This window comes from Erithacus rubecula (assembly GCF_903797595.1).
Source record: "Erithacus rubecula genome assembly, chromosome: 2".
Lineage (NCBI taxonomy): Eukaryota > Metazoa > Chordata > Aves > Passeriformes > Muscicapidae > Erithacus > Erithacus rubecula.
Window position 1 is genome coordinate 1,419,301 of NC_136685.1, and position 60,948 is coordinate 1,480,248.

The following is a 60,948-nucleotide window of genomic DNA, read 5'->3' on the forward strand; positions in this document are numbered from 1 at the left end:
TTACAGAATTGGGAATTTATTAAACTTGGAAAAGCCCTTCAAATCCAACCAGCACTGCCAAGCCCAGCACCCACCCTTGTCCCAAGCACTGCTAAACTGATTTCTTTGTAAAAGTAATTTTACAAACCAGCCCTGCCAGGCTCAACTGGGAGAAATCCCAGTTGTGAGGGACAATATAATCACCCCAACCAGGATGATTTTCCAAAGCAGTTTTTGGCTCGTGGTGCAGAAGGAAAGCTTAGAACAGAGATGCTCAGCACAAAGAGAGGAAATTAGAGATTTTCTGGTGTTTCAGAAAGAACCAAATTTCTCAGGAACAATTTGGGGATTTCACAGAATCACACAATCACAGAGAGGTTTGAGTTGGAAAGGACCTTAAAGATCATTTTGCCCTTAACCTAAAGGGACACCCTGCACTACCCCAGGTTGCTCCAAACCCCAAAAACCTGACCTGGAACATTTTTAGGGATGGGGCAGCCACAGCTTCCCTGGGAAAACTGTCAGGGAAGAGCAATCCAAGGAGAGATTTCTGTGCAGTAATCCAGGATAAACACCCACGAGTGTCTCTTTGCTTTAAGCAGCTCCTTTCAAGGGGTGAAAAGCAGGTTTGGGGGGGCAGCATTTAGTCAATATTTCATTTTGATCCCCTTTCTCTCAGCTTGGCCAGCTCTTCAGCACAGTGACCCCTGAAAGAAAGCTGGGTGGAAAAATTCCATGAGGAGATGGCCCAAGATTTGTCCTTGACTTTTCTCATCTTGGCTGTGCAATTACTTCAGGAAAAACTTGAAAGGGAAAAAAAAACCCCACAACATTCTGCTGCCTGTTGCCAAATCAATACAATCAACCATTAGGTCATAACTATAAAGACAAGTTGCTCAGGGAATAGTCAATACTGAGTTGCAGGCGTGGGCTAACAAAGGATGCAGGAAGAAAAAAAAAAAACAAAACAAAAAAAAATCCTTACATCTAAAATTACAGAAGAAATTACACAACAGCCTCTTTTATTAAATCCGCCCTGAAATTCGAATTTTTTTTTTTTCTTGCTGGGTGAGACTGACACAGACTTTCAAAAAAACCCAACTCCAATTTCAGCATTGATATCGACTCACTGCAGCCTAAAGAAAGTTGGATATTCTTAGGAACAACCTGAGGAAAAAAAACACCACAAACTCAATGCTCTAAAAGTGCTGCAAGTGTCCAGCTTGGCCTTTTGCTTTTTTTAGTTTCCTTTTTCCACCTTTTAAATGAGATTGAGCTCGTCCCCATCTGACTGGGTGAGAGAAAACATTTAGCTCGAGGAAGGAAAACAGCTTGATTGCTGCTTTGAGGAAAGGAAGAAATTGTATCCATAAAATTATAAAGAGAGCTAATAAAAAGCAGCCATCAGCCAGAACTGCCAGTGGAGAGAGAACTGTGCTTCAGCTCATCTTCACCCCGTGCCAAAATCCCTCACCTGCAAAGCTGGGACAGGATCACTCCCAAAAAATGTGAAAAATAGTTGTTTTCCCCCCAAAAAACCACTCCTGGGTTTGCTGCAGGAATTTGTGGTGCTCTGGCCCAGCTCCTGCTGTAGCTCCAAGGTGCTCACAGCTCCTCCTGCACGGCACAGGGCTGGAATCAGAAGAGCTTTAACACCCTGGCCAAGCCAATTTGATGATTTTACTCAACTTTTAATGGTGGTTGAGTCACTGTTTGGAAAATGATTTCAGCTTTTAGCTGCTGCAGTCAGAACTGCATCATCCTCGGGCACAGCCATCCCTCACAGCTCCAGGGATGATGTGTTGGCCCAGGGATGGGCTGAGGTGAAATATTTCCAAAATATTTCCTGGTTAAAACCCCTCAAATGGCACAGCCTGAATTTTAATCACAATTACACAGAGAGGACACAGCCAGAGGTGAGTGACCACCTGTGTCTTCCCAGAGCTGGGGAAAAACAAAGATTTTTTTTTTTTTTGTTGGCCTTTCTTCCCAAGGAACAAATGGCAGGACAACAGCTCCAGGTTGTGGTTTAGATGGAATATTAGGAATAATTTCATCCCCAGAAGGGTTGGAACAAGGTGCCCAAGGAAGTGCTCAAAAACATGGATGTGGCACTTGGGGAGGTGTTTTAGTGCTGCTGGTTGATGGCTGGACTTAATGACCTTAAAGGTCTTTTCTAAACTGAATTATTGGAAGCAAATTAATGGCAAAGCAAACACTGGAAGGCACATCAAGCAAGGATTGGTATGAGCTCAAGGAGCCAGAGGTGGGAGGTGGAAACTCCTCCTGTGTGGATTTTGGGTGGGATGCTCTCACCTCCTGGGGCAGCCAGAGCAGTGCAGATCTCAATCAGAGCATTTCACCTCCTGTAGGGAGCTGAGCTCTCAACCCACATCTCACCCCAGAGCTGCCAGAGAAAATAAAAAAGGGAGGTTTTCCTTACCCAAGCAACAAATTCCTGCTCATTTCTGAATTTTCAGACCATGTCTCTGGAGTCAAAGCAGGCAAAGGTTGTGCAGAGAGAGTTAAAGAACGAGGTCAGTGCACAACCCAAGGCCCAGACAGAGCAAATCAAGGCTGCACAAACACCCCCCAAGCTGTGCATTCCCAGCTTGGAGCATCCAACTCCCCAAACTTCTGAAAAGCACAGATTCCTGCTCTGCTCCCCACCCCCTGCAAAAGTATGAAAATTAAACCTGGTTTTTTTTATTTGTTTTTTTTGTTTTTTTTTTTTCTCTCCCCTTTCCACGCCGATTGCACCCACCATGTCACCAGAAAATGAGTTTTCTTTCAAATTAATTTCGTGGCGTTGAATGAGGCGAGCAGAGCACAGCTGAGGGAACCATAAACCACATCCCCCTATTTCACCAGCTCATTTCCATCCGGGCTGCAAAGCAATCGCTGCTGAGAGAGGGGGGAAAAAAAAAACCAAAAAAAAAAGGGAGTGTGGGTCCCCTGTCAGCGCTGCAGGGCATGGGATGATCGCTTTGGATCATCTGCAGCTCGGGGAAATGGGGAATGTTTGAGTTGGTGGCTGCCTGGGGAATCAGAGTAGAGCTGGGATTGCTCCTGGGAGCTGCAGGATGGGTGTAAATGATGAGGGGATTAAGCCAAGGGTGGTGTAAACGATGAGGGAATTGACCCAAAAAAAACCTTATGGTGCACAGCATCCCTGTTCTCTGTGCAACATTACCTCTGGATCACCGGCAAAATTGGAATTAAAACCCTGTAATCACCTGGCCGGGTTCAAATTCACACAGGTGGCCAAAAAAAAAAAAAAAAAAAAAAAAAAAAAAAAAAAAAAAAAAAAAAAAAAAAAAAAGAAAAAAAAGCTCCATCTCCAGTCAGCAACCCCAGCTGGCCACTCGGATCCCATCCCACCATTAACATTTTAGTGCAGGTCACCGGAGAACTTGTTGTGCTTTGCCAAATTACACAGAGCAGCAAGAACGAGCAAAGTATTCCCTCTGGCAGGTGTTCAGCAGTAATTTGCTGGAAACATACAGGAAAAAAGCAGGGAAAATTCATTATTTAGCTCTGACAATGTCATGACCGCTAAGGCTGACGCTGTTTCCACCAGCACGGGATAAAACGTGGATTTACAAATATTTGTAATTTTGGGGTGGATCCAATTCCTGAGAAAACACCTCAGAGGTTTCAGCATCCCCTTTGGAAAACCCCAAATCACACAATATCACAAAAGGGTGGGTTTGGCTTCCTTAAAATGGAATATTTCACCTGCAGGAGGAACAGCAGTAAGGCAGATAATGGGATAAGCAATCCTATTCCATGGCTGAGGGAGGAAGGAAGATGGAAATCTCCCCACCACGAGATTAGGATCTGATGAAATGACTTTTTGCTTAGAGAGCTTCCAAATAACATCAACTCCAGCAGTTAAAGGTTGGAAAATGCAGCAGGAAATGAGCAGCACTGGGAGGGCAACAAAGGCCAGGCAGCTTTGGGGTAAAATTCCTTAAATTCTGCAAGTTATGAAAGCATAAACACTCGGTGATAAATGAGTTTTAATGGAAAATATAAAATGGTTCGGGTGGGAATGGACCTTAAAGCTCATCCCAACCTCAACACTTTCCACTGCTCCAACCTGGTCTTGGACACTTCCAGGGATGAGGAACCACAACCTGTCTGGGACATCTGTGCCAGTGCCACAGCACATCAAAGCTGGAAACAAAGCAAATCTGCCTGCTTCTCCAGAATGATTAGGAGCTGGGCTCCAAATCTCTGGGAACAAAAGGAAATTTAGGCAGATTTTCTGCTGTAAACGATCTGGCACTAAAACAACAGCCACTTATCTCCTGCCTGGATGTCCAGAGGGATTTGACAGACAAGCTCTGATGGATCCAGGCACGGTAATTTCCAATGCTGCTGCCTCCTGCTATTCCCTTCCTCTGCCAGCAGCCAGGCACAGGAGGGGACACGAGGCTGGTGAGTGGCCACATCCCAAAATTGCCGCTGGAATTGGAGCTGAACCCGGCAATTTGGAGCGTCAAGAGCCTCCCTGTCACTGCACCCACTCATTATGGCAGGGCCAGGGGTGGGAGCTGACTGTCACATTTTTAATTTCCCACTCCCCTCAGGCACAGAAGGAGCTTCCGAAATGGCTCTCCTCTCCAAAATTCCATGAATTTGCCGCGGGGTGAATTGTGGCAGCTCTGGGAGGGGTCACCTGGAGCAGAGGGTCAAGGTAGAGAAAAGGAGAACAGCAAGCTCCTGCATGGCCCCAGCGTGAATCACTGCAGAGTGAGTCAAAGCCTGGCTCGTTTGCTGCTGGAGTCACAATTAGCACTGGGGGAGCTCAATTAAGAGGCATTAGTGGCAGGAGCTCTGGAATTGCAGGGCAGCTTCTTCCCTGCCTGCAGGAGCCACGAGGTGAAATGGGTTTGCTCTGACCTCTGAATTTTGGGGAAAATACAGCACCAGCAAGCTCAGAGTTCCCTGCAGGAACCTCCCACCCAGAAAAGATCCAAAAGTCTTATTTGGGGGAGTTTAGAACAGACCTCAACTTTATAAAGGATCATTTTTTTAAAAGCAGGTTTGTTCCTTGAACAGCAAATTCAGGGCGTGGCTGAGTTTGATTCACAATCCCAAAATTCCAGACTCTTTTTGGATCTCCAGACTCCACAATCTCTCTGTTCTGTTCATCCTCCAAGCTTCTTTTTTTTTTTTTTTTTTTTTTTTTTTTTTTTTTTTTTTTTTTTTCCTTTTGTACACAACGACCTTCCCACAAACCCCAGCACAGGATAATCACACAAAGCACATTTGTCACAGCTCTGATCTGGCCTCTTCAGGACACATTTCCAGCTGGGATTTCAAAAAAGAGTCTGGAGCTCCACACCTCAAACCAAGCACTGCAGGAACTGCCACAGCTCAGGGTTGGTTTTTTTTCTGCCTCAATGGATTAAAAGGTCCTAAACTCTGATTATTTACAACCTGTGTCTTCTCTTTCAGCAGAGCTCAGATTTGTCCCCTTTCTCCAAAATAAAAAAAAAAATCAATTTTGGGATACCTGAAGGAAACTTCCCTCCCCACCAGGATAATTGTGGGTAACTGCTGCTCCAGGGAGGACACACAGATAATGCTGGAGCACAAAAGGACTCCTGGCACAGGCAATCGATGGAAATCCAAGGAAAAGGTGGAGCCAAATGCAGCAATGGCTCCTCAGAGTTCTGGGGTTCAAGATGGAAAATGAGCTTTTGAAGGGATTGATGCCCCAGTTCTGGATGTGTTATGGGAATAACTGTGTCTGCTCTGCACCTGGATGTTGTCTCATGAATATTAGGAGAGAATTCCAAGGGCCACAGGCAGGATTTCTTCCCAAAATCCCATCTAACCCTGCTGCCTGGCAGTGGGAAGCCAATCCCTGTGTCCTGTCCCTCCATCCTGAGAGCAATGTTGGATTTATCTTTACAAAGGAGCTGTAGATCTGCTGGGAGATAAGGATAGCACTGAGAGAGAAAAAAAACAGTGGGAAAAGAGATTTGCCTTTACAAACAAACTGGAGGTTTGGTTGTAAATGAAATTGGATATCAGAAGATGAAAGAAGCAACGGGGAAAAAATATGAATTGTATAAGAATTAAAAATTAAAAGGGAGGGTTGTACATTAGAGGGGAATCTCAGGTGTCAGGTGTTTGGGAAGTCTGTGCCTCTCAAGTAGCTCAGCCCATGGGGAAAGAGAGAAGGAAATTGGGATAAAAAAGGAGGCTGCATCCTCCAAAAATTTGAGAGATTGCCCCATGGCCTCTCCCTTTATTCAAATAAAGCAAAAAGGACTCCCCTGTCTCCTTTTTGGACATAAACCTCTGGTGTTTGTGGATTAATTTTCCTGACAGCAGGAATTCCTTCCCAAAATCCCACCTAACCCTGCTGCCTGGCAGTGGGAGCCATTCCCTGTGTCCTGTCCCTCCATCCCTTGTCCCAAATCCTTCTCCAGCTCTCCTGGAGCTCCCTGCAAGGGGCTCTGAGCTCTGCCTGGATCCTTCCCTTCTCCAGGTGAGCACCCCCAGCTCTCCCAGGCTGGCTCAGAGGTGCTGGTGCAGTCCCAGGAGCTGCAGGGATTGCTGATTTCCCTGCTTTTCTCCAAGCTCTCCTTGTGCCCTGCTCCCTCATTAGGAGTCAGCTCCTGGCGCTGGTGACTCACATTGGCAGCTCAATAAAGCCCAACACCCCCCATGACTCACGGGTCAGGTGAGAGGAGCAGCAAAATTCTCATTTGCATGTGCATTTTACACCTTCTCAGGGCTCTGATTGTCCTCAGCAAAGAGCAAAAGCAGCAGCAATCAACTCAACACTCTGGGGCTTGATGGGAGCAGCTCCCGGGGAAATGATGAGTTTCTCAAAAAAAATAAAATAAAATAAAAATAAAAAAATCCATCCTTGCAGGGATTCTTTGGGATTGGAAAAATTCTTAATAATTCCAAACCTGCTCTTAAGAAAGGGGAGTTTATCACCAAGCCCACAAGTCTGGCTAGACAGGCACCCAGAAATTCCTAAGTGGTGCTCTCTCAGTGAGAAAAATTAAAACTTCTCGGTCTTCAAACAAAGATTCCCCCCTGGCTCTGCAATTCTTTACTCACTCCTCAGCCAACCTATTTCTCAAGCAAACCCAAGCACCTCGAGCAAAGATTTCTGTCTGAAGGGTCTAAAAAAGTGTTTATTACCCCAAAAGGGAGGTGCTGCAGAAATATTAAAACCCAGGGAATTCATTTCTTTCCTCTGCTCTCAGCGGAGCTGCTCTGAAAAGCCTCGAAGTTTCTCTGTTTATCTGCAAAAAAATCACATTTTTGGTCGGTGAGTTCATGCATTTATCTGCAAGAAAACTGGAAGCCAGCTTGGAATTTCAGCTGGAATCCAAAATCCAAAGGGGTTTGGGGGATAATTTCTGTATCCAGGCTGGCAGTGCCTGTTCCTGGTGAGGGACAGGACTGACCTCCCCTTGGCAGGCTGGGACCTGCATGGAATCACATCCTTTTTATCACATTAACCAGCAGCCTCAGAGGGCTGATGGAGATGAAGCATCACTAGAAGAAAATTGAAAATTAGGTCGGGAGGAGGGTGGCAGATTGATGATCCCTCAGCTTGTGACAGCAGAGCAGAGCAGAGCAGAGCACGGGTTTGGGACAAAAACCAGAAATTACTGGGTGAAAAGGGGGAAAATTGGGGTGGGATGGGATGAATAAAGGTCCTTTCCAACCCAAACCACTCCAGAATTCTCTGATTCTCTCTTGGCTGAAGGTCCTTTCCCACATGAAGGAAACTCTGTACAAAATCCAAACTTAAATATTGATTTAAGAAATAAAACCTCCAGAATCCCACTGAGAGAGAGTGGTAGATCCCAGAACAGGCAAAAGGCTCTCAGAACTCCTCACTCCTCACAGCTGGAAGTGGTTGAGGAGCTGAATCCTCACAATAAAAGAAATTAATTCAACCCTGACTGTTTATTTCAAGTGTCACTGACCGTCCCAACCAACGCTGCAGTGACACAGAGTAACAACCAAAAGGAAAAGCTCTGATTCATCTCCAACTCCATTTTCTCCACCCCTCCAACATGTAGGAAATGCAACTCCAGTAACTCCCACAGAACTCCATTTACCAAGCACTTAGCATGAGTTTTATGTTAAAAATGTAAACCTTTATTTATCTGCTGAAGAACCCACACGTTGCCAGGGCAGGTTTTTTGTCACCCTGCTCCATCTGTGCTGCTCTGACTCCACGGAGTCACTTTGGGTTTAAAATTGCTGTGGCAGAAATAGTTCCCTTATTATCTACAGAGCAAAAGGCCAGGCTGCTTGAAAAATTATTTCAGGCCCAATAAAATCAGCTAAGACACCTGCAGCAGGAAAAAAAAATAAAATAAAATACAAATGGACTTCCCACACCCTGAATCACAGCAGTGATTTGAATGGATGACCTGTAACCATCACCCTCCTTCATCAGGAGCTGTGTCCTTTAGAAACTCTTTATCCAACTTTTATCCTGGATAAAACCCACTTGGAAAGAGCAGCAGGGTGTTTTTTGTTTGGTCTTTGAGAGAGGAGAGGTGGGGGAAGAAAGAAAAGAAAGAAAAAAAAAAAATTAAAAAAAAGCAGAGGAAAGCAGCACAAGTGTTTGGTGCCCTCCAGAGGAAAAACCGAAATTAAATCACAGCTTTGAGATAGAAAGGGCTGGATTTAAATTCACTTCTGTTAGAGATCACAGTTCTAAAATCACTTCTCATAGAGAACACAATTCTAAATTCACTTCTGTTAGAGATTACAGCTCTAAAATCACTTATGTTGGAGATTACAACTCTAAATTCACTTCTGTTGAACACAATCCTAAAAACACTTCTGTTGGAGATAAAAATTTTAAAATCACTTCTGATATAGAACACAATTCTAAAATCACTTCTGTTGGGGATGACAGTTCTAAAATCATTTCTGTTGCAGATTACAGTTCTAAAATCACTTCTGTGGGAGATAAAAGTTATAAAATCCCTTCTGTTAGAGATTACAGCTCTAAAATCTCTTCTGTTGGAGATAAAAGTTCTCAAATCACTTCTGTTGGAGAATACACTTCTAAAATCACTTCTGATAGAGAACACAATTCTGCAATCAGTTCTGTGGGGAATTACAGCTCTAAAATCACTCCTGTTGGAGAGCACAGCTCTAAAATCATTTCTGTTGGGGGGATTACAATTCTAAAATCACTTATTTTAGAGATCACAGCTCTAAAATCATTTCTGTTAGAGATTACAGCTCTAAAATCACTTGTCTTAGAGAATACAATTCTAAAATCACTTCTGTTCCAGGTAAAAGTTCTAAAATCACTCCTGTTTGAGATCACAGTTCTAAAATCACTTGTATTGGGGGTTATAGTTCTAAAATCACATTTGCTGCAGATAAAAGCTCTAAAATCACTTCTGCTAGAGATTGCAGTTCTAAAATCACTTATGTTAGAGATTACAGTTTTAAAATCACTTCTGCTAGAGATTGCAGTTCTAAAATCACTTCTGCTGCAGATAAAAGTTCTAAAATCACTTCTCTTGGAGGTGATAACATCACAAATAAAAACCCACAGCAACAAGGCAACAAACTGAACCCGCCCAAGGAAAGCTCAGTCACTTAATAACCCCAAAACATCAATTTTTTTTTTTTTTTTTCTGTCCAAAAACCAGCTCAAACTCAGTATTTCCTGCCCCCTGAATGGCTCAGGCTGTGTTTTCTGAGCTGTTCAGAGGAGATTGTGACACCCAAGTGCTGCTGGGTTGGGGCTGGAAGGGGCAGGGAGTGCTGACGTTTTATTTTTGGGGGGATGAGTCATCCCTGACGTCCCAGGCAGGAGCAGCTGCCCCTCCCCAGCTGCAGGGAATAAATCAGGAATAAATTAGGAATAAATCAGGAATAAGTCAAGAATAAATCAAGAATAAATCAGGAATAAATCAGGAAGAAATCAGGAATAAATCAGGAATAAGTCAAGAAGAAATCAAGAATAAATCAGGAATAAATTAGGAATAAATCAGGAATAAATCAGGAATAAGTCAAGAATAAACCAAGAATAAATCAGGAATAAATCAAGAAAAAATCTGGAATAAATCAAGAAGAAATCAAGAATAAATCAGGAATAAATCAGGAATAAATCAAGAAGAAATCAGGAATAAATCAGGAATAAATCAAGAATAAATCAGGAATAAGTCAAGAATAAATCAAGAAGAAATCAGGAATAAATCAGGAATAAATAAAGAATAAATCAGGAATAAATCAAGAATAAATCCTGTGGTCCTGGCATTTGTCACAACTCCAAATGGAGGTGATGAGGTGTGAATACCAAAAAAAAAAAAAAATCGAAAAACAGGAATGAAGGTTTTTTTTTTTTTTGCTGCATTTCCAGGGATCTGCAAAACTATAAATACCCCCATGCCCAAAAAAATACATTCCCTTCAAAAAATCAAAAAAGAGAATTCTCCATGTTTTTAAAGAATAAACAATTGAAAGTTCAACCAGCTCCTCACCTGACAGCCTCTGCCACGTTGTTGGAAGTGTGACCTGACAAGGCATCGTGGAGGTTCCTGATGAAATAATCTCTGTAATCTTCAGGTAAAGCCATGAAGGTCCCACCCATCACAATAAATTCCACTTTGTCCACACTGTGGCCCAGCTGCTTCAGCTGGAAAATTCAAAATATCACAGGAGAAATGGTCAGAGGGGATTTTATTTTATTTTTTTTTTTCTGTGTTTCCTTCCATGAATGAGAATTTTTTTTTTTTTTTTTTGTATAGGATTTTTACAATCACTTCCTCTTGGAAAAAAAGAAACAACTTCAAAAGTCATTTTTTTTACTGCAAGAATTCAGTGTAAATATTGAGGATTTTCCTGAGAAATCAGAATTACTTGAGTTACTGGTTCTGGTTTGAAACAAATTTGGCCAAAAAAATTCCTTCAATCTGAATTCCTTCAATTCATGTAGAACAAATTCTCCTGAAAATCTTGGTGGAGAAAATTCTGAATTAATAGAGAATTTTCCAATGAATTTGGAGATGAGGAAACTGAGCAAAGCAGAACAGAACTGAGAAACTTCCACATCCAACTCTCTGAGCAACACCCAAATAAAGTAATTTTGGAATTATTATTATTATTATTAAAAAATCAGGTATTGCACAGAACAGATCTTAGAGAAGAGTTCAAAACTCACAATTTATTTAATAGAAATGAAAGTTGGACAGCTGAAAAGCAGAAATTCAATTTTTACAGCCTGCCAGTCCAAGAAATTGAAATAATTCTCATTTTTTCCCATCCCAATACAACTAAAAAGTACAAATTTAATTTTTGCAGCCTGTCAGTGATAGAAATTGAAATAATTCTAATTTTTTTTTGCATCCCAATGCCCAGGATAAATGTACCTGCTCCACTCTGTGCCTGGTCTGCAGGTAGGGATCATACCGAGCCCGGATGGCCCTCATGGATGTTGGCTGAAAAAAACACCCAAAAATTCAGTTTAAAAACTTTTTCCACCTAAAAAAACAGCATTAAAAACCCCCTAAAATCCAATTATCAGCTTTTTTAAAAATCCTGGTTGACCCAAAAGCTTCAAACACACAAAGCGAGACTCAGTAAAATATTTTTTTTTTTTTTTGAACAATTAAATTCTGAAATTTCAAAAAAAATTAATTTTTAAAATTAAAAAATATAATTTAAATCCCTCCTTCAATTCTTAAAAGGATAAATTTTGTTTTTGCCTGAGATGGCAACCTAAAACCACCAAAATTATTCAATTTTTTAGCCAAAAAAATCTCTGCAGTGAGTCACAAAAATTGTTACAAAAAATCACAAAGTGTTTTCACAAATTATTCAGCAGCATCCTCTAGACTCAGTCTAGGCTTCAAATATTTCTAAATTAAATTTATTTCTTTCATTAAAATCCCTAAAATATAATTTTTTTTCTATCACCAGCTGATGGAAGGCCATTAATAATATTTTAAGATTTTTCAAGCACTTTTTGCAGCCTGAATTCACTTGGTACTTCTCTTTTTTTTTTTTTTTTCCTATTTAAGATTTAAATCACTGTGGTAACAACAGATAAAATTTTTATTTAAAAGGAATTTCCACCAAATGAATCCAAATGGATTTTATCTCATTTTCCTACTTCACATCTTTACCACAGCTTTGAGGTTTTTTTGGTTAAAACCAGGCAAAATAATTCAGTCACAAACTTAAAATTTCTCCTGGGGAGGGAAAAGTTTGGAAATATAAAAATTTAAGGAGCAGATAAAAGGGAATTAATGGAATTTCAGCTAAATTAACAGCTAAAAAAATGAAGGTTTTTAGCAAAATTTACAATTTTTTTTAAACCTCTCCACATCTTTACTCATGTTTGAAGATCCTTCTTGCACAATTTTAAAATTTTAATTCATCATTAATTCCTGTAATTAAGAATTTCACTCCTGCTTTAAAAGCTGAAGTTACTTAGATATTTTTTTGTTGTTTTATTAGTTTGATTTTTGTATTTATTCCCCAAAATTAGGGCAATCTGTACCTCATATCCTGTGTAGGACTGGGTGGAATATTCAAAATCAGAGTCAGGTCCCCCTGGGCAGTACCTGCAGGGTGAAAAACAGAAAACAGGAATTGAACTCTCAAAATTCCAGCAATTTCTGGAATTAGGTAATATTATTAAAGTTATATAATTGTAATAGATAAGTCCATATAATATATAATAATTTTAAGTAATATATAAAAATTCTATATAATATAGACAGAAATTGAACTCTCAAAATTCCAGCAATTTCTGGAATTAGGTAATATTATTAAAATTATATCATTGTAATACATAAGTTTATATAAGATATAATAATTGTTTATAATATAGACAGGAATTAAACTCTCAAAATTGCAGCAATTTCTGGAATTAGGTAATATTATTAAAATTACATAATTGTAATAGATAAGTCCATATAATATATAATAATTGTATGTAATATATGGTAATTCTATATAATATAGATAAGAATTAAACTCTCAAAATTGCAGCAATTTTTGGAATTATGTAATATTATTACAGTTACATAATTATAATATATAATTCCATATAATATATAATAATTCTAGGTAATATATGGTAATTCTATATAATATAGATAGGAATTGAACTGTCAAAATTTCAGCAATTTCTGGAATTATGTAATATTATTACAGTTACATAATTGTAATATATAACTCTATATAATATATAATAATTCTATGTGATACATAATAATTTTTCATAATATAAACAGGAATTAAACTCTCAAAATTTCAGCAATTTCTGGAATTATATAATATTATTAAAATTACATAACTGTAATAGATAAGTCCATATAATACATAATAATTCTATGTAATATATGGTAATTCTATTTAATATAGACAGGAATTAAACTCTCAAAATTGCAGGAATTTCTGGAATTATGTAATATTATTAGTTACATAATTGCAATATATAACTCTAAATAATGTATAATATTTCTATTTCATGTATAATAATTCTATGCAATAATTCTATATAATAATTTATATGTAATATATAACAATTATATGTAGTATCCCATTTAATAATTCTATAATATGTAAGAAAATATTCTTAAAATTTTATAAATTATAAAATAATAAATTATAAAATAGAAATTATAAACTAATAAATTATAAACTAGAAATTATAAACTATAAAATAATAAATTATACAATACCCAGGAATGCTGGGGGGAGCTGAGCCCACCTGTGCTGACAAACACCAAGTGAGCAGTGCAAAAGAGGAATTTTAATTAATTTTTAATGAGAATGGGATGTCCAAAACCAGCTCAAATTCCTGCATCCACCTCAAACCCAACAAGATTTTCTGGAAGGAAAATCTATTAAAAATTTTCTGGGATAATGCATTATTTTAGGGAGCAGCCATCAAGTTCTGGGGCAACACTTACACATAGATTAATTGATTTAAAAAAAAAAATAATTCCACAATTTGAATGTTTTCCATGATTCTCTCAAGAGCATTTATCTGATGCAAAATATGATTTTTTGGGGGGTATGGAGGGATGTAATATTAGGATATCACCCTGTCCCATCATTCATTTTAAATGTAATTTTAAAAATTTAAATATTTTGATGGTGAAAAAGCTCAGCTGTGGTTTTTTTCCCTGAACTTATTTAAAAAACAAAATATCCCAAATATTCAGAAATGAATTCAGAGGAAAGGTGAAGGAGCATCCAGGGAATTTTCCTGATGGAACAAATCTCAGCCAGCCAGCCCTGAGATAATTGATTTATTTCCTCACTGCCAGCTCACCTCCAGTCTTTATAAAATTAATTATAAATTAATTATTGGCTCACCATGCCCACATTAATTTGTGCAGTCCAAGCTGTTCCCAGGCATGGAATTATCTGGAACAGCTCAGAGGAATTTAAATCAAAACCAGAGTGAAATCCATGGATTGATGGCATGGAATGTTGGGAAATAAATGGGAAAAGCAAAAAGCAAGATCAGATTTCAAGGAGTGGAAATGAGGAAGAGAATTTAAGGTAAGCCAAGCTTGTGTTCTTTAATTAATTTAGAAAAGAAAAAAGAAAAGAAAAGAAAAAAGAAAAGAAAAGAAAAGAAAAGAAAAGAAAAGAAAAGAAAAGAAAAGAAAAGAAAAAGAAAAGAAAAGAAAGAAAAGAAAAAAAAAAGAAAAGAAAAGAAAAAAAAGGAAAAGAAAAGAAAAGAAAAGAAAAGAAAAGAAAGGAAAGGAAAGGAAAGGAAAGGAAAGGAAAGGAAAGGAAAGGAAGAAAAGAAAAGAAAAGAAAAGAAAAGAAAGAAAAGAAAAGAAAAGAAAAGAAAAGAAAAGAAAAGAAAAGAAAAGAAAAGAAAAGAAAAGAAAAGAAAAGAAAAGAAAAGAAAAGAAAAGAAAGAAAAGAAAAGAAAAGAAAAAAGAAAAGAAAAGAAAAGAAAAGAAAAGAAAGAAAAGAAAAGAAAAGAAAAGAAAAGAAAAGAAAAGAAAAGAAAGAAAAGAAAATGAAAGAAAAGGAAAGAAAAGAAAAAGGAAAATAAAATAAATAAAATAAAATAAAATAAAATAAAATAAAATAAAATAAAATAAAATAAAATAAAATAAAATAAAATAAAATAAAATAAAATAAAATAAAATAAAATAAAACTGAGTGAATTCCAGATTTTGGCAGCTGGAGGCCTCCCCTCCATCTGTGCTCTGCCATTCCAGCCACATCAGGGACACAAATCCCACCTGTTAAATAAATTATTAATAAACTAATAATCACCAAGGTGGAAATCTAATATGGAAAGGTGGGTTTGGGTCATGGAAGGAGAAAATTTTCTCCCTTGACGAAAAAAATGAAAAAAAAAGCAGATTTAGGTCTTGGTGGCTGCTCCTGCAATGCTGACTTAATACAGAAAATTCTGGAAAAAATGAACTTTTGGGTGATGGAATCACAAAAAACATCTCCAAGAACACCCAGCCCAACCATCCCCAGCAGTGCTGTGTGTCCCCAGAGGCAGAGGGGGCACATCTGGCACATCTGGGCTGCCCCAAACTCACACACAGATGTTGCCTGTGAAGTTGATGTGGGGGCACCGGTGGGGTTTGCACATCACGGCCACCACGGCGATCTGCAGGCAGAGAAACCACAATTAATTACCTCTGCCATCCCCTAAATTAACTCATTGAAATTAGCTGAGCACAGGGGGTTGTTGTGGGGATGTGAAATAGCTGTGGGTTAATGTTTGAAAGGGAAAAAAAACCCCAAAAAACCAGGAAAAATAGGAATAATCTTATTAAATATTATTTAGCGTTTTCGTGTTTCAGTGGAAATTGGGGTGTGATATGAAAAATTAGATGGTTTCAGTGGAAATTGGGGTGTGATATGAAAAATTAGGTGGTTTCAGTGGAAATTGGGGTGTGATATGAAAAATTAGGTGGTTTCAGTAGAAATTAGGATTTGATATAAAGGATTAGGGGGGTTCAGTAGGAATTGGGGTTTAATTTGAAGAATTTGGTGATTTCAGTAGAAATTGGGGTTTAATGTGAAGAATTTGGTGTTTTCAGTAGAAATTGGGATTTAATGTGAAGAATTTGGTGATTTCAGTAAAAATTGGGATTTAATGTGAAGAATTTGGTGATTTCAGAAGAAATTGGGGTTTAATGTGAAGAATTTGGTGATTTCAGTGGAAATTGGGGTTTAATGTGAAGAATTTGGTGATTTCAGTAGAAATTGGGGTTTAATGTGAAGAATTTGGTGATTTCAGTGGAAATTGGGGTTTAATGTGAAGAATTTGGTGATTTCAGTAGAAACTGGGGTTAAATGTGAAGAATTTGGTGATTTCAGAAGAAATTGAGGTTTAATGTGAAGAATTTGGTGATTTCAGCAGAAATTGGGGTTTGATATGAAGAATTTGGTGGCTTGAGCAGAAATTGGGTTTTGATATAAAGAATTTGGTGGTTTCAGTATAAATTTGGGTCTGATATGAAGAATTAGATGGTTTACACTGAATTGGATGAATTTCTCTGCTGAAAACACCCACAGTGACGTGAACACAATTCTCCTTTTTCCTCAGAAAAATCTCAGGATATTTTGGTTTGGAGGGACCTTAAATCCCAATCCCACCACCTCCCACTATCCCAGGCTGCTCCAAACCCTGTTCTTGGACACTCTCAAACATGGAGCAGCCACATGAAAACCTCAAGGAAGGAAAATCCCCCCAAAAATTTTGCGCTGCGGGCACGGAAAAAGCAAACAACGGATTTTGGGTGGGAATTAAACCCAAATTTTGGGCTGGGAGCAGGAGGAGTGAGGAGGAAAGAGGGAAAAATCACTTTTATCTCACCCCACTGGCTGTCCTGATGGGTTTGGCCTTGAGTTTGGGGAGCAGAACTTTCCTGAACTGGGGAGGGACGGCGGCGATGATGTCGACGAGCCGGGGCTGCGCCGGCAGCCCGTACTTGGCCGAGGTTTTGGTCTTCAGCCTGCAACCAAAAATCACCAAAATCACCAAAAATCACCAAAATCACCAAAAATCACCAAAATCTGCCCTCCTTTCCACCAGTGCCACACAGATCCTTCAATTTTGCTCTCCAGGAAAAAATGTTAAAAACCAAACAGTTGCAATGCGCCAAAAATCAACCCGAAAAAATCAAATATTTTCTGTGTGTTTTCCTTCTTAATTTGGATTTATCAATTTTTAAGGACAGCTCCCGATGGATGTTTAATTCCTGATTATTATAGTGTTTAATTCCTGATGATCATAATTTGATCCTGATTAATTTGTGTGTTTAACCCTTACACACCCAGCCTGCAGCTGAGTTTGTCTCCAAGGCAATTCCTAGCAGGAATTACCAGAAAAAAAAGTTTATAATTATGTCAATAAAGTGGAAAAAGTGGGGAAAATTCCAGTTTTCTTGCTCCACATAAATAAAGGAGGAAGAAATTTCTGTGAACAACAAATTCAGGTTTTCTAACTCTACATAAAGGGGGAGGAAATTCCTTTAAACAACAAATTCAGGATTTCTTGCAGTACATAAATAAAGAAGGAAGAAATTTCTGTGAACAACAAATTCAGGTTTTCTTGCTCCATATAAATAAAGGAGGAAGAAATTTTTGTAAATAGCAAATTCAGGTTTTCTTGCTCCACATAAATAAAGAAGGAAGAAATTTTTGTAAAAAACAAATTCAGGTTTTCTTGCTCCATATAAAGGGGGCATAAATTTCTGCAAACAACAAATTCACATTTTCTAACAAACATGATAAAAAAAAGTTTCTGCCAATAAACTAGGGTGTGACCCATTGCTAAAAAAATCTGATTTAATATTATTTCTGTATTAATGTTTCTTCTTCCTGATGGATTTGGGATTACAGAGGGATGGAGATAGGTAGGAAAAAAAAAAGCAATGAGATTTTCTTGGAGTTTTTCAGCAATCCCACCCATTTGGGACTCTGTAGGAAATCAGCCCAGAATTTATTGATCTTGCTGCCTTTTTCAGCAGAAAATGAGAGGGAAATGAAAGGGGAGAGGGCAGGCACTGACTTGTTGATGTCCACATCTCTGCCCTGCTCGTGAGCCTCCAGCAGCTGCTTGATGATGTCAGCAATGGTCATCACCATCAGCTCAGCCTGGCTGGGCTCCCCTGCAAAACAGAGAGAAATAATGGGGAGAAACAGGGGAAAAACAGGGGGAAATAATGGGGAAAAACAGGGGGAAAACAGGGGGAAATGGGGGAAATAATGGGGAGAAACAGGGGGAAAAAGAGGGAAATAATGGGGGAAATAAGGGGGAAATAAGGGGGGAAACCAGGGAAAAAACAGGGGGGAGGATGGGGAAAAATGAGAAAAATACAGGGGAAAACAGGTGGAAAAAGGGAAAAAATGGAAAACAGGGGAAAAATGGGGGGAAAACGGGGGAAAATAGAGAAAAAACAGGGGGGAGGATGGAGAAAAATGATGAAAATACAGGGCAAAACAGATGGAAAAATGTGAAGAAACAGGGGAAAACAGGTGGAAAAACAGGGGGGGAAATGGGGAAAAATGGAGGGAGAACAGGAGAAAAATAGGGGAAAACCAGGGGAAAAATTGGGGGGAAGATGGGAAAAATGAGGAAAATACAGGGGAAAACAAGTGGAAAAATGGGAAAAAAACAGAAAAAACAGGGGAAAACAGGGAAAAGCAGGAGAACAATGGGGGGAATGGGGACAAGCAGAGGGGAAAATGGGGGAAAACAGGAGAGAAACAAGGGGGAAATGGGGGGAAAAACAGGAAAAATGGGGGGAAAAACAGGAAAAATGGGGGGAAAACAGGGAAAGAAACAGGGAAAATGGTGGGGAGGAACAGAGGAAAAACAGGGGGGAACAGGGGAAAAACCAGGGAGAAAAACAGGGGAAAACCAGGAGGGAAACAGGGAAAAAACAGAGGGGGAAACAGAGAAAATGGAGGAAAAAAATGGGGGAAACAGGGTAAAAAAGAGGAAAAAAAGGGAAATGGGAAAAAAGGAAAGAACAGGGGAAAAACGAGAGAAAATGGGGGAAAAAAGGGGGGAAAACAGGGGAAAATGGAAAAAAAATGGGGGGAAATGTAGAAAAATGGGGAAAAACCGGGGGGGGGGGAACGGAGAGAAAACGGGAAAAACGGGAAAAACGGGGGAAAATGGGGGAGGAAACGGGGGAGAAAATGGGAAAAAACCGGGGAAAAACGGCGAAAACGGGGGAAAAACGGAGAGAAAACGGGAAAAACGGGGAAAAACGGGGGAGGAAACGGGGGAGAAAATGGGAAAAAAACGGGGAAAAATGGCGAAAACGGGGGGAAAGCGGAGAGAAAACGGGAAAAACGGGGGAGAAAATGGGAAAAAACAGGGGAAAACGGCGAAAACGGGGAAAAACGGGAAAAACAACGGGGAAAAAACGGGAAAAACGGGGGAGGAAACGGGGGAGAAAATGGGAAAAAAACGGGGAAAAACGGCGAAAACGGGGGAAAAACGGAGAGAAAACGGGGAAAACGGGGAAAACGAGTTGAAAACGGGGGAAACGGGAAAAACGGGGGGAAACGGGTTAAAAACGGGAGAAACACAGAAAAATGGGGACAATGGGGGGAAAACGGGGAACGGGGGAAAGAAAACCAGGAGAAAACGGTGAAAACAAGAAAGCACAGGGAAGAAAACGGGGAAAAACGGGAAAAACGCGGGGGGGGAGTCCAGGGAAAACCGGGAAAAAACAGGGGGAAAACAGGTAAGAGTCAGAGATTTTCCCTGACAAGGGATGGCACCCATGTCCCCAAGTGCCACATGCAGGGGGATTTTAAATCTTTTTAAGGGAAGAAATTCCTGCCGATGCCCTGGCGCAATTTGAGCTGTTTCCCCTCAGGCTGGCCCCGCTCCCTGAGGCCACAAGGTTCCCCCTGAGCCCCCCCAGCTCCCTCAGCCGCCCGTGTTCCAGCTCCATTCCCTCCCCCGGACACGCTCCAGCCCCTCAAATCCCATTTTTGTTGTTTTTACCTTTCCCATTTTTCCTTTTTTGCTTCATCCCGGCGGATCCCGCGGCCTGTTGCCGTAAAGTAAGACCGCCGTGCTGCCGTAAAGCAACAGCGTCCCGCGCGGTCGCGAAAGCGCCGTAAAGCGGCGGGTGCAGTTCTGCCATCAACCACCGGGAGGCGCCAGCACCTCGCGGGATTTTTTTGGCGGGAAAATCCCGAGATTTGGGGGTTTCTGGGGAGTTTGGGAGTGTTATAAACGAGAAACAAAAGTCTCGATATTTAGCGAAATTTAGATTTATATAGACAGAGCGACCCAGCGCTGGGGGAAACGTCTGAGAGGTCACAGCCTGAACTTGGTTTGCAGCTCCCTTTTTATAGGATGGTTTTCCTTGTAATTAATAATTGTTATTGTTTTGTTGGAGTAATTCTGCAAGGTGAGCAGTGGTGGTCAAAGAAACTTCCAAACTTGGATGGGACAGCTCTTGGGACAATTGGTCGTGTAACCATCTTGTCTTGGGAGATAAAAACAGGAGAAATGGGAAGTCTGATCTTTAGCAGATAGTTTGTGATTGATCACACAAAGGCAGGAAATCTGATTCTGCAAAAAAACCTTACAGACTATGGAAAACCTTCTTTTTTATATATTTTACAAACTGGTATAAACAATATTCATAACAGGGGGATTTAAATAGAGCGGGTTTAATCATATATTTCCCTTTGTCTAGGTCCTTGTTTTTTTCTTATTTTAAGTATTCTGGTTTATACAAACTCCAAAACTTCTATGATTAACACGAATCAGTCATGGAATTAATAAAGAATCAATCAAGGAATCATGGAATAAGGAAATCATGGAATTAAGGAATTGCAGAATCACTAAATCCCAGTGTCAGAGTCACAGAATGATGGAATTGTGGAATCACAGGATTGCATAATCTCAGAGTCACAGAGTGAGAATCCCAAAATCGTGGAATCACAGACTCCCAGAATCTCAGAAGTGCAGAGTGATGGAATCACAGAGTCAGAGTCAATCACAGAATCATGGAATCACAAAATCATGGAATCACCAAATCATGGAATCACAAGACTCTCAGAATCCTAGAACCACAGAGCCATGGAATCACAGAATATCAGACCCACACAATCACAGAATTGCAGAATCAGTCATGGAGTCATGGAATCACAGAATCAGAGAATTGTGGAATCACAGACAGAATTACAGATTCACAGAATTAGAGAATCAATGAATTAAATAATCACAGAATCAGAGAATCGTGGAATCACAGACAGAATTACAGATTCACAGAATTAGAGAATCAATGAATTAAAGAATCACAGAATCTTGGAATCGCAGTCTTACAAAAATCACAGAACTACAGAATGAGAGAATGATGGAATTACAGAATCAGAGACTCACAGTCTCACAAAACCACAGAAGCACAGAATCAGAGAATCATGGAATTACAGATTTACAGACTCACAGAATTACAGAGTCACAGAACTACAGAATGAGAGAATGATGGAATTACAGAGTCATGGAATTACATAATCACAGAATCACAGTCTCAAATTCCTGCTCGGGCTGTGACCTGCCCTGAGGGCTCCCACAAGGTCCTGAGGAGGACACAGCATTCAAAACATCCTTGTGGCTTGCTCTTAGGCTGATAACAGAATTTCCCGATTTAAATAGGATCAACCCTATTTCCCCCCGTTAAAATCCCGTTTTTTTCCTGGGATCTTGTTCCCAAATTCCCGAATTCCCTCTCAGGCTGGGACCCTCCATGAGGGGCCTGAGGAGGACACAGCATGCAAACATACTTGTGGCGTGATGACACAAATCCCTATTTATTGGATTCACCATATTTCCCTGTTAAAATCCCATCCAAGATTGGATATCAGGAAAGGTTTATTGGGAAAAAGTTTATTGGGAAAAGGTTTTTACTGGGAAAAGGTTCATTGGGAAAGTTCATTGGGAGAAGGGGGTTCATTGGTAAAAAGGTTTATTGGGAAAAGGTTCATTGGGAAAAGGGTTCATTGGAAAAGGTTATTGGAAAAGGTTCATTGGGAAAAGGTTCATTGGGAAAAAGTTTCATTGGAAAAGGTTCATTGGAAAAGGTTCATTGGGAAAAGTTTCATTGGAAAAGGTTCATTGGGAAAGGTTATTGGAAAGGTTCCTTGGGAAAAGGTTTATTGGGAAAAAAGTTCATTGGAAAGAGTCTGGGAAAAGGTTCATTGGGAAAAGGTTCATTGGGAAAAGGTTCATTGGGAAAAAGTTCATTGGGAAAAGGTTTATTGGGAAAAGGTTCATTGGGAAAAGGTTTACTGAGAAAAGTTTTACTGGGAAAAGGTTTATTGGAAAAGGTTCATTGGAAAAGGTTCATTGGGAAAAGGTTCATTGGGAAAAGGTTCTTCCCCCAAAGGGTTGGGCAGGATCCCCAAATCCTGGTGACATTCCCAAGGACAACGCTCCCAGCAATGCACAGAGTGGAATTTTTGGGGTTTGTGCAGGGCCAACGATTGGATTTGATGATTCCAACTCAGGATTTTCCACAATTCCCTGAGTGTCACAATGTCCCCACACAGCTGTTGTGACCTCTTCTCCTTTATTTTGCAGCCCCTAAAACTCTCAGCAGCCTGGGATGATCCCAGATCTTAACCAGGAGCCTGGACCAGACATCTCCTGGGGTCTCCTGCATCCCAAATTCTGCAAGAATCCCACAAAATCAGCTTGAAATTCTTCTGTGAATACCCAGTGACTTCTAAAACTCACATGAGGTTCAGCTTCTGGTGACAGGGATTTCCTCAGCTCTTGTTTGGGGAATTGGCAAATGTTTGGTTGTTGCTGTTCGCCAGGGCTTGGTGATGCCAAATCTCCTTCCTGGTGGCATCCTGGTCAATCCCTGGATTTTGGTGGATCAGGAACCTACCTGTGAGCTGAGAGGATGAAAAAACAGGATTGTGGAGGAGAGGACAGGCAGCAAGGGAAAAAAAATCCCACTAAATTACAGATAAAACTGAAGGGAGATGCTGGCAATGGCTACGTGACCTGTTTTGGGGTTTGTGGGATGGTTAAAAATTTTCTTGGAAAATCTCCAGATCCAGGGGTTGTTCTGAGGATTTTTGGCACCTCTTTTGTGACTGGGGTGTGCCTGGGGGCTGAAGGGTCAGCAGGGCTTGCAGGGAGGGGAAAGGGCACGAGGAAGGAGCCCTTCCCACTGTGGGGGGATGATTTAAAAGGCAGATTTTAAAGATTTTAAAGATTTCAAAGAGCCTGCTCTGGTGCCTGAGGTTGGCACGAGGGTGTTTGGAAATCTGGAAAAGGTTGAAATAGGGTTTAAATAACCCACTTCCACTGCTGCCTCCTCCAGCAGGCACAAGGTTTGGATTTCAAATGGATTCCCATCTCCTTGTGCCTCCCTAAAAACATCCCACACCCCATGCTGCCTCCTCATCTCAGCCCTGGAGCTGAGCTCTGCTCCCTCTTCCATATCAGCTCCATCCACTCATTACAGCAACTTTTTATCTTGCATTTATTTCCTGGCTGCTGGCTGCTCTCCCTTTGCCACAAGGGCTCTTCCAGAACCATCCATTAACCTTTCATCCCTCCAGTGCTGCTGCTGAGATTTTGGAGAGATTTTCCCTCATCTCCCACTCTCCACACTGAGCTGGGCATCTCCAAAAATCCTCCCACCTGCATAAATTACATATTCCCCCCCAAATTTCTGCTTCTTTAGCACAGAATAATCCGAAAAAACTTCCTGATGAAGATTTTATTTTTTTGTCCCCCTCTCCATTTCAAATTCCATCCATCAGGAATAATGTGGAATATGTTTTCAGACAGCATGGATACATCTGATTTTATTCTGATTAAAACATTTTCTGCAGGTCTGCTGGTAGAATTGATTTGGCTCAATGCATTCCTGACATTTCTGTTTATTATTTTACAGCATCATAAATACAAAAAAAAAAAATTATAAATCAGAGAAGGTTTAAGCTTTAAAATGTTCAGTGAGCACTTAAGATGCAGCAAAGGCACAGAGCCTGTCCAAAACTCACCTCCAAGACCATTTAGATCCTGGGAATTGTACAGGGAATATTGATGGGAAAAGATAAAACTGTTTGGGATGTGGATCTGACCCTCAACTGCTGCATATGGAAACAAACAAAAACAAAACAAAACAAAAAAAAAAGGCTTGAATTTAGGAAGCCAAGGAAGCAACCATGGAGTGATTGGTGTAACTTGTAAAAAAAAAAAAAAAAATACTGGGGAGGAGAGATCTGAAATTCCAGGGAATGATGCTGGTGAATGTTTTGGTTTGCTCCACCTCACTTTGAATTCTCAAAATTTCACTTTCTCAATCAAAATCCATCCATCTGTTCTGCTGCACCATTAACAGATCTGAAGATAGAGGAGATCATTCCCATCTGCAAGTTCCTGGTTGATTTTTGGGGATGAACTCATCCTTCCAAGCACCCAGAAAAAAAAAAAAAAAAAACAAACCAGAAAAAAAAACAGGGGAACCAGAAAAAAAACCCCCAAAATCTGGGAGAGGGAGCTGCACTGAGGTGTCAAATCTATAATTTGGTGCCTAGTGTTGCCAAAATCTGATGACATGGATTAATCTGCTCACAGAGCAGAATTTTCCTCCTAATCCAACATTGAAACAGCCTCAAAAGTTGCACATGGGGAGGATTGGGTTGGGATATTAGGAGCAATTTCTTCATGGAAAGAATGGAATCTTCATTTTTACTGAATGGAATCACCATTCCTGGGAAAGCCCAAAAAACCTGTGGGTGTGGTGATCTAAAAGGTCTTTTCCATCCTTAATCATTCTGTGACTCTGGGATTGGTGGTTGGAATTTTCTCTGAAATTTGATTTTTGTCCATAGATGCTTGATGTGATTTTTTTCCCCAAATGTGGAAAGGTTCCGTTTTGTCCCAACTCTCTGGGGTGAATTAAAGTCACCCCTTATCCTCAAAATCTGCTCTTTGTTCCATTTCCTGGGAATTTCCCAAATTGCAGAAAAGACCAATAAGAGAGAGAAAATTGGATTCCCAATCTCTTAAAAGGCGAATTCCAGCACCAGGTGCAAATCCAGAGTGTGGGATTTGATTTCCTTCTTGCTACCACAACAGAAAAGATGTAATTGTTTTAACATGAGAAAAGGAATTCTGTCTCCAAGTTTTCCATGGGATGTGCCCCAGGATGATCCCAGCAGCTCAACAAGGATCTCAGGTCAAAATTCCAGAATTTCTGGATGTATCCAGAAGGTAAAGGGAATGTTGCAGCAGCTAAAGGAAAACAGGTTGAGATCCCAAACCCAGCAGGAATTTTCCTGTGCTTTCCCCAGTGCCAGGAGGATAAATTTCTGTTCCTCTTGGATGAGGGATACTCTGGATCCTCCCTCATTCCGTGTCAGATCCTTGGTTGGATGAAGGAATGGGCCAGGGCTGAGCCTCAAACGGAGGAGGTGCTGCATGAGAGAGAAATTATAAAAATATTAACTCAGAGAATTCAGATTAACTCAGAAAATTCAGATTCTAAACTTATCTAAGTGCTCAGCCAACCCTTGGGAATTTTGTGGCATTTAATACCTCAAATACCTTTCCAAATCGGGATGGAGTGGGAAGATTATTCCCGCTCATGATATCATTACAGGGAAAATAATCATCAATCAAAACATTTTCCCTTTTTCTGTCCCTTTTTTGGCACCTGCAAACACGGCCTGGCAAAGCCCAGCTGGAGCAGGATCCAAAATTGGATGTTTATTTTGAGGTCTGGGACAGGTCACTGGAAGAATTATGATAGGATTTGTCTCTCTGATACAAAAAAATTCCAAAACACAGTTTTGCCTTGGAAAACTGCCCCTAATTCAGGTGCAATCCCTCAGTGGTGTGGGGTGGATTCTTTCCCTCCTGACCCCTTCCTCTTTTTAATTTTCCTGGATGCAGCCAGGCTGGGATTTGGCACATCCCAGCCTGTCCCAATATCCTCCACCCCATGAACAATCCCTGGGAGATCCCATCCCTGTGGGAATTCTCCTTAAAACCCTCAAATTCTCCTCATGGAGAAATTCAGAGAGACTTCAACACCTTCTCCCCATTCCCAGCTTTATCCAGGCTGTGGGGTTCCAGGATCAGGGGCCTATTTATGGAAATAAATGTGGAAATTAATGGAAATTGCACCATGAGAGAATGGGATTTTCCAGCCTGATCCTGGTGGTTTTATGGTTTTATTCCTGTGTTTTCCTTAGGCCTCATTCATGGAATCATGGAATTAAGATTAAAACTGTTAAATTCAATAATTCCACCATGGATCCATGTTCCCAAGTGCCACATCCATGTGGATTGCCACCAGGAATGGGGACACAGTGAAGGAATTTTTCCTAACATCAATTGAAATCAATTTTAATCCAACCCAATCCAAGCATTTCAGTGCTTTACTGGTGCCTCATCCCTTGTCTGTGGTCAGATCCTTTCTCTCATCACAAGGATTTGGGATGCACTGTGGATCCTCATGGAGATTAACCCATGGATCTGCTGAAAATGAAGATTTGGGATGTCCACAGGGATGCTGGAGGGTCTCCATGTGCTCCATCATCTTCCATCCAGATGGGATCACCAATAATTATTGGATTATCTGTAGGATATCCCATCCCTCCGTTCCTGTGTCTTTCCTAAAATCCCAAAAATTCCATCAAAATCCTCTTTTCCTTTGCTCCCTCCAGGTTCTTCACCATTTTTTACACCAAAAACCACCAGGGGTCACAGATTGAAACCTGACCCTGAGCAGCTTTGGTATGCACCAGGAAGAGCTTCCAAAGCCAAGCCCAGACTGAAATGGCATCAAATTGTTTGGGGTCATGTCACTCTTATTTTTGGAGCTGGAGAGGGATTTGGGATAAGGGACAGGACACAGGGAATGGCTTCCCACTGGAAAGGGGAGATTGGGATGGGATTTGGGAAGGAATTCCTGGCTGGGTGAGTGGAGAGGGGCTGGGCTGGAATTCCCAGAGCAGCTGTGGCTGTCCCTGGATCCCTGGAAGTGCCCAAGGAAAGGCTGGATGGGATTTGGAGCAACCTGGGATAGTGGAAGGTGACCCTGCCCATGGCAGAGAGTGGGACTGGATTATATTCAAGGTCCCATTCAACCCAAACCCTTCTATGATTCTGGGATTCTATAACACCATATTCCTGATATTTCTTTTTTTAGGAAATCCTCCCATCATTTTGCTCTGACAGTGAGTTATGAGTAGATGTGCCCCATAAAGTGACACTTTTCCCAAGTCTAATTTTAGTGGATTTTTAAAAATAAAAATGATATGGAGAAGGTACAGATTTTTTATATTTTGCTGGATCCCTGGAAGTGTCCAAGGAAAGGCTGGACAGGGCTTGGTGACACCTGGGATAGTGGGAGGTGTCCCTGCCATGTCAGGGGTGGCACTGGGTGGATTTAGGGTCCCTTCCCACCCAAACCATTCCATGATTTTATGATCCCACTGTTCGGCTGCTGTCTGGAGCCTCCCCAGGACAGCACCCCAGACTCACAGGGTGCCCGGGTGTCCCCCCGGGGCGCAGCTCCGGTCGCTCTCCGGCGCCGTCCCGGGTCCCGGGCGGGTCCCGGCGCCTCGGGATCGCCCTGCGGGGAAAACGCGCAGCTGGGACGGGCAGGGGGATTCGGGACCGGATCCGGGGCTGCAGGGAGAGACGGCTGGGATGGGAGGGGATTCAGGGAATGGGGGATTTGGGGAAGGGGAATGGGAATGGAATGGGAATGGGAATGGGAATGGGAAGGGGAATGGGAATGGGAAGGGGAAGGGGAAGGGGAATGGGAATGGGAATGGGAATGGGAATGGGAATGGGAATGGAATGGGAAGGGGAATGGGAATGGGAATGGAATGGGATTTGGGGAAGGGGAAGGGGAAGGGGAATGGGAATGGGAATGGGAATGGGAATGGGAATGGGATTTGGGGAAGGGGAAGGGGAATGGGAAGGGGAATGGGAAGGGGAAGGAGAAAGGGATTTAGGGAATGGAAAGGGGAATGGGAAGGGGAAGGGGAAGGGGAATGGGAATGGGAATGGGAATGGGAATGGGATTTGGGGAAGGGGAAGGGGAAGGGGAATGGGAAGGGGAATGGGAATGGGAATGGGATTTGGGGAAGGGGAAGGGGAATGGGAAGGGGAAGGGGAAGGAGAAAGGGATTTAGGGAATGGAAAGGGGAATGGGAAGGGGAAGGGGAAGGGGAAGGGGAATGGGAATGGGAATGGGAAGGGGAATGGGAAATGGGAATGGGAATGGGAATGGAATGGGAAATGGGAAATGGGAATGGGAAGGGGAAGGGGAAAGGGGAATGGGAATGGAATGGGAATGGGAAGGGGAATGGGAATGGGAATGGGAATGGAATGGGAAGGGGAATGGGAAGGGGAAGGGGAATGGAAATGGGAATGGGAATGGAATGGGATTTGGGGAAGGGGAAGGGGAATGGGAATGGAATGGGAATGGGAAGGGGAATGGGAAGGGGAATGGGAATGGAATGGGAAGGGGAATGGGAATGGGAAGGGGAATGGGAATGGAATGGGAAGGGGAATGGGAATGGGAATGGGAATGGGAATGGGAATGAGAATGGGAATGGGAATGGGAATGGGAATGGGAATGGGAATGGGAAGGGGAAGGGGAATGGGAAGGGGAAGGGGACGGGGAATGGGAATGGAATGGGAAGGGGAATGGGAATGGGAATGGGAATGGAAATGGGAATGGGAAGGGGAAGGGGAATGGAAATGGGAATGGGAATGGGAATGGGATTTGGGGAAGGGGAAGGGGAATGGGAATGGGAATGGGAATGGGATTTGGGGAAGGGGAATGGGAAGGGGAAGGGGAAAGGGATTTAGGGAATGGAAAGGGGAATGGGAATGGGAAGGGGAAGGGGAAGGGGAATGGGAAGGGGAATGGGAATGGGAAGGGGAAGGGGAAGGGGAGGGGAAGGGGAAGGGGAAGGGGAATGGGAAGGGGAAGGGGAAGGAGAAAGGGATTTAGGGAATGGGAAGGGGAAGGGGAAGGGGAAGGGGAAGGCGAATGGGAATGGAATGGGAATGGGAATGGGAAGGGGAAGGGGAATGGGAATGGGAATGGGAAATGGGAATGGGAATGGGAATGGGAATGGGAATGGGAATGGGAAATGGGAAGGGGAATGGGAAATGGGAATGGGAATGGGAAAGGGGAAGGGGAAGGGGAATGGGAAGGGGAATGGGAATGGGAATGGGATTTGGGGAAGGGGAAGGGGAATGGGAAGGGGAATGGGAAGGGGAAGGGGAAGGAGAAGGGGATTTAGGGAATGGGAATGGGAATGGGATTTGGGGAAGGGGAAGGGGAATGGGAAGGGGAATGGGAAGGGGAATGGGAATGGGAATGGGAATGGGATTTGGGGAAGGGGAAGTGGAATGAGAAGGGGAATGGGAAGGGGAAGGGGAAGGGGAAGGAGAAAGGGATTTAGGGAATGGAAAGGGGAATGGGAATGGGAATGGGAAGGGGAAGGGGAAGGGGAAGGGGAATGGGAATGGGAATGGGAAGGGGAATGGGAATGGGATTTGGGGAAGGGGAAGGGGAAGGGGAATGGGAAGGGGAAGGAGAAGGGGAAGGGGAAGGAGAAGGGGATTTAGGGAATGGAAAGGGGAATGGGAATGGGAATGGGAAGGGGAAGGAGAAGGGGAGTGGGAAGGGGATTTGGGGAAGGGGGAGGGGAAGGAGAGGGGGATTTGGGGAAGGGGAAGGAGAAGGGGTTTAGGGAAGTGGAAGGGGGATGGGAATGGGAATGACAATGGGATTTAGGGAAGGGGAATGGGAATGGGGTTTAGGGAATGGGATTTAGGGAAGGGGATTTGGGGAAGGGGAAGGAGAAAGGTATGTAGGGAAGTGGAAGGGAGATGGGAATGGGGATGACCATGGGAATGGGAAGGGGCATGGGATGTAGGGAAGGGGAAGGGCATTTGGGGAGGGGAGGGGAGGGGAGGGGAGGGAGGGGAGGGGAGGGGAGGGGAGGGGAGGGGAGGGGAGGGGAGGGGAGGGGAGGGGAGGGGAGGGGAGGAAGAGAAGAGCAAGAGAGAAGAGAAGAAGAGAAGAGAAGAGAAGAGAAGAGAAGAGAAGAGAAGAGAAGAGAAGAGAAGAGAAGAGAAGAGAAGAGAAGAGAAGAGAAGAGAAGAGAAGAGAAGAGAGAAGAGGAGAAATCATCATCTCAACATCTTCAGAGCATCTGAAAACATTGGAATCCACTGAAAAATTCGATAAATTTTATTCCCAACTTCTATTCTATCAATTCTATAGAACAATATCCATAAATATTGATTCTATAAATTTTGTTCCAAAGCTACACTCCTTAATGCTATTCCTAGAAAGTGCAGCCATAATCTGCTTTATTTGAGGTGTGCTGTGGTGCAAATCTTCCTTCAGGCCAGAAGAAACCAATTAGAAATTGGTGCCAGCAAAGCTGAACCCACATTAATTAATTCTCCACACCAATTAATATGCTAATGCCCAAATTCTCCCCTGTGCACGTCCCCAGTCTTGCTCAGTGTTTGAAGACTCAAAAGTGTAAAGGATGAAGTTTATCTTAACTTTTATTTGGTATAAAAATTAAGCCAAAGAAAAAAAAATCTCAACCACCCAGTTTATTCCTCAAGAAAGATCTCTAAAATTTAAAAAGAAAAAAAAAAGAATTATAAAAAAAGCACCAAATCCCAGATTCTGGAAAAGAACAGCTTTGATTTTTTTTTTAATTGATCTAAATTATTTGGTAAGAATAGGGAACAAACATGAATTTGCTGAATAAAGAAAATTCAAATAAGATAATAAAATTTAAATATACATTGCATATGACCATGTGCTGGGAATCCAGGATTTTCCAGCTGGTTATTCCCAGCTCCTGGAAATGGGATTTTGACTCAGAACATCAATTCCCCACCAAAATGCTGAGGAAAAAAAATGCAATTCTGCCTTCAGATCCTGCAATCCCATTAGCTTAGGACACAGACAGGGAGGCAGGAATGAGTGACTCTCTCAAAAAGATGTTATTTAAGGATTAAAATAATTTTTAGAAGGCTGAAAATAATTTGGGAGCAGCTGTGAGGGTGGGGCAGTGTCTGGAGCAGACAAAGGCAGACCCAGCCCCTCTTTGCTGATGTTGATCCACCCAGTTTTATTTTTCCCATAAAATATTTGGGAATTTGCTGGGAAGAATTGGTGGGAAGAGTGCTGGGATCAGAAATCACAGCTGCTGGGGTCCTTGGAGCATCCTTAAAGCCTTTCCCTGGATAAAGAGAGGGCAGGAATTCAGAAATTCAGGAATTCCCTGCCCCCTGCACAGGCATGGGGGCTCCACGTGCAGAATGTGGTGCTTCATTCAAAACCTAATTAACTTAATTGGCCGTAATTTACTCTTTATTCTAATTGGGCCAACTGACTTTCATTTACTCCAAACGCAGAGCCAGCCTGGTCACATTTTCTGCTTTCCATGATGAGTAAAAACACCCCAAACACTCCCAGGTTTTCTCATTCACCACGTGGAAACATGGAGCCAGTGGATGTCCCCTTAATTAAGTGTTTATTCTAATTTTGGTGGTGGAGCTCCACCTAATAACCCCATTTTACATCTTCATTGTTGGCTGTAATATTCTTTATTCTCACCTACACTCTGCACTTTGGATCATTGATCTGTTTGAGGGTTTAATTTTAATTTCACTCGGTGTTTGCTCGCCTTGGGCATTTATTCTTTCATCCTGGGCTATTCTTCTTCTGAGGATTTGCTGAATGATTTGCACATTAAGCCTCTTTATTTAGACTTGATTAAATAGGAGCCTTTTCAAAGGTCTTTCATTTCAACCAGGTTTCCCAATGCTACCTTTAATAAGAAATGGAAATTAATTTTGGATTATTCCAGAGAATTATATTTGTATATATTTCAGTTTTTCTTGTGCATCAGCCTGGTTTAACCTTGGATTTGTTGTTTTTTGGGCTGTCCAGCCCTGGCACAGCTTCAATGGAGTCACCATCCCTGGAGGGATTCAAAACCCCTAAGGAAGTGACACTTGGGGACATGTACCAATGGTGGCCTTGGCAGTGCTGGGAATGAACTGGATGATCTTAAAGATCTTTTCCAACTTCAGCAATTCCATGATTCTCTGATTTTTTCACCACTTAAACACATCCTAATTGGGGCTGCAGATTAATTAGCTCTGAAGATCACAAAACTTTCCTAAAATCCAGGGCAAGAAAACAAAATTCAGGGGGTTTTTTGTTTGTTTTTTGTTTTTTTCACTCTGAGCTGAGATCCTTTCACTCCTGGCCAGGCAATAAAACAATTTGGAATTGGGAAGTTGTGGTGGGCTGAACCCGTGCGAGGACACCGATCCTCCAGAGAGCACCAAGTCTAAGACAGGAGGCTGAACCGTGATATTTTCTGTTCCCCAGCAGTGCCAGAACCAATTTCCTTGCACACAGGGGCTGTATTTGGGTCAGGGGGATGCTTCCCCATCTGGGAGACAAAGCCTCTGTTTTTGTGCCACCGTTTTTTCAGGGAGCGCCGCATCTGCTCCCAGAACCCCGACACGCTGCTGAGCACGGCCTTCTCCTGGCAGCCCTTTGTTCTCCAGAGCCACAAAAACCCGTGGAGCTTTCTGGAATGACTTCCCTGGGCTCCTCTCATGGGAGGATGCCCTATTTTAGCAGCCCTGAGCACAAAGAGCCCTCAGTGTGAAGGTTTGGGGCTGCTTCTCTCCGAGGACGGGCGAACGTCAAACCACGGCTGTGGACACTGCTGAAGGCACAGGCAGATTTTAGCCAGGCCTTTTCTCAGGTTCTGAATTATTTTTCTCTTTCTCAGGCTGGGAGGTTTTTTTCCCAGCCTCAGACAGTTTCTCAGCTCTGTCCTGAGCCTTTCCCAGGATGATAACTTTCTTGTAAATAAAAAGGAATTAATAAACAGAGATTAACACCTGGCGTTGACTGAGGGACAGTTTGTATTGTACGTGACAGGAGATGTTTTCTCCTATTGTCCAATGAGCTACTGTCCTGTTTGAGGCTTGTGAACCACTCTATAAATATGGTTCAGTTTTTCAATAAAATTCTTCTTTTGCTTCTCTTGCTTAGGAAGTCATTTGTCGTTGTTATACACCACTGTCACATATAGCGACACGTGGCGACCCCAACTTGTGAAATTCTGGGGAGGAGATGCAAGAGTCATGAAAAAACTGTGTCAGCACTTTGTAAAAAGCATGGGAAGGGATTTTTGGGGTGGTAAGGAGAGGGAGGAGCAATAAACAACAGGAAGGAACAAGGTCACTCTCTGCACTGACACAGCGATGTCTGCGATGCACCCACGGGGGGATTTTGTGTCCCACTCCTCCCCTCCTCTCAGAGGGGGAAATCTCCGAGTTCCAACATCCTGAGACCACCCCAAGTGCTGGGATCACACACTGGGGACACTTGCCAGGGATTTACCTTCTGGAGCTGTGTGGATCCATGAGTCCCTCTCTTCTTCCTCTCAGCTGCCTGCCTGCTCAGGTCCGGGGTGTGCCCTCCTCCCTTCCTCCTCCTGCAGAGCAGAACACAAGAATATCAATAAATGCTCTGCACTTGCTGCCCTGGTGGTGATAAAAATCAAATCCTTTGGGATATCACCACCTGAAAAGACGTAGCTTGAGATAAGACATTTTTATCTTGCCCCATAACACGTTTTTATCTTGCCCCAAAGAGCACAGTCAGCTGCCAGGGCTCAGGGGAAGGTGGGGATTTGATTTTTATTTTTAAAGTTGTGATAAATTCTGGCATTGAAACACAAGCTTGGGACTCGGTGATTTAAGCTAAGATGTTACAGCTCTTGAGGGAAATTCACAGGAAATAAGTTTCTTTTTTTTGTTTTTGGGAGTTTTCAGTGAAGTCTGTGTGACCTGAGGTGTGAAAATCCCCCCTCCAACAAGGTGTTTATTCAGTGTTTTCATAGCCAAATAATTCTATACATGTATTTGCATATTTCTGGTATATTTCTGCTGTTAAATTCAACACAATTAACTGGCAGAACAGGAATATTCCAGAGTGTGAAGATTAAGTGAATTGTGCTGGAACATGGCCAGCTGCCACATTTTTTCCAATATCAGAAGTAAAATCCATGCTCTGAGGCAGTATTTCTGAGCACTCAGGCAGGTTCATTATCCCAAGGTGTTCATTCCACATTCAAATTCCCTGATATGGCAACTGGGAATTTACAGCAGAAGCTCTGAGTGGTTTTCCTAATGTCTCTGGGCAGCAAAAAAAGCATAAAATCATGGATATAAAGGGTGGAAATGGACTCTAAAAGCAGCTTTTATCCTGTAAAAAGCCAGGATCGCACCACATAACACACGGACTACACCAGCACATGTCCAGTATTCCCTCACTCCAACCTAGGACCATAAAGTCAAATCTTTATTTGAAATAAACCATTATTTCAAACAGGAAGTTGAGAAAAACCCACAACCTGTTTATAAAACACAAGCGAGCCAAGGGAGAAAATTCAATCCAAAACTCTTCCAGCTGGGAATGAATTGGTGATTTTGGTGGAGGCTGGAAGTGTCCAGGTTATGGTTGAACTCGTTGATCTTAAAGATGTTTTCCATCCTAAATGACACTGTGACCTTTGGGGAGAAGGCAGCTCAGGCCTTGTGACTGTAATTATTATTGTAAAATATTATTGTAAAATATTATTGCAAAATATTATTGTAAATTGGGGTATCTGCTGCTGTGTTTGCTGTCAGCTCAGCCCCACTGCAGATCAGGAAAACTGAAGGAGCGAGGAGGAGGAAAAACGACGGGCGGGTCTCACTCCCGGCGCTGAATTTGTTGTTTCTCACCCCGTTTTCCACCCTTCAGGAATTTTTTTGATTCCCACATGCTCAGGGGGAGCTGGGCTGCCTTTCCAGCAGCAGGAAAAGGGCGAGATGAGTGTGGGGCATCCGGGAGGACGGGGCTGCTCCGCGTCCTTCTCACGCGAGCGCGGCTTTGTCGGGAGCGGGGCCTGGCAGAACAATTACTGCAAGTAATTATTTTCTCGTCGGGTAAACACTCCAGGACAATATGCAACTGTTTTTTAGAGCCAGCCCACGGCCATAAATTACCCAAGGCTGGGGAGGGGGGGGGAAGGACGTGGCGTTTTGGCCGTGAGAAGTGGCAGGGCCCTGTCTTGGCTGGCGGGGCTCCAGCGCCCGGGTGGAATCGGAATTCATTATTCATGGTCAAGTGGGAGGCAAGGTTTGGGATTTATTGGCAAGCAGATGCTTTCCAGCAGAGCTGAGCACGCAGGGCCTGACAGAAACACCCTCCTGGGCCTCTGCAGGCAGATCAGAGCCCTGCAGAAAAATTTCCTAACTCAAATCCAGATAAAAATCTTTCACTTCCCCTCTGCAATATTTCTTTGTGCCCAGAGAGGCAAATCCTTCCTTGCTGATCTCTGGAGGTTGTTTTGTAGCTGTTTTAATTTTTCTTTTTTTTTTTTTTTTTTTTGTCAGTAACAATGTCTTGGACAATTCATGCAGAAAACAAACCAGACCTACCAGAAATCGTCGCTGTGATAAATTACAACACTGATAGTCACAGCTATAATTCTGTTGAGGGATTTTGATAAGCCCCTTCCAGGCAATTTGTCATTCAAGCCTGTCTGTATCTCTTCTCTATCACCTCACCACTCCCTTGGCTGCACATCTGATCGTTGCTATTATTAATTTCCCTGCTCAGTGTCTTGTCTAAACCCAAAATCTCCCAGGGAATTTACTGGGGGGGGGGGGGCTCTGTCCCATCTCCTTCACACTTCCATAGGGGTTTTTACAGAGCTCCTGAGCATGGTTTTTAGGCTACAAACACCTTTCTGAGCAACCAACAAAGAAACAAAAAACAGGTTTCAGTGATCACCCAGATTGCAAATGAACCCAGTTTTTGGGCACTCCCCAGCTGTGGCCCAGTGTTATTGTTCTCCCCAGTGAGCATTGGCCAGGCCAGAGCCTCGCCCAGCTGCTGTCTGGAAATGTATTGATCTGTTTTTCAAAGCTAAAGAGCCAATTATGGTCTCATAGCCTGCAGAATATGTTTTATATTTCCACTTAGAGGACTCCATTTCCACTGCACTGCCTAATTGAGAATTGACTGTAGCTCGTTCTGCTTCCCACATTTCCTTTTTTTTTTTTTTTTCTGGTCTAAACAAGGATGAGTTCTCAGCTGGGAATTCTGTTGTTTTGGTGCTGCTGTGAAAGAGAGAAGGCAGCTGATGACTCAAAAGGCCAAACAAGAAGCAGATGAAAACTCTTTGGCATTACAGATGACAAGAAGTGACTTTTTCCACGAGCAGTTTTAAACTAAAAGAGGAGAGGTTTTGATTAAATATTAGGAAAAAAATCCTCCCCTGTGAGGGTGGGGGGACCTGGGCTGGAATTCCCAGAGAAGCTGGGAATGGCTGTCCCTGGATCTCTGGCAGTGTCCAAGCCCAGGCTGGATGGGGTTTGGAGCAGCCTGGGATAGTGGAAGGAGTCAGGGCTGGAACTGGATAAATTTTAATGTCTCTTTCCACCCAAATCATTCTGGAATTCCATGAATTCTGTAATTTAAATATCAATATTTCACCTTGATGTGATGAGCAGAACTGCAGAGTGAGGTCGAGCCCTGAGGAGATTTTAACCAGACCCAAGGATTAGGAAAAACTTATTTTTGGTTGATTACCACCTAAATTCTGCAAAATCCAACCTGGAATTAGGGAGATTAACTTGGAGTCCAGGTAGCAGCCAGTGACTCTCTCACATTGCTTTGATGGTGGTGTCAGGTATTCCTTTGATGTGATCCTGTCTGTTCACAAGGAATTCTCCACAGCTCTGGTTTTCCTCGGCACTCAAAGGAGAAAAAAAGAGCTTTGTTGGCTCAGGGATTCCCTGAATCAAGTGCTGGGATAGAAAAGCTCCCTCCAGTCTTTTTCTCTCCACCATCACTTGGAGTTTCTGTGATGTCCTCAAGGAAATCCTGTTCCTTTCCACTGCAGCAAAAACCATTTCCTCTCCAGGTTCCCTTTGGCAAACCCTGGGAAATCACCTCTGTTGTTTCAGGATCTCATTTCACACCCATCTCATCCCTCCTGACATCCATTTTACATGAGGAGAGGTTGTTTCAGCCCTTGAGCTCCAGGAATCCAGGCTGGTCTAAAGGAGAACTTGAAATTGCTGGAGGGGTCGGAGATTTTTATCTTGGGATTCTGTTCTGCCTTCCAAGCTGAGCCTGGTCACCAGGACCACCAAAAAATCAAAACCTGGGGGACACTAAGGGTGGTGTCCCCCTGTTCCAGAGCTGAATTCCCATTCCCAAAAGGTGAAGAACACAACAGAGAGCCTCAGTGGGAGGATTTTTGGGAAGGGACAGCAAAATGTCCCTGGAAAAGAAACACCAGAACATGGTTGTGGGAGGCACCTGAAACGTGCCACCTGTGCTGCTGAATAATCAGCACAGATGAGCCTGAGCACCAGCAATTACCTGCAGCTTAAGTGATATTAAAGGCAGATCCTTGATAAACAGGCAAATCTCTCAGAATTCCTCTCCCTCCTCACAGTAATCCTCTGTAATTGCGGATAAATGGCAGATTTGCAGGAACATTAAAACATTCTCCACAAATGGAGGAGAGAGGCTGGGCTCTCACTCGGGAGAGGCAAGCAGGGAGTGCATTTATCATTTACTGTTTCATTATTTCAGGTGAATTTTTTCACCTGGTTCTCAGGTGAAAACTTTATCTGCAGCTCAACGTTGGGACAGGCGACTTTAAACTCTTCAGACAGGACTCGTTCCACTTTTTTCATGGCACAGGAGAATCCTAAACCTCACAGAAATGGCACAAGAGAGTCCTAAACCCCACAGAAACCTCTGGGAGCTGCTACACAAAACCATTGAGCACGGCAGGAAAATAATATCAGGACTTTCGTTTGCAGCAGGAAGCGTTGGGTGAAAATATCCAGTTAAAAACCTCAAGGAGCTCGACCCAAAAGTGATGTTGGAGTTGGGAAACATCCCACAGAAAGAGGGTGAGGTGGAAACTGGGACTCTCTTTGAAGTAGTGCAATACCCAAGGAGCAGGGGACGCGGATTAGGACGTGATTCATAAAAGGTTTTTTTGCTCAGAACACCCCGGAGCAGTGGTGGGGTCCAGCAGGGTTAATCACCTTGGGAAAGAGCTCCAGCTTGGCCAAACAATCCCTGGCTGGGGTAATTCCTGGGCTGGCTGTTCCTGGGTGCAGGGATAATCTTGGCTCTGTTGGATATTTGGATAAACACAAGCTGGGTGCTTTTTGTCGTGGCTCCCAAGGTTTTTGTTGGCACGGTGGAATCGTGTCTGTGGATTCCCACAGGAGCCAGGGAATGGTTCAGAGGATCCATTGCTTCTTTGCCAGGTTGGATTAGTGACAGCATCACCCTTTTCACATCAGCTGGGCTGAGGTGACCCCAGGGAAGCGTTAGTGATGGAGTTTCCAAGGATTTACATGAGAAAAGGGTGAACTCTTCCCACAGGTCACTCCCTGGGCTTGTTAATTTGGAAAATCTCTGGTGCCAGAGGTGACAAAGGAAAACGTGTGGCAGCTCTAACACAGATCCATGTGCAAAACTCTGCTCTGGGAGGGAAATACCTTTTTTTTTCTTTTTTTTTTCCCCCGTGTGGATAATCCTGGGAGCCCAGGAAGTGGCAGACACAAACACCATTCATCACTCGCATGCCCTGACATCCTCTTACACCTGCAATTCAACCATCCTTCATTCAGCCAGCAGATCCTCTGAGTGATAGAATTATATTTCATCACCATTAATTCATTCTTTCCTCTGCCCTGGCGAAACCCACACATTCTTCTCAGCCTGGCAACCTTGACTTAAAAAACTCTTCTCCTAATTCCTCCCATTCCAGCTCCCCCAGGAGTTCCAGCCTGACCAGTTGGGCAGAAAGGACACGAAGCAGTGGCAGCTTTGAACCAAAACCAAAAAAAACCCAAAACAAAACAGGATGACATGGGATAGGACATGGAAAATGTTGTACCACAGGGAAATAAAAAGTGAAAATCCCCTACGCCTGCCTGGCCTGCTCAATGGGGTCATAGTTGTCCAGGTAGTTGTAGCGGATGGTGTCCGTGGGGTTCCTGTCTGATGAACGCCAGGGATGCAGCTTTTTTCTCCCCCTGCTTGTCCCCACGGGGAGTTTCCTCTCTGGGATGTTGCTTTTTACTGGTTGCACATCAATAACGATGAACTCATCCTTGGGAGGAGTCTGGTTGGAGAGAGGGAGAGGAGAAAAGTTTTAGCTGATGGTGAAAGTCAGGCTGGTCTAAATTTAGAATTGTAATAATTGGGGATTGACTCAAAATTGGTCTCCATTATGGTCAGTGAGGAGACAGGCACATTGTCAGTGCTTGTCACCACCCAAACCCTGTAATCCCTATTCAGATGAGCTGAGCTGCTGTTGAAATGCATCAGCTTCCCTCTGCCAGCTACAGAGAGCCTGTGGTAGAGCTGGCTTTAAATTAAAGGGCTGAGCTTTGAATCCCAAAAATATCAAGAGGCAGAGGGGCTGGGACACCCCAGTTTTCCCAGTGGGCACAAACACCCAGTGGAGGAGCTGTGATGCCTGGAGAAGATACCTGGAATAGACACAGAGAGAGAAATAAAGTGGGTATTTATTAAAAAGCCCTTCCAAGGATTCATCTTGGGCAGTACAAGAGCCTGGCTGAGGCTACACCCAAGATGGATGATGGGTGATGAGTTTTCACACTTTTATAAGTTTTGGTCCATTTCCATACTGGGGTTAATTGCCCAATTACAGCTTCAGGTGATGAAGCCACATTCTCACAGTTTGCTCCCATCATTTCACTGTTGTTTGTATTTTTTTGGGCTTGAAGCTGCAATGGTGTCATTGGTTCTGGGGCTGGAAAAGGAATGTTTAGTCCAAGCAGACTGTGAGGAGAGCTTGCTAACACTCTGTGTGAAGTTTAGGGTTATACACCAATGCAGTACAGCATCAGGATTGTTGTTCTCTTCAAAAGAGCTCAGCACTTGCTATAAAGTTACTTATTGTAAAGGCACATCAATCTCAAAAGACAGAGTCCCAAGTGTTAAATTCTGTGCTTTTGGCACAGAGTCCCAAATAAAAGTCCCAAATAGAAGAAAAGTCCTGATGAGAAGCAGAAGCAGCTCCTGAGAGGGCTGAACTGCAGCCTGGAACAGAGTCCTGAGCAGAGGCAGAGCCTGCACAGAGTCTCAGAGGCAGAGACTCCCTGGTCTTTTCTTCCTTGGTTCTTTTCTTCTTTCTCTTCCTCTTCTTCCTCATGTGGTGTTAGTGATGGTGATGATGGTGGAGGAAGAGAGTCAGAGAGCTCTCACTCCAATACACAGATTGTCATTTACAAACTACTGAATGAGCTAAAAACACAATTCTGAAATATTTCTTCTAAACCTATTAGAATTCTAGTTTTTTAATACAAAAAATATACATATAATTAGTGCATGTAGCCTGTCTGTTCTGTCTGAAAAACGTAAACAATATTCTCATTATATTTTCATTATGTCCAAAACTGAGACTTGCTTTCGAGACTTATGTTCTACACTTTTATTTTTTCAGGCACTTAAAACATATTCTTACTTACTTAAAGCTCAAACTTATAACTCTATTTCATATATCAATGCCTTAATATACCCCAATGCATTCAAAGGTTTTAATTCAAACCTTTTGATGTCTCTCAGAGAGGCCTCTGTTTTTCAGAGTGTGGTTTTGTGTTGTGTTGCTGTGTCCAGCAATGTGTATTCTGTCCCCATCTGTTGAACCAGCTGGGGCAGTGCCCCTGATCTCCTGGCACATATTCTCTGCTAATGGGCCATCTTTAAACCAGATGGGCAATCATCTTTATCTTCCCACAGCCCATCCTCCCTCCAGGAGATATCTCCTGTTCATGGCCACTGAGTCCCAGGGCATGGCTGATAAAATTCCATCATCCCACTGGGAGATGCTCCAGCCAGGGCAGGAGCCAAGCCTTTCCTACCCAGAGAAAAACTGAGATTTGGAACACCAGAGCAGCCTTTCCACTGGATTCCAGAGGAAAACTGGACCTTCCCACATCATCCCTGCACCTTCAGAGGAAACTGCACCTTCTCCAGGAGCACTGCTCCAGCTGAGCCACATCTGCCCCTGCAGGAGGATGCAGCACCATGGAATGGGACTGTGCCACCACCCTGACTGACTGACTGTGTCAGCTTGGATTCTGACTCTGGCAGGGTTTGGGATTGTTCTTTGTAACACTGCATTTCTATTTTAATTTTCCTAGTAAAGAACTGTTATTCCTAATTCCCATATCTTTGCCTGAGAGTCTTTAATTTCAAAACTATAATAATTTGTAGGGAGAGGGTTTACACTCTCCATTTCAAAGAGAAGCTCCTGCCTTTCTTGGCAGACACCTTCACAGCAGGACAGTGTTTCAGACAGGGAGGTGTAAAAAGCAGGAGCTGGGCTGTACCTGGTGTGCAGAGAGGCGCAGCTGGCGCGCGGTGTGGATGTAGTGGCGCTTCCAGGCTCCCTGCTCCAGGGGCGTGGGGCAGCAGCCCAGCACCCACCCCAAGCGCAGGCACTTCAGCATCCACAGCTGCTCCAGCTCCGACAGCTGCTTCCAGTGCCAGCTCACCTGAGAATGCCCAGCCAGGTGAAAAAGGTGAAAACCTTGGGGTGGAGCACACCCCGAGATTTTGCATTTCTGTAGCAGGGATGTAACTCCCACATATCCTTAAATTAATTCAATTTTTCCACGCTCAAACCTTTGATCAAACCCTTCCAGGCTTTCATGATGTGGGGCTCTTCCAACTCAAGATGCTCAGTGATTTTAAATAATTTTCTAACCCATTGTCTCCCTGTTTGAGCATGGAGAGTTTGAATTTCATCCACGTGAAATGCTGGAGAAAGTTACTAAAGCAAGGCTTAGCCAAGCTTATTATTTTATATATATAATATATAATATACAATATGCAATATACAATATGTAATATATAATATATAATATATAATATATAATATATAATATATAATATATAATATATAATATATAATATATAATATATAATATAATATATATTACATACTACATATTATATTATATCATATATACGATATGATATGGTATGATATATAATATAATATAATATAATATAATATAATATAATATAATATAATATAATATAATATAATATAATATAATATAATATAATATAATATTTATGATAGATATTATATATAATATATATATAGTATAATATATATAGTATAAAATATGCATACATTATATTATATATAAAAATAAAATATATGTACATTATATATAATATGTATTTTAAATATATATAAATTATGAGTTATATATAAATATAAAAATATATACATTATACATTATATATAATTATAAAATATGCATCCATTATATTATATATATATATATTTATTACATACACATTATATATATTATAATATATATGATATATGAGATGATTATATATTCTTAAATAACATGGAATATTACATTAGTGCAGCAATAATGTCACTGCAAACTGAACCTACTAATTTAAAACCACTTTGGGCAGCATTTTAGGGCATGCACACAGATTTTTTGGAGTCTTCATCACTCTGCTCCAAAGCCCATCTGTAATTTTCTGCTTCTCCACATCCAACACTTGACCCTCAGGCATTTTGAAGGTTCTGTTTTCCTTCAAAGGATCAAGTGTTGCTCTTTGCAAAAGCACAAGCCAATATTTCTCACAGAATTAAGGGCTCTGCTCACAGTGCAGGGTGTTTCAGAGAAATGTGATTTTCAGGAAGTACCAGGCTTCCTTTCTGAGAATAATCAGCCTTGAAAATGCCACTTTTAACATTTAAATTTAATAAAATGTAATAAATTTAATAAAAATTGCTCTTCACATTGGTGAATCTTGGCTAGTCTGGCTTTATTTAGGACCCAAGGAATGAGCATCACTAAACATTTTGGAACAGACTGTAAAGTCTTATCCTTTTTTTTTTTTTTTTTTTTTTTTAAACTGCTTTAGCCTGGCTTTCTGAACCCAGGAAGGTGTTGGATTTTTTAAAATTATTTTTAATTTATTTTTTTTTACCTGTGCACAGCGACAGAGGCTGCGTGGGTCCAGGAAGGAGAAGATGTACAAGGACAGGACCCGAGGGAGCCTCGTGGTAAAATCAACAGCCTCGACTGGGACTCGAGCCTGGAGCTGCTGGACACAGAATTTCTGCTGGGACAGGGAGCAACGTCCCAGCAGCTCCACCAGGACCCTCCTCCTCTGGCCATCTGTCCACTTGTCAAACTGGAAAAAACGGGATGGGATGGGATGGGATGGGATGGGATGGGATGGGATGGGATGGGATGGGATGGGATGGGATGGGATGGGATGGGATAGGATAGAATAGAATAGAATAGAATAGAATAGAATAGAATAGAATAGAATAGAATAGAATAGAATAGAATAGAATAGAATAGAATAGAATAGAATAGAATAGAATAGAATAGAATAGAATAGAATAGAATAATGTAATATAATATAATATAATATAATATAATATAATATAATATAATATAATATAATATAATATAATATAATATAATACAAAATAAAATAAAGAAAAAATAAAATAACATAAAATAAATTAAAGTAAAATAAAATAAAATAAAGAAAAAATATATTAAAATAAAATAACCTAAAATAAAGTCAAATAGAGTAAAAATATAATATAATATAATATAATATAATATAATATAATATAATATAATATAATATAATATAATATAATATAATATAATATAATATAATATAATATAATATAATATAATATAATATAATATAATGAAAAAATAAACTAGATAAAAATAAAATAAAATAAAATAAAATAAAATAAAATAAAATAAAATAAAATAAAATAAAATAAAATAAAATAAAATAAAATAAAATAAAATAAAATAAAATAATCAGCTTTTCCTCCCTGCTGGCACCTGGCTGCAGGTCTGGAGCCAGACAGCAGAAATTTTGGGATGGGTTTGTTCTCCTCCCAGGCTATGGCTGCTGACAGGGCCCTTCCCAGCTCCACCCTCCCTCCCAGCCTGTTTGCCCAGCTCTGCAAAGCCATCCCTGCTTCCCTGAGTTCCTCCCACACGGATTCCATCCTCCTCCTCCTCCATCCCATCCTCCTCCATCTGCCAGTGGAAAAATCTTTGTGACTCTGCTGATTGTTCCTGGCCTTGGTTTGCTTTCCCTCTCACAGTGGGATTGTGAGGGGAAAAAAATGCTTTCTAAATTTTCTATATATAGTTTAAAAATATTTTATAATTTATAAAGTGTGAGGCACTCTGAGATTGAAGTGCTAGAAGCGAGGAAAATGGAGGGAGATAATTAACACTTATATTATTTATCCTTTTAACCTAATAAGTAAATTCCCAGAAGCTTTAGTGTAACACTGGCTAACCAACAAAAAACTACCTAAAAACCATTTAAAAAACCAAAACAAACCAAAATAACCCACCCAAAATCTTCCATATTGTCCCATACCTATTACTATAGTACAAACATCTCAAATTTAAAAGCTTTTGCCATATAAAATCACACATTTATATTTCACTACACACCCACAAAACCTCAAGTCAAAAGCAGCATTCTCCAAAAAAATCAATACAAAAAACCCACAAAAAGCCATAAACCCCCCCCAATTTTCTGGAACCCAGAAGAACAGAAATGTCAGGGGAGAAGGAATCAGCAATGAATTCATCACTGGGGCCATTTCAGGAGGGAGCCCTGGCCCAGGCCATTCTTGGAGGATTAGAAATCATTCTGTGGCTTCAGAGTTTCTTTTCATGTGGCCTCTGCATTTGTTCCCAGAGCTCTGCTCCCTCACACTGAGTCACCAGGTTTATTTGAACAAGATGAATCTCTGGTTTCTCTGCACCTGAAACTCCTATTTTATTTTATTTTATTTTATTTTATTTTATTTTATTTTATTTTATTTTATTTTATTTTATTTTATTTTATTTTATTTTATTTTATTTTATTTTATTTTTTATTTATTGTATTGTAGTGTATTTAATTCTATTCTATTCTATTCTATTCTATTCTATTCTATTCTATTCTATTCTATTCTAGTCTAGTCTAGTCTAGTCTAGTCTAGTCTAGTCTATTCTATTCTAGTCTATTCCTATTCCTATTCTATTTCAGTTCATTTCATGTCATGTCATTTTTATTTATTTTATTTTATTTTATTTTATTTTATTTTTAATTTATTGTATTTTATTTCATTCTATTCTATTCTATTCTATTCTATTCTATTCTATTCTATTCTATTCTATTCTATTCTATTCTATTCTATTCTAGTCTATTCTATTTCATTTCATGTCATGTCATGTCGTTTTTATTTATTTTATTTTATTTTTAATTTATTTTATTGTATTTCATTCTATTCTATTCTATTCTATTCTATTCTATTCTATTCTATTCTATTCTATTCTATTCCTATTCTATTTCATGTCTTGTCATTTTTATTTTATTTTATTTTATTTTATTTTATTTTATTTTATTTTATTTTATTTTATTTTATTTTATTTTATTTTATTTTATTTTATTTTATTTTATTTATTTTTGGTGTGACAGGAGCAGCAGGATGGGATGGTTGGAGAGCCTTTTCCTGAAGGAAAATGTGGATTTTGCTTTGTCCTGCCTTCTGTCACGGTGAGGGTGGCAACAAAATTTTGGGTTCAGAGAATTGAGGGTTTAAATGGCAAAAATAAAGGAGAGGAACAAGGGAGTTGACTAAAAACTAAAAAACTTTAATGGAAAATAAAGTTCTCCCTTGGGGGGAGAATTTTCTGGAACTGTGACCATATGGGGAGAACAAGTAACCAATAGGGGAACAGAACTTGAACTAATTAACATAAAACACTAAGGACTCTGGGAACAACACTTGAGTTTGCCCTAACTCTATATTTCCCAAAGCTTGACCTCAACACCTGTTTTTTTTTTTGTTTTGTTTTTTGTTTTTTTGTTTGTTTTTTTTTTTTTTTTTATCCAGATGCCAGCAGAGAGGGAAAGCTGATTTTTTAAAAAAATATATTTTACTTTTTTTTTTTTTTTTGGCAGGAGCAAGAGGACTATTCTAATATTCCAATAGGAATGGCAAGCAGAGGATGGGATGGTTGGAGAAGCTTTTCCTGAAGGAAAATATGAATTTTACTTTGTCCTGCCTTACCAGAAGATGTGGTGACAGGAAAAAGGGAAAGATTTTAAACTCAAACACCGAGATTTAAATGGAATATTAGGGAGAAATCCGGACTGGAATTCCCAGAGGAGCTGTGCCTGGAATGTGCAAGGAACAAACTGGGATTGTGGAATGGGATGAGCCCAAACTCCTTTTCAAAAGGAAGTTTTGGGGTTTGGGGAATTCCCCTGGGTGAGGAATGCTGCTTTTCCCACTTTGTTTCCTTCTCAGGCGTGGCCATCCCATTTCAAATTAATCTCTGCAAGTCACAGCTCTGCACAACCATCCTCAGGGACATCTAAGTGCTTGGTTAAATGTGACTTTCAAAAATTAAATATAAATTAAAATAAATATAAATAAAAATAAAAATTACATAAAAATAAAAATAAATATAAATATATAAATACAAACACAGACAGAAATGTACAAATATATATAAAATTAATATTAAAAAATAAGAATAAAAGCTCTTCCAGTGTTTTTTATTTATTATTATTATGGGTAAATAAATAGTTTAAAATCCAGTGTCCCTTCTTTTCCCTCTCAGAATAAAATAGTTTAGAAATGCAGATTTTATTTTTTTTCCTCTGCTTCCTCCCCACCCCAAATCTAGGCTCAAATGCAGAACTGGCAGAATAACAGTTTAATAACAGTTTAATAACAGTTTAAAATGCGCTGTGCAGGTGAAGGAAATTGAAAAGCATTTTCTTTCCTGATAATTTTGAAGAACTGCTTCTCTCTCTATGTATTTATTTATTTATTTATTTAATTAATTAATTTTCCCTTGGATGAATTCCAGTGCTGGAGAATAAAACTCCAGGAAGAAAATAGCTCTTCTCCTTTCTCACAAACACCTCTGCAAGAGCTTGGAGAAGGTCAGAATGAACAAAGTGTGGGATTGGCATTCCTGAGATCCTGGAGAGATGAAAAGCTGCATAAAGAATCTCCCTGTCTTTTCAGACACAGTGAATTAAGGAATATTCCCTTTTGTTTAATCCCTGTTTTTTCATATTTCAATTCTAATGATGCTTAGCAAGGTATTAAGGGAGAACTGAAGCAGAACCTGAGGATTTAGGAGTTAGAATTATTCCCTGAGAATAAAATCGGACAAAGATGTACCAGAGGGGATAGAGAAGGTTCATCCTGTCTCCTTCTCACCCTTGGCTTGAAATAAGAGATTTTCTGTGTCACACAAGGGGAAAACCTCTGCTCCCCATCCATGATCCCAGCCCCACCCAGCTCGTTAAAACAATCCTGATCACCAATTTGCGCTGATAAACTTCAGTGTGAGCCCCGGGGACAAGGGAGGAACGGGCTCAGTCTCTTCCACATCAAGAGATTAAGTGAACCAGTCAAAACAAATCCAGCTCCACTTGCCAGCAGACGGAAGAGTTGCTCCTTTTTTTAACCCTTCCCACCCTTTCCCAGCGGGGGAATTCCTCCCGTCATTGTTTAAACTCCATTTAAACCAGACAACACCCAGCAGCAGCAGCCCAGGAGTTAAATTGGCATTATTTGTCTCTTTTCCAGCATTCAGGAGCGCATCCCCATCCCGGATTTGGCTGCTCCGTGCACAGATCCTCCCCTTGGATGCGATTGCAGCAGCCCAACCAGTCGGACTGGATTCCCCTGGCTTCTCCTTCCCTCTCCCCGCTTCCCCTGAACAATGTCACCGCGGGGATTGTGTGACACCAGCCCGGGTGGATCGGTTTACAATTAATCCATGAGTGCACACACACAAATAACCGAGGCTGACATCGAGGGAGAGCCCCAGAGGCCCCTCTGGCTCCGGCTGGAGAGGGACACAACCCTCATCTCCAGCTCAGTTTGGGATCCCTGTGCTCAGCAAAAGCAGGAATGGATTCTCCAGAAGACAAAAAATTTCCCCCTCCCTCCCTCCCCAGCCGTTCTCTCCCAGTCCTGCTGGAAGGATTTGTTGGAGCTGGGCGAGGTGAGGAGCCTAAAATACCTGAATCCACCCAAATCCCAAATGTCTCTGCTGCCAAGCAGCTCCTGGTCAGCAATCAGGAGCTCTCCCCCCAGGATCTGTTTGGTTTCACTTTTCCCTCTGTAGTTACACAAAGAATCCTGATATTTTGCAGGAGAATTGTGGAAAGACTTGGGTTGGAAGGATCTTAAAGCTCTGAGCCCTGTCCAGCCTGGCCTTCGCCCAGGAGCTGATGCCATGGCCACCTTCCCTTCCTCAGAGTATTCCCAGGAATTTCCTCTTGGAAATGAGGCTTGGGACAGTGGAAGGTGTCCCTGCCCAAGAGGTGGAATGAAATGAGCTTAAAGGTTTATTCCAACCCAGATCTTTCAGTGATTCCCCTGTAAAATGTCAGGTTTATTTGTTAGATGTAGTGGTAAAAGTGAGAACAAGCCAAGGACAATCCTGCCATGGGAAGATCAAATATTATCAGGAAATTTAGGGGCAGTGTTCTTGTGCAAAATGAGCAGAGATGGCCCCAGGAATGTGGTCTGTGGCCCTGGAAGGGTGTCCCTCACCTGGAGGACCTCAAAGAGAGGTGACAGAAGGAAAAACAAGAGGTTAAATCACAGAATCATTTGGGTTGGAAAAAACCTCTGAGACCATTGAGTCCAACCTGTGACTGACTTCACCTTGTCATTGAGTGCCACATCCAGACATTCCTTGGACACCTCCAGGGATGGTGTCCCCAAACCTCCCTGGCAGCACATTCCAATGCCTGAGCACCCTTTTGTTTAAGAAATTGTTCCTGATATCCAATCTAAACCTCCCCTGGCACAGCTTGAGGCAATTTCCTCTTGCCCTGCCCTTTATTCCCTGGAAGCAAAGCCCACATTTCTGTGCACAGAATCAGAAATTAAATCCCTTCAGGTCATCTCACTCCTTGTGTCTTATGGACCACAACGCCCTGGGAAACATCAAAGGTGTCCTGTGGCACCAGCGGGGAAAAATAACAAAATGAAAATGTGTTCAAGTAAAATCAGGAAGAATTAAATAAACAACAAGCATCCCAAATTGAAGCCAGTCTTTATTGGGAAAACCAAATAAAGGAAAAACACTGTGGCACTGTTTGCTGTTCTGCTTCTCCAGGAGCTTGGATGCTGCTTCCGTGTGTCCTGGTGTGAAGGACAGGTGTCTGCCAATAAAGGCAGGAGCTGCTCTTTGAAATGGAGAGTGTAAACCCCCTCCCTTCAAATTATTATAGTTTTGAAATGAAGGGGCTCTCAGGTAAAGATATGGGAATTAGGAATAACAGTTCTTTACTAGGAAAATTAAAATAGAAATACAGTATTACAAAGAACAATCCCAAACCCTGCCAGAGTCAGAATCCAAGCTGACAGTCAGTCAGTCAGGGTGGTGGCACAGTCCCATTCCATGGTGCTGCATCCTCCTGCAGGGGCAGATGTGGTTCAGCTGGAGCAGTGCTCCTGGAGAAGGTGCAGTTTCCTCTGAAGGTGCAGGGATGATGTGGGAAGGTCCAGTTTTCCTCTGGAATCCAGTGGAAAGGCTGCTCTGGTGTTCCAAATCTCAGTTTTTGTCTGGGTAGGAAAGGCTTGGCTCCTGCCCTGGCTGGAGCATCTCCCAGTGGGATGATGGAATTTTATCAGCCATGCCCTGGGACTCAGTGGCCATGAACAGGAGATATCTCCTGGAGGGAGGATGGGCTGTGGGAAGATAAAGATGATTGCCCAGCTGGTTTAAAGATGGCCCATTAGCAGAGAATATGTGCCAGGAGATCAGGGGCACTGCCCCATCTGGTGACAAAACACACATTGCTGGGCACATCAACTCAACACATTCTGGAAAAGTTGAGGGATGCTGATCTGGTTCAGGATTTGCTCTCCCATCCATTCCTGGCAGTGTTTGTGTAACCTCAGAAGTCTCCAGATTCCCCAAATCCCCAGGCAAGCTGTTCCACAGGGAATTATCTGCAGCACTGGGTTTTGCTCGTGTCTAAATCGTGTCTCCGTAGCTCCAACACAATCCTGGGATTTCCTGCCCTTTCCAAAGTGAGCACAGGGGTCAGATCACTCCCTTCCTCTTTTTTGACACCTTCTGTGTTTCATTTTCACACCTCTTCTCCATCTTCACTCCAGGACAGGGATGTTTTCTGTATTTTCTGGACCTGCTCTCACCTCTGACTTGTTCCCAGCATTCCCAAAACGCAGGGAGCAGAGCTGGGAATGAATCCACCTTTGGGATATTCCCCTTTATTTTATTTCCCCTTCAGTTTGTAATCCACCCTCATCATTCCCAGTGATTTTTTTCTGCAGAACTGCTGCACCCTTGGGTTCTCTCAGATGTGAAGTTTTTGGGTGTTGCTCTTTCATGCAGCCTTTTTCCCTTGTTCTTACCTTTCCTTCCAGATTCCTGACCCCCAAAGTTCAGGAAACCCCTCCAAGGCTGGCATTCCACCCACAGATGGAATCAGGGAATCATCAGGCTTGGAAAAGCTCTCAGATCATCCAGCCCATCCATTAAATGAGGATTTGTTTCCCATTCCATCATCTGGATATCACTGAAAATGCTCAACAGGAGTTAGGACAGGCTCCAGCCTCTCAGATTGAGAATAAATCCTTTAAACTCAGCGTGATCCCAGCTCCATTTAACCCACATTTCCACGTGGAGAAGGTCATGGGAGCCCAATTTGGAAATCCTGCCTGGAGCACTGAGATTCCCCTCGTGGTTCCTCTCACACACCCCAGGCTTGGGAGGGACTGAGAGCAGCTTTTGTGCTTCCTTTTCTTGGGATGCTGAGTAGCAGGAGCATGAGGAGACAAATGTGACCTTTCAGAGATGACTCAGTGCTTGTGAAAGTCGTTGGAGGAAGGTTCTTCCCAGATTTTGGCGTTTTTAGACATCCAGAGATTTCCAAGGTTGGTTTTGTTTTTTTTTAAAATATTTTCCACTTGCTGCCTATCCCATTAAAAGCTCATTTTTTTAACAGTAATCACTCAATTATTTCATTTCCTTGGTGTGCCTGAAATCCCTTATTATCAAAACACAACAAATTATGGAAATAATGTTTCCTATGAAAACAAATAATCCTTAAAATCAAAATATTTGCCCGTAAAGAACATGTGCAATGCAAAAGAAAAACCCAAAAAAACCCATGAGTGACTTATTGAGCATAAAGAACCATCAACTCCAACCCAAACCAGTCCATGTGTGCACTTGGTAGATAAAATGCCATTTATTACAGATTTCAAAGACTCTCCATCAGGCCATGGCAGCATCTGAACATCCAACATCTCCTTTGAAGACTTCACAGACATTTCCTGGGGTTTTTTTATCTCATTTCAACTCATTCCAATGAAGGAATATGATTTCCTAACTTCAAAACCTAGAGAATGTGGGAACTGAGGGAATTTATAACTTTACTCTCCTCGAAAGCAGAGCAGCCACATCAGGGAAGTGAATCCCTTTTTCCAAAAAGGAGAAGTTTTACATTCCCATGAGACAAACTCCTGTTCACTTCCAAAATCTGCCTGTAGCAAATATTTATTTAAAAAGAAAAATTTACCCATTTTCCAAGCAGGGCTCTTCTTTCTTCAAATACCTATAAAACACAAGAAAAAACAAACAAACAAACAAAAAAAAAACAACTGAGTATTTGAAAGGGACTCAATACATGCTGAGAAAAATCCAGCTTCAAAAACAGCCCACAAAATATCAATGGAATCACTGAATGGGTGATTTTGGAAAAAATAATTATGGAGATTCTTTAATCCAAACTGCCTGATGGGCTCAGCTGAAGGAGTAGCTCAGGCATGTCCATGGGTTTTGGGTATTTTATTAGATGGAGATTCCAAAACCTCCCCTAAACATCAGGTTCTCCAATTCCTTAATAATTCCCCAGGCCCTGTACTGGATTTATTCCATAAATCCATTTATTTCTTGTGCTGAGGAGCCCAGAAATTCCTGTGGAGAGGGAAAGAACCCACATTCCTTCTCCTGCCACCTGGACATGATTGTTGGGAATTTATCATTCCTGAGCTCCTGAAACCTCCTGGATTCGATGCCACATCCCTGGAAGTGTCCAAGGCCAGGCTGGAGGGGCTTGGAGCAATTTGGAATAGTGGGAAGTGTCAGGGTTGGGATTGGATGACCTTAAGGTCCCTTCCACCAAAAAATATCCAGGGATTTGGAAGCCACAACCTCTCTGGGAAATCTCAACCCACCCTCACAGCCAGGAATTCCTTCCCAAATCCCATCCAAATCTCCCCTTTTCACATTTGAAGCCATTCCCTGTGTCCTGTCCCTCCATCCCTTGTCTTCTCCAGCTCTCCTGGAGCCCCTTTAGGCTCTACAAGGGGCTCTGAGCTCTCCCTGGATCCTTCTCTTCGCCAGGTGAACATTCCCAGCCTGGATCCATGGGAATTCTCCTCTTCTAGACACACAGTGACAGGAGGTGCCCCAAAACTGGAATTTCCCACCTCTTTATTTCCAAAATTCCATTAATCCCGGCTTGGAGGTGCCGGGGGCCTGAAATCCTGCACAGATTCCATCCCAACTCAGCAAAAACCTTCAGGGATGGGATAACAAGAGAATTGTCTGGGTTGCAATACAGGATGTGGCCAGCAATGTGTGTTTTGTAACCAGCTGGGGCAGTGCCCCTGATCTCCTGGCACATATTCTCTGCTAATGGGCCATCTTTAAACCAGCTGGGCAATCATCTTTATCTTCCCACAGCCCATCCTCCCTCCAGGAGATATCTCCTGTTCATGGCCACTGAGTCCCAGTGCATGGCTGATAAAATTCCATCATCCCACTGGGAGATGCTCCAGCCAGGGCAGGAGCCAAGCCTTTCCTACCCAGAGAAAAACTGAGATTTGGAACACCAGAGCAGCCTTTCCACTGGATTCCAGAGGAAAACTGGACCTTTCCACATCATCCCTGCACCTTCAGAGGAAACTGCACCTTCTCCAGGAGCACTGCTCCAGCTGAACCACATCTGCCCCTGCAGGAGGATGCAGCACCATGGAATGGGACTGTGCCACCACCCTGACTGACTGACTGTGCCAGCTTGGATTCTGACTCTGGCAGGGTTTGGGATTGTTCTTTGTAATACTGTATTTCTATTTTAATTTTCCTAGTAAAGAACTGTTATTCCTAATTCCCCAATCTTTGCCTGAGAGCCCCTTCATTTCAAAATGATAATAATTTGGAGGGAGTTTACATTGTCCATTTTAAAAAAGCTTCTGCCTTTATTGGCAGACACCTGTCCTTCAAACCAAGACAAGCAGCCTTTGTTCCTTGGCCACTTTGCAGTGACAACTCCCACCATATCAAAATCCTTGACCTTTATCCATGGGGAGCTGGACCCCCAGTGCCAACACGTGGCTCCCCCAGCACTACAAAAACCACCTCCAACCCTCAGGATGGTGACCTGGGAAGTGAGAGAACGATGGGAATGATTTTTTCCAGCAGATAGATCAAAGAAGGGAGGGAGGGAGGAAAAAGCCTGGCTTGTAACTGCACATAAAACAGTGATTAAAGCACGAGCAGAACATGCAGGATCATTACAAACCAGACGTGCTCCTGCTCTGACAGCCTGCAGAGATGGCTCCTGCAGGGAGGGACATTATCACTGCTGCTGTCTGCTGCAGCAGCTGACAGCTTTAGCTCTGTCTCTCCCAGCAGGAGAGTCTCTGATGAGGGCTGGAAATTGCATTTATTTCATTTGACAGTTTTTATTTGCTTTATTTGCATGGGGGACACCAGTAAAACAGAGAAGAAAAAAAAACCAACAAGCTGAACTTGGAAAAGGATTTGCCCCAAGGAAGGGATGAATAGTCAAAGATGTGAGTTTTGGGTTGGAGAATTCCAGAGGGGAAAGAGCTGATTATGGTCTTTGATCAAAGACAGGCAGATTTGCTTTCAGCGTTCTTGGAGACACATCTGAGCTGAGGCTCTCACAAAGTTCTGCCTCTCCAGGCACTTGGGAGCATTAATTAGCAACAGAATGCCCCAAATTTGGGGTAATTATCAAGCCCATGTCCTCTCCTCTTGCTTTGTGGACTCCACACCTGTGGAGTGCCTTGGATGCAGCCTCAAGCCTGGGATGATTTTGGGATCTGCTCTTTCTCATCCGTGGCTTCAGGGGCTTTAAAGATGCTCAAGAGGCTGGAAAATCCCTCCACCCTTTGCTGCAAATGCCACTGGAGGCTCTTCTGGAGGAACTCAGACCTGAATTCCTGTCCAGCAGAAGGCAAATCCTCTCCCCAGTTCCAAATTTCCCTGCAGGATTCTCCATCTCCTGCCCTTGCTTCATCCTCACCTGCAGCACCACCCTGGACATCCCATCCCTGCTTTTGTGACCATGAACAATTTGGGATTTCCTGATTTTGCCTCCTTGGCTTTGGCCTGTCCCTGGTGGTGATCCTGCCTTTGAAGCAATCGTGGAATCCTGGAATGGTTTGGGTTGGAAAGGACCTTAAAGCTCATCCAGATCCAACCCCATATCCCAGATTGCTCCAAGCCCCATCCAGCCTGGCCTTGGACACTCCCAGGGATCAGGATTGAATCCAGGAGGTTTCAGGAGTCACAGAATGGTTTGGGATGGAAAAATCCTCAAGGATCATCTCATTCCAACACCCTGAGATGATGTTGAATGTTAGGAAGAAATTCTTCTCTGGAATAGAATTCCCAGAGAATTTGTGGCTGCCCCTGGATCCCTGGAAGTGCCCAAGGCCAGGCTGGAGCAACCTGGGATAGTGGGAGGTTGTCCCTGCTCTTGGAATGAGATGGGATTTAGGTTTCTCCCCACCCAAACCATTCTGGAATTCTGGGACAAGTGCACTGTCTACCACGTTTGGAAACCCAAAATTTGTCAAGTAGCAAATTTACAACACTGTAAATTCCCAGGTCTGCTCCTAAATGTGGAATTTTGGCAATTCTGCTGTGGACCAGCTCTGAATTCCCACCTCTCCTGCCCCTCATTCCCTGTTCCAACGAGTTCATTTCACACACACCCCATCTCTCCCTGCTTTTTCCATCCTTTCCATCTATAAATTCCCATTTTTTCATCTATAAATTCCCATTTCTTCTGTCTATAAATTCCCATTCCTTCCATCTAAAAATTCCCATTCTTTCATCTGTAAATTCCTGTTTCTTCCATCTGTAAATTCCCATCCCTTCTATCTATAAATTCCCATTCTTCCATCTATGAATTCCCATCTCTTCCATCTATAAATTCCCATTCCTCCATCTATAAATTCCCATTCTTCCATCTATAAATTCCCATTCCTTCCATCTATAAATTCCCATTCCTTCCATCTATAAATTCCCATTCCTCCATCTATAAATTCCCATTCCTTCCATCTATAAATTCCCATTCTTCCATCTATGAATTCCCATCTCTTCCATCTATGAATTCCCATTCATCCATCTATAAATTCCCGTTCCTTCCATCTATAAATTCCTGTTCCTTCCATCTATAGATTCCCATTCCTTCCATCTATAAATTCCTGTTCCTTCCATCTATAGATTCCCATTCCTTCCATCTATAAATTCCAATTCCTTCCATCTATACATTCCCATTCTTCCATCTGTAATTTCCTGTTTCTTGCATCTATAAATTCCCATTCCTTCCATCTATATATTCCCATCCTTCCATCTATAAATTCTCTTTCCTTCCATCTATAAATTCCCATTCCTTCCATCTATAAATTCCCTTTCCTTCCATCTATAGATTCCCATTCCTTCCATCTATAAATTCCAATTCCTTCCATCTATACATTCCCATTCTTCCATCTGTAATTTCCTGTTTCTTGCATCTATAAATTCCCATTCTTCCATATATAAATTCCCATTCTTCCATCTATAAATTCCTATTCTTTCCATTTATAAATTCCCATCCCTTCCATCTATAAATTCCCATTCCTTCCATCTATAAATTCCCATTCCTTCCATCTATAAATTCCCATTCTTCCATCTATAAATTCCCATTCCTTCCATCTATAAATTCCCATTCTTCCATCTATAAATTCCCATTCCTTCCATCTATAAATTCCCATTCTTCCATCTATAAATTCCTTGACTGTACAAAAATGTCACCTTCACCCTCTCCAACTCCCTATAAAAGCCTATAAAAACATCTCCTGATTCCAAATGTCAGAACTAATTTTGCTGCAGCTATTTTTTTTTTTTTTTTTTTTTTGCTGCAGAGCAGCATATGGATAAAAAAAAAAAAAAAGGATTTTTTTTTTTTTTTTTTTGCCAGGTCAGTGGTTTTAAAACCTGGATCAGAATCAAGAAAATCTATTTTATTATTAATTTTCTAGAATCTTCCAAGGTGGGAAGAGCCCTCCAAGGTCATTGAGTCCAACCATTAATCCAGCACCACATTCCTCATGTGCCAAAGGCTTTTCCAGTTCTCCCCTGGTATTTTTCCAATTTTTAATATTAATTTCTGGCTTTTTATTTTTTTTATATTTTTGTAAATTCCTCCCTACCTGGAACATCACCAACCATTGGTTTATTCAACAATCCAATATCAATCCCTAAAAATTTTGCTGCAGCTCAATCCAACTGACTAAGGAGCAGAGGAGTAAAAAAAAAAAAAAATAAAATGTGGGAAAATGTTGGTTTTTTTTATTTCTGGTTAGGTCATACTTTATTGCACAGTGATGTGTATCTGCAAAAATAATTTTGGAAAGGGTGTAGGAAACATCAAAATGATTCAAAGGCTGCAGAATTTGCCAGATTGAAATGACTTCAAAGAGCTCAATCTCTTCAGTTTATCAGAAATAAAATTAATTCAAGTGTTGGCTTGAAGTGGGGTAAAAGTCCTTCCACAAGGAAAAAAAAAAAGCTGAGTTTAATTAGGGAAAAATCAAATTAATTTTAATGCCAGAGGTATCCAGACAGGAGATAAAGTTTCATCTTTTTATGGTAGAAGGGATTAAAAACAAGAAAATTATTAGGAAAGTGGTGAAATTTTAATTTTCTAAGGAATATCAGCTCTCTACTCCTCAACCCCCACCCAAAAAAAAGCACAGTTCTGTGATTTTTAACAAAAAAAAGAAAAAATACACCTTCTTTTTTTTTTTAAAGTTATTTATTTAAAATAGCAGTATTTAAATCAAATATTTGTTTGGTTTAAATAGGTAAATCAGAGTTTTCCATCTTTTCAGGTTAGATTTCATAAAATGAAGATTTTATGTGTTTAATATCTCTGTATTTCCAACAGAGAATAAAACTCCAAATTCTTATTCCATTACTCATCATCACCTTTGACTCACACTCAGTTTGCTCTGAGGTAAAACTGGAGGATTTTGGTGTTAAAAAAAAAAAAAAAAAGCACAATCTTATGACTTTCAGCAAAAAAAAACCAAAATCCACTTGTTTTCCTTAAAAAAAAGCAAATTATATGTATATTATAGATATAATTTATATATAATTTTATATGTATTAAATTTATATGTATTAAATTTATATATATTTTTTGTATATTTTTATATAGAATATATTTTATATATATATCTTCATCTATATATATATTTTAAAATAAATTTATGTACATTTGCATCTATATCTATATTTATATTATATTATATTATATTATATTATATTATATTATATTATATTATATTTTGCAAAATAACAAATCAAATAAAAAAAAAAGTTTAAAAGTTTAAATCAAATACAATAGATAAATCAGAATTTTCCATCTTTTAATGTTAATTTTAAAAATATATAATATAAAGATATTCTTGTACTTCTCACAGGGAACCAAACCTCCAATTTTTTATTCTGTTTTCCATGATCATGGGGAAAAAAATTAAATGAATTAAATTTTTCTCAGGCTTGGGAATTGGTGAAATTGAGGAATCTGAGACTATTCCAAACCAACTGTCCTGAGAAAATAAATCCTCAAGTTGGTTTTGCCTTGAGGAGTTGGACTGGACCCAACAATGCTGCAATTCCCTGAGTTTCAGGTTGGTTTTATTTTATTTTATTTTATTTTATTTTATTTTATTTTATTTTATTTTATTTTATTTGTTTTGTTTTGTTTTGTTTTGTTTTGTTTTTTTTTTGTTTTTATTTTATTTTATTTGTTTTTATTTTATTTCATTTTATTTTAATTTATTTTATTTTGTTTTATTTTATTTTATTTTTTTTTAATTTTTATTTTATTTCATTTTTTATTTATTTTATTTTATTTTATTTTATTTTATTTTATTTTATTTTATTTTATTTTATTTTAATTTTATTTTAATTTTATTTCAATTTTATTTTAATTTTATTTAATTTTATTTTTATTTTCATGTTATTTTTTTTTATTTTTATTTTCATGTTATTTTATTTTATTTTATTTTATTGTATTATATTGCATTGTATTTTTATTTCATTTTATTTTATATATTTTATATATTTTATTGTATTTTATTTTATTTTTATTTATTTTATTTTATTTCATTTCATTTCATTTCAATTTTTTCATTTTATTTTTTTAATTTATTTTATTTTATTTTATTTTTTATTTATTTTCATTTTATTTTATTTTATTTTATTATATTTTATTTCATTTTACTTCATTTGATTTAATTTTTTATTTATTTTATTTTATTGTATTTTATTGTATTTTAGTTTATTCTTTATTTTTAATTTTATTTTTTAAAAATTCAATTTAATTGTAATTTATTATTTATTTTGTTTAATTTATTTTTTATTTTATTTTATTTTATTTTATTTTATTTTATTTTATTTTATTTCATTTCATTTCATTTCATTTCATTTCATTTTATTTCATTTTATTTATTCTATTTTATGAACTTACCTTGTCATTCAAGAGCTGGTGGTTGAGGGGAGTCCACGAGCTCAGCTTGAGCTGGAGCTTGGAACCATCTGAATTTTTGGGAGGTGCAAATGCCATGGGCAGGGAGGATCCTCCAGCCAGGGGATGGCTGCAAAAAAACAACAAAGAGGGGACTTAAAACTGTGACATTCCTCATTTTTCGTGGAAAAAAATGAGATTTTAAATAAGGAATTTAATGATTTAATAGAAAAAAAAATGAGCGTTATCCCTTTAGTCTTCCTTATTTATTGTGGAAAAAAATACCATTTTTAAAAGGAATTTAAAGATTTTGTAGGATAAAGATGGACATTGTCCCTGTGATATTCCTCATTTTTCATGGAAAAAAATGAGATTTTAAATAAGGAATTTAATGATTTAATAGAAAAAAAAATGAGCGTTATCCCTTTAGTCTTCCTTATTTATCGTGCAAAAAATTACAATTTTAAAAAGGAATTTAAAGATTTCATAGGATAAAGATGGACATTGTCCCAGTGACATTCCTTAATTTTCATGGAAAAAAAAAGAGATTTTGAATAAGGAATTTAATGATTTAATAGATAAAAGATGGGCGTTGTCCCTTTAGTCTTCCTTATTTATTGTGGAAAAAAATACAATTTTTAAAAGAAATTTAAAGATTTCATAGGATAAAGATGGATGTTGTCCCTGTGACATTCCTTATTTTTCATGGAAAAAAAATGAGATTTTGAATAAGGAATTTAATGATTTAATAGATAAAAGATGGGAGTTGTCCTTTACTCTTCCTTCTTTATCGTGGAAAAAATTACAATTTTAACAAGGAATTTAACGATTTCATAGGATAAAGATGGACATTGTCCCTGTGACATTCCTTATTTTTCATGGAAAAAAAAGAGATTTTGAATAAGGAATTTAATGATTTAATAGATAAAAGATGGGCATTGTCCCTTTACTCTTCCTTATCGTGTAAAAAAATACAATTTTAACAAGGAATTTAATAATTTTGTGGATAAAGATGGACATTGTCCCTGTGATATTCCTCATTTTTCATGGAAAAAAACGAGATTTTGAATAAGGAATTTAATGATTTAATAGGAAAAAAAATGAGCGTTATCCCTTTAGTCTTCCTTATTTATCGTGCAAAAAATTACAATTTTAAAAAGGAATTTAATGATTTTGTGGATAAAGATGGATATTGTCCCAGTGACATTCCTCATTTTTCATGGAAAAAAAAGAGATTTTGAATAAGGAATCCAATGATTTAATAGAAAAAAAGATGGGCGTTATCTCTTTAGTCTTCCTTATTTATTGTGGAAAAAAATACAATTTTAAAAAGGAATTTAAAGATTTCATAGGATAAAGATGGATGTTGTCCCTGTGATATTCCTTATTTTTCATGGAAAAAAATTAGATTTTGAACAAGAAATCCAATTATTTAATAGAAAAAAAAGATGGGCGTTAATTCTTTAGTCTTCCTTCTTTATTGTGTAAAAAAAAACAATTTTAAAAAGGAGTTTAAAGATTTCATAGGATAAAGATGGATGTTGTCCCTGTGACATTCCTTATTTTTCATGGAAAAAAATACAATTTTGAACAAGGAATCCAATGATTTATTAGATAAAAGATGGGCGTTGTCCTTTTACTCTTCCTTGTTTTTCATGGAAAAAAAATACAATTTTAAAAAGGAATTTAATGATTTTGTAGGACAAAGATGAGCGTTATCCCTTTGCCATTCCTTTGTTTTTGTGGAGAAAAATTAAGATTTTTAACAAGGAATCCAATGATTTCATGGGACAAAGATGGGTGTTTGCCTTGTGCCATTCCTTCTTTCTCATGGAAAAAAAATGAGATTTTAAGAAGGAATCCAATGATTTCATAGCATTTCACATGCAGTGGTTTCATAGCACTTTTTTGGTGGGAA

General features: G+C 40.6%; 2 protein-coding genes across 2 annotated transcripts in view; both read right to left on the reverse strand.

The window, feature by feature from the left end:
* ELP3 (elongator acetyltransferase complex subunit 3) overlaps positions 1 to 20,082 on the reverse strand; it is an 82,403-nt gene extending 62,321 nt beyond the window's left edge. Inside the window, exons 1-7 of the mRNA XM_079298200.1 lie at positions 19,976 to 20,082; positions 18,020 to 18,119; positions 16,823 to 16,961; positions 15,537 to 15,607; positions 12,506 to 12,569; positions 11,373 to 11,441; positions 10,485 to 10,639 (exon numbers count right to left, since the gene is read on the reverse strand). Of these exons, the coding sequence (XP_079154326.1) occupies positions 10,485 to 10,639; positions 11,373 to 11,441; positions 12,506 to 12,569; positions 15,537 to 15,607; positions 16,823 to 16,961; positions 18,020 to 18,119; positions 19,976 to 20,003 (626 nt within the window). The 5' untranslated portion in view covers positions 20,004 to 20,082. The remainder of the gene's footprint in view (positions 1 to 10,484; positions 10,640 to 11,372; positions 11,442 to 12,505; positions 12,570 to 15,536; positions 15,608 to 16,822; positions 16,962 to 18,019; positions 18,120 to 19,975) is intronic.
* A 5,120-nt stretch (positions 20,083 to 25,202) lies between these two features.
* Positions 25,203 to 59,146, reverse strand: FBXO16 (F-box protein 16). The gene is made up of 8 exons (XM_079298282.1): positions 59,034 to 59,146; positions 51,774 to 51,809; positions 43,125 to 43,331; positions 41,489 to 41,653; positions 39,056 to 39,252; positions 33,417 to 33,534; positions 27,500 to 27,590; positions 25,203 to 25,425 (listed from the first exon to the last, which is right to left on the reverse strand). Exons 1-8 carry the CDS (start codon positions 59,127 to 59,129, stop codon positions 25,358 to 25,360), a joined length of 978 nt encoding a protein of 325 aa, XP_079154408.1. The 5' UTR covers positions 59,130 to 59,146; the 3' UTR covers positions 25,203 to 25,357.
* Positions 59,147 to 60,948: the final 1,802 nt, after the last annotated feature.

What these genes read in the sequence shown, in the direction of transcription:
- FBXO16 (XM_079298282.1), bottom strand. Translation starts at nt 59,129, where the DNA reads ATGGCATTTGCACCTCCCAAAAATTCAGATGGTTCCAAGCTCCAGCTC. An exon ending in GAGCCCTGCTTGGAAAATGG is followed by an intron (nt 43,332 to 51,773) that starts GTAAATTTTTCT and finishes CGTTTTTTCCAG; the next exon opens with TTTGACAAGTGGACAGATGG. An exon ending in GCCTCTGTCGCTGTGCACAG is followed by an intron (nt 41,654 to 43,124) that starts GTAAAAAAAAAT and finishes GGGCATTCTCAG; the next exon opens with GTGAGCTGGCACTGGAAGCA.